This window comes from Hordeum vulgare, chromosome 2H (genome assembly GCF_904849725.1).
Source record: "Hordeum vulgare subsp. vulgare chromosome 2H, MorexV3_pseudomolecules_assembly, whole genome shotgun sequence".
Classification (NCBI taxonomy): domain Eukaryota; kingdom Viridiplantae; phylum Streptophyta; class Magnoliopsida; order Poales; family Poaceae; genus Hordeum; species Hordeum vulgare.
The window spans coordinates 503955011-504027099 of NC_058519.1; the positions used below are offsets into that span (position 1 = coordinate 503955011).

The 72089-nt window shown below is 44.4% G+C and overlaps 1 protein-coding gene across 1 annotated transcript; it reads left to right on the plus strand.

Moving 5' to 3' along the window:
- Positions 1-27655: 27655 nt before the first annotated feature.
- Positions 27656-33742, plus strand: LOC123426870. The gene is made up of 5 exons (XM_045110769.1): positions 27656-28083; positions 30354-30485; positions 30576-30643; positions 30748-30938; positions 33417-33742. The coding sequence occupies exons 1-5, from the start codon at positions 27896-27898 to the stop codon at positions 33486-33488; spliced, it is 651 nt and encodes a 216-aa protein (XP_044966704.1). The 5' UTR covers positions 27656-27895; the 3' UTR covers positions 33489-33742.
- The last annotated feature ends 38347 nt before the right edge of the window (positions 33743-72089 follow it).

The following is a 72089-nucleotide window of genomic DNA, read 5'->3' on the forward strand; positions in this document are numbered from 1 at the left end:
GTGTGGTGGAGATCGTGGAGATCGTGGTTATCCGATCGTGGGAAGTGGGGTTCAGTTACAGTGTATTAAAGAAACAATTTTTTGAAGATTTGCTGATTTTCGTTACAAAATCATCAGCTAACACGGACGCAGTGAGGATTTTGAACAAAGTTTCAAGTAGAACGCATATGAAGAATTGAATAGACTGGATGAGTATAGCATAGAGGGAATGTAGGGTCCGATCACATTCACTTAGCAAAAATATCAACTTGAATAAATAGCAATAAGTGAATGATGTTGAGGACTTGAAATCACAGTCTATCTAGTCAAATGAAAGTCATCAAGTGTTTTTGAAGATTTTGTGATAAATCATCACACTGAAGAACAGCTGTTCTGAAGAAAAACACATTTTGAGGAAATAGAACACTTGAAGAAAATCAACTTGAGGAATTTCACATTGGGCGGTGGCGTGACCCACCATATAAGAATGTTGATTACAGACACCGCGTACAATTGTCGTAGGGCCGTGAGAATCAATTTATTCGTTGATTTCTTCACATTCAGAGTGACCTTCTTCATTAGTTGAAGAAAATCGATTCATCATGTGCTGCACATCTAAGTCATCAAATTTTGGATAAGTGTTAGGATGTCTGCATGTTTTTACAAAAACATTTGAAGATTCTAAGATATTTAGCTCACACCGCAACTTGCAAAACCTTTTCTCATCGAAGGGCTTAGTGAAGATATCTGCCAGTTGATCATCAGTCTTCACATGGTCGATGAGGATATTGCCCTTGAGGACATGGTCCTGAAGAAAATGATGTCGAATCTGGATGTGCTTGGTCTTCGAGTGTTGTACTGGGTTGTATGCAATCTTGATAGCACTCTCATTGTCACAGTAGAGAGGCACATTCTTCATGTTGATGCCGTAGTCCTTGAGGGTTTGCTTCATCCATAGTAATTGAGCACAACAAGAACCAGCATCAATGTACTCAGCTTCGGCAGTGGAGAGTGATACGTAGTTCTGCTTCTTTGAGGACCAGCAAACTAGTGATCTTCCGAGGAAATGGCATGTGCCAGAAGTTGACTTGCGATCCACACGGTCACCAGCATAGTCAGAATCAGAATACCCTACCAGATGAAGATTTGAGCCCTTGGGATACCATAATCCCAGTGTTGGTGTGTGAGCTAAGTATCGAAGAATATGTTTTAGAGCCTTATGGTGTGATTCCTTCGGTTTTGCTTGAAAACTTGCACACATGCAAACACTAAGCATTATATCTAGCCTAGATGCACATAGATACAATAAAGAGCCAATCATAGAACGATATACCTGCTGATCGAAATCTTTACCATTTTCATCAGTGCCGAGGTGGCCGTTGGTAGGCGTTGGAGTCTTGGCACCTTTGCATTCATGCATGTCGAATGTCCTCAGAACATCCTTGAGGTATTTCTCCTGTGATATGAAGATTCCATTGCTTTGTTGACGAATTTGAAGACCTAAGAAGAATTTCAGCTCCCCCATCATGGACATCTGATATTCTTCACTCATCATGTAAGCAAATTCATCACTGTATCGTTTGTCAGTATAGCCAAATATGATATCATCGACATATATTTGACACACAAATAGCTCATTATCATAGGATTTAGTGAAAAGAGTTGGATCGAGTGAACCAGGTTTGAAGCCTTTCTTCATGAGGAATTCCTTCAATGTATCATACCATTCCCGAGGGGCTTGCTTGAGACCATAAAGAGCCTTTTTGAGTCTGAAGACTTTGTCTGGATTCTTTGGATCCTCAAAACCTGGGGGCTGAGCAACATATACTTCTTCCTCAAGCTTACCATTGAGGAATGCACTTTTCACATCCATTTGATATAAGATGATGTTATGATGATTAGCATAAGCAAGTAGTATTCGAATAGCTTCAAGTTTACCAACAGGTGCAAAAGTTTCATCGAAATCTATCCCTTCAACCTGGGTGTAGCCTTGGGCTACAAGTCGTGCCTTGTTCCTCACCACTTGACCGTCCTCATCTTGCTTGTTTCGGAAAATCCACTTGGTGCCGATGATGTTGTGCTTGCGAGGATCTGGTCATTTGACGAGCTCCCATACGTCATTCAGCTTGAATTGAAGAAGTTCGTCTTGCATAGCTTGGATCCACTCCAGTTCCAGAAAAGCGTCAGCAACTTTTGAGGGTTCTGTGATGGATATAAAGGAGAAATGCCCACAAAAGTTAACTAAGTGTGAAGCTTTTGAGCGAGTGAGAGGACCTGGCGCGTTGATATCGTTGAGGATTTTGTCAAGTTCTACTTCATTTGCAATCCTCGGATGAGTTGGTTGAGGATTTTTTCTGGGCTGAGGAAGTGGTGCTGGTGCAATTTCCTCAGGAGCAACTTCTTGATTTTCATCAGTTATGGGGATCGTTTCTTCATCAATTTCCTTAGTTGGGACAATGTCTTCAGTAGGCTTGAGCTTTATTGCTTACTCAGGAGACAGCTTATCTGGATCAGAAGGCAATTGTTCTCTTTGCGAGCCATTAGTTTCATCGAACCGCACATCTACAGTCTCAACAACTTTGTTGTGATAGTTGTTGAAGACTCTGTAAGTGTGCGAGTCCTTTCCATAACCGAGCATAAAACCTTCATAAGCCTTAGGTGCAAATTTTGAGCTATGGTGAGGATCTCTAATCCAGCATTTTGCACTGAAGACTTTGAAATAACTTAGATTGGGTTTCTTGTCAGTGAGGAGTTCATATGAGGTTTTCTTGAGGAATTTGTGAAGATATACCCTGTTGATGATATGGCATGCAGTGTTGATTGCTTCAGGCCAAAAGCGACGAGGAGTATGATATTCTTCAAGCATAGTTCTTGCCATTTCAACCAGAGTCCTCTTCTTCCTTTCGACGACACCATTCTGCTGAGGAGTATAAGGAGCAGATAATTCGTGAGTAATACCAAGTTCATCAAGATAATCATCAAGACCAGTGTTTTTGAACTCAGTTCCATTATCACTCCTGATATGTTTGATCTTGATGCCAAAGTTCGTCGAGGCCCTTGAAGAAAATCGTTTGAAGATTTCCTGCACTTCAGTTTTATACACTATGATATGCACCCAAGTATATCTGGAATAATCATCAGTAAGCTTTTATCACCAGTCATGTGATGTGTGCAGCCACTATCAAGAACCCACTTAGTATTCCTGGGTTTGTCATCCTGCAGATGAATTTGTACAGCTTACCATCTCATATGCTTCAGATTTGAAGAATATGATACTAGTTTCATCAGATCAGTAATTTCATCATAGCAGAAATGTAAGGACGTGTGTAATATTTCTATTTCATCAATCATTAGCTTGCGTCCTATCAAGCATTTCTTCAGGTCTCCAGCAAATTCTTCAGATGATGATTTTCATCTGGAGACCTGACATGTATAAGTGATTAGTTCGATTTCTTCACCACCCACATCTGAAGGGGTGGCAAAGCATTCATCATCCTGCGAGCACCATATGAGAAAGGTGGCATTGAGGCCAATGCACTTATCTTAACAGTAGGGGGATTAAAGTACTCATATGGATATGCAGAGAACTGGTTAGAGGATTTATGAACATAATGATTTGAGGAGTAATGTTCATATTCATATTCCTTGTAGTTTCCCTGCATGTTAGACGCATTAGCACGGGTACGAGCATAGTTTTGACCAGTTGAGGATTTTGATCCTCTTGAAGACTTTGGTCCTCCTGAGGAATTTGATATGGGGTTCAGATTCTTCAGTGGTGGTGTCATGAGGACATTTACCTGAAGATTTTCAAGACAACTTTTGGGAACCTAGATTTTCCTCAGGGAGGGCCGTTCCTGCAGTTAGTTCCAACATATCGAGCAAATACTTCACCAGATTGATTTTGAACAGTTTATAGTTGGAGTCAAATGATTCATCTGAGGAATAGGATAATTCACATGAAAAACCAGTTGATTAGATGGATCAAAAGGAGGCCCAGTAGCAGCAACCCATGAGGTTTTGGGATACTGCTCAGGTTTCCAATAAGATCCATGAGCATTTAATTTCCTCTCAAAGGCAATTCCTTCTTTCCTCGGGTTCCAGTTCAAGATCTGCTTTTTGAGCACATCACAAAGGGTTTGATGTCCTTTGAGGCTTTTGTATATGCCTGTCACGTACAATTCCTTCAACCCTGCATTTTCATCAGTAACATTTGTGTTTTCCTCAAGTGAGGAAATAGACACAACAGGTGGAGTTGAAGAATTTGTAGCAATAGTAGCATTTGATGATTCTGGTGAGGAATTAGCAGTTTCACGTTCAATGCATTTAAGACATGGAGGAATGAATTCAACTTGACCAGCGCTGATCTGTTGAGCTAGTAATGAATCATTTTCCATACGAAGATCATCATGAGACATCCTCAGCTTCTCAAGATCAAGCTTCCTTTGAAGAAATTCATAGGAAAGCTTCTCATGATCAGTGAGGAGTGTATCATAACGATCCTGAAGATTATCAAATCTAGACTGAAGAATTTTCACATCTTTAGTGAGGATTTGGGTAAGATTCATTTCATCATTCAACAGATCATCACTTTTATCTAGCAGTTTCTGAAGCTTTTCCAGAGCAGTTTGTTGTTTAGTGGCAATGATAGCAAGTTTACTGTAACTGGGTTTCTTATAATTATCAGGTTCACAGTCACTTGAATCAGAGGAGGAGGCATTATTTGGTACCTTTGAACCTTTTTCCATGAAGCAAAAGGTTGGAACAAAGTCATCAGCATAGTCATCAGTGCGCATGGTGCTATCATTTTCTTCAAGGTTGAAGATTGACTTGCTGTCGAAATTGGTTGCCAGTGCAAGACTAGCCTGTCCAGATTCTGAGTCTTCATCAGAACCCTCTTCTTCATCACATTCCTCTGATTCTGCCTCAGAGTGCATTTCCTTGCCAATAAGTGCCCGAGCCTTTCTGAAACTAGTCTTCTTGTGCGATGAGGGCTTTGAAGGTGAGGATTTTGAAGATTTCTTCTTCTTCTTCGAGTCATCAGAACTGTCATCCTTGTATTTCTTCTTCTTTGATTCCTTTCCCCAACGGGGACAATCAGCAATGTAATGACCTGATTTCTTGCACTTGTGACAGGTTCGTTTCTTGTAGTCCTCAGATGAAGATTCTGATTTCCTCATGTCTCTTCTTGAAGATTTACCGAACTGGCCACGTCGTATAAATCTCTGGAATTTCCTCACGAGCATTGCAAGCTCCTGTCCAAATTCTTCAGGGTCACAAATGCTGTCATCTGTGTCTTCGTCTTCAGATGAGGAAATTGCTCTAGCCTTCAGTGCACGTGGTCTGGAATAGCTTGGTCCATATAGATCTCTCATTTCTTCTAGCTAGAATTCATTAGTATTTAGCCTTTATAGTATATCAGCTGGATCAAGCATCTTGTAATCTGGTCTTTCTTGAATCATCAGAACTAAAGTATCAAATGAAGAATCCAAAGATCTCAGCAGTTTCTTCACAACTTCGTGATGAGTGATGTCTCGAGCTCCCAGTGCTTGCAGTTCATTTGATATGTCAGTGAGGCGATCAAAGGTGTCTTGGCAGCTTTCATTGTCATGTCTCTTGAAGCGATTGAAGAGATTGCGTAGAATATCAACACAAGAGTCACGCTGGGTTGATACTCCTTCATTTACCTTGCACAGTCTCTCCCAGATCAGTGTTGCAGAGCCCAGAGCACTTACTCTTCCAAACTGGCCTGGCTCAGATGGCCACAGATGATGTTCTTCGCTTGAGAATCGCTGAATTTCTTCACATCAGCAGCAGAGACACTGGCAGAGATGATGGGGACGCCATGTTCCACAATATACCAGAGATTATTATCAATTGCTTGTAGATGCATTTGCATTTTGTTCTTCCAGAAGGGAAAGTTCTTTCCTTCGTAGGTAGGACATGCTACAGTCACCCATGCCTGCAGTCGACATAACTAAAACTCCAGGTGGTTAAACCAAAATCACACAGAACAAGGGAGTACCTTGCTCTGATACCAATTGAAAGTGCGTTATATCGACTAGAGGGGGGGTGAATAGGAGATTTTTGGAATTTCATCACTGAGGAAATTCCTTTTGAGGAAATTCCTCACTGATGACTAACTTACAGCGGAAACAGTAAAGGATCAGAAGTGCAAAGTTTCACAACAGCAGTTTTTTAGAGTGAAGAATGTGAAAACAGATTGCACAGTGAGCAGGCACGCAGAATACAGATGTGGATTAACTGACGTGAAGAATTTGGGGTTGAGGAAATTCAGAGAAAGTCTTCAGCAAATTCTTCAAACAGTTGCAGTGAAAGTCATCAACACGTAATACGAGAAAAATAAGGAGTTGAGGAATTAGAACCCGTTTCTGAGTGAAGACAATCGTTGATGACCCAGTTCCAACTGCTGTGGCAGTCGTACATCTGGTTTGGAGCGGCTTGGTATTGAAACCAAAGGACACACAGTCCCGGGACACACAGTCCCTACCGTATTCTCCTTGAGCTAAGGACACACAGTCCTCGCCCAACACTCGTGGTAAGTCTTTAGGGCAGACTTCCAAACCCTCACAAACTTGGTCACCCGGCGATCGACAATTGACTGCTGGAAAGCACTAGACCTTGACGCCTAACCGTCTGGAGGATGCACAGTCCTCGAAGGTAAAAGGCTTCAGTCCCACACAGGAACAACTTCTTCAGTGATGCTCAATCACTAGGTTTGGTTTGTGGTTTCGGTGTATGGTGTATTTCCTCACTTATGAATTACTCTTGAAGACTCTGAGGAATTGGGTTGCTCTTATGACAAGTGTCAGTTTCTAGCAGAGCAGCCAACCAGCTAATGGTCGAGGGGGGTGGCTATTTATAGCCTGGGAGCATCCCGACATGATTTGACACTAATGCCCTTAATAATATGACCGTCGGAGTGGATAAGACCAATGACTTGGCGTGGCTATCGAAACGGTCGGGACCCTCAACTGTGAGAGTCCTCATGTCACTCGTATTCCTCACTTGAGACTTGTGGTAGGATTTAGGCTTGGGTTGAGCATCATGAGGAAATTCATTCCATAGTGTAACTTCGACCCCCTTTAACAGTACGGTGTTCCTATTACTCAAATGCGAAGAAAATAAAACAGAAATTGTTAATCTTCATGCTTCAAATTCTTCAGAGTGATTTTCTTCACGACACACCGGACTTCTCAATATCAGTATCTTCATGAGGAATATCAATTTCATTGCAGATTCCTCGCGATTCATTTCTTCAGCTTCAGACCAATTTCTTCAACCGAAGACATACATTTTTAGGGGTCGATATTCTTCAAATATCTCAAACTCCTCAATGACTTATAGATCCTGTGTACACTCACAAACACATTAGATACTTAACCTATAAGTCTTCAAACCACCAAAATCACTAAGGGGCACTAGATGCACTTACAAAGCCCGAGCCTCGCTGCTTCGGGAGAGCTCGGCAGCACTCGTCGCTGCCTATATAAGGCGCTGCCCGAACCCTCCTAGCCCATCGCCCCACCCCTCCACCCCTGAATTAGCCGTAGAGACCGCAACAAGAACCGGGAGCTCGTCTCCCTTAGCTCGAGCGAAAGGCTTTGCCGCCAAATCGCCTCTGTCGCCAGCCACCTCGGACCTTCCCCAGCCGAATCCGAGGCCACCATCGAGATCCCCTGGTCTCCCTGGGCGTCCTTGAGCCTTCGGTGAGCCAACCCTCTGCCGGAATCGTCGCCGTCGATGACCACCGTAGCATCCACCCGCCGGAGAAGAAGGGGCGACGCCGTCCGTCCACCTCTTGAGGAGTTACGGGTACAGGGGAACTGCCTTCGAGAGCCCGAGCCATTCACGTCATCTTCCAGCCCCGCCGCCGTCCCTATCGACGGTGAGCGCCACCGGTGAGCCGCCCTTCTCTGTCTCCCTCCTCTCTCTCTATTTCCAAAGGGCAGGTCCCACCTGCTAGTGTTTGGAGCCCGCGCCTGAAGCGGTAAGTGGAGGCGCTTCCTCCACTTTATGCCTTTGATGTGGCCCCTCCTAGGTTTTAGTTTCTTTTATTTAATTTTCAGATTTAACCAGTAACTTTGACCCCTGTATAAATTTTTATTCATAAGTCCAAATCAATTGATTCTTTTTGCATTGAGTTGGTACTAATCCCCTCATATTTCTGGTAGATTTTGGTATTTTTCCTATACTCATAGACTTTCTGGTTAATAAAAAGGTATTATGTGACATTTTATTTTTGCAAATTCAAAATATTTTAGAAGGAAATCTTGGTGAATTTGAAGACCAGGAGTGTTTGAACCACCCAAGTGAACAAGGCAAGCCATGATACCCGTGTGATGTAGTATTTTCATAGCATAGCATATTTTCATGCATTATGCTAATTTATTTGCAATAAAATAAATGCATAGTAAATTAATTAATATAAATAATTGCTCATTGTTATAAACCACTATATTTGAAATAACTTAGTGGTTGATCTAGAGTCATCTGTCCGGGCTTAACCGTGAAACCACATTTTCCCGGTATGGGGCGGCCGTGACTTGAGCTGATCGCGTGACCTTTCACCGATACCTGTAAAGAGGGAGGGTTATGCATGCGTGCTACCCTGATCAGGTAGGCGGTGATAACCCTGTGAGCCCAGTTGAGTTATTTTGGGCCCGTCCCCGGTTGGGACAATTTAGTTTGGCCACGACGGTGGCAGGTGTCATGAGGACACAGGGCCACCCAGGGCACGACTCCGGGGGAGGATGATTGCCTGTGGTATGATGGGAGAATCACGGGTCAGGCATGTTTCGTTGGAGCAATGCTGGTCCACTCGAATGGGATCACGAGGTCAGTGCTCCATGATGTGTGTAAAGTGTGCAACCTCTACAGAGTGTCAAACCTATTCAAATAGCCGTGTCCATGGTATTGGACAACCAGTCCATACCTCAGTAGATGGTCAACCATATCAGTATTAGTAATGATGGAAGAACTCTTCAAATGATTGCAGATGCTCGATGAGTATTATGGGTGTTGTGAGACAACCCAAATATGAGTAAGTTGATAACTGGTACAATTAGTAATGTTACTTAATAATTTGCTATATTGATTCCCATGCTATTGTTTGCTACATTACTTGGTTGTTGTGAGCTTGCAAGTACATTCCAAGTACTCACCTGGCATATGCTACGGTAACAAAAATCCTTCCTTGGCGCTAGGAATTCTTCTTGCTACTTCTCTGGTTTGCGTCGGTTTTTCCCTTGAAGAGGAAAGAGTGATGCAGCACAGGAGCAGTAAGTATTTCCTTGAGTTTGAGAACCAAGGTATCGATCCAGAAGGAGGGTCTCGTCAAGTCAAGAGTACCTGCGCAAACACAAACAAGCTTGCACCCAACGCTTCAAAGGGATTGTCAATCCCTTCAAGATTGTTTGCAAAGTGAGATCTGAAGGCGGAAAGTGCAACGAAGTAAAAAGTGTAAGGCTGAAAATATGGTGTGGAGTAGACCCGGGGGCCATAGTGTTCACTAGAGGCTTCTCTCAAAATAGCCAATATCATGATGGGTGAACAAATTAGTGTCGAGCAGTTGATAGAACCGCGCAAAGTCATGACAATATCTAAGGCAATGATCATACATATAGGCATCACGTCCGAGGAAAGTAGACTGATACTTTCTGCATCTACTACTATTACTTCACACATCGACCGCTATCCAGCATGCATCTAGTGTATTGAGTTCATGACGAACAGAGTAACGCCTTAAGCAAGATGACATGATGTGGAGGGATAATCTCAAACCAATGATGAAAACCCCATATTTTTACCCTTGATGGAAACAACATGATGCGTGCCTCGCTACCCCTTCTGTCACTGGGTGAGGTCACCGCACGGTATGAACCCAAAACCAAGCACTTCTCCCATTGCAAGAATCATAGATCTAGTTGGCCAAACAAAACCCACAACTCGAAGAGAATTACAAGGATATGAAATCATGCATAAGAGAGATCAGAAGAAACTCAAATAAGATTCATAGATAATCTGATCATAAATCCACAATTCATCGGATCTCGACAAACAGACCGCAAAAGAGGATTACATCGGATAGATCTCCATGAATATCATGGATAACCTTGTATTGAAGATCCAAGAGAGAGAAGAAGCCATCTAGCTACTAGCTATGGACCCGTAGGTCTATGGTGAACTACTCACGCGTCATCGGAGAGGTCATGGTGTTGATGAAGAAGTCCTCCATATTCGAATCCCCCTCCGGCAGGGCACCAGAACATGGCCCAGATGGGATCTTGCGGAGACAGAAGCTTGCGGTGGCGGAAAAGTACTTTCGATGATCTCTTGATTTTTTTGGGATTTTTAGGGAATTTATAGGCGCAACCCCTAGGGCAGAGGGCGCCTAGGGGGACCACAAGCCTGTGGGCCGTGGCCTACCCCCCTGGCCGCGGGGTGGGGGCTTGTGGGACCCCTGAGGCTCCCCTGCCTTGGCTCTCAAGCTTCCCGATCTTCTTCCGTTACGGAAAAAATCTTTTCGGGGATTTTCTTCCGTTTGGACTCTGTTTCAAAATCTCCTCTGAAAGGGGTCAAAAACATGGAAAAAATAGGAACTGACACTTGGCACTGAGTTAATAAGTTAGTCCCAAAAAATATATAAAAGGCATGCAAAACATCCAAAGTTTGAAAAGATAAAAGCATGAAACCATCAAAAATTATAGATATGTTGGAGATGTATCATCGTATCATGCCAGATGCAGGAGAAGCCAAGGACGGAGGTCCTGATGGTCCGTACTAGGAAGTGTCCACAGCAGTGTCCCTCTGGCTGGAGTTGCCGCTATATTCCGTTACGTCGTAGAAGTACTTAGTAGTCTCGAGGCCCCGATATGTTTCATAAATAATGTAGATATTGTTGCAGCACCAAGGGTGCCTTTGGCCTCGCTATCCTTGTAAGATATGTACTTGTAACCGTATGCTATCAATAAAGTCAGTTCTGTTCTGTTCCAAGTTGTTGAGTGTTTCTAGAAGACATGATCTCTGGGCTCGAAACACCGGTAATCCGGTTCTCTGAGCCGGGGTGCCACAAACACTTACCCGACTTTAAACTATTCTTACAAATGGTAGCTTTATTGGACCACTTTTAGCCTTCCGTTAGGGACGAAATGGTTAGCTGCAATGTCTGTCGTTTGCTTAGAAAGTGTCGTATTGAATGATGGTCTTGCATCCATCAAAGCCCGCCAAGGAATGGTTCTCCTCTCGAGTGCCCTCCCGTGCGGTACGTTGCTACAACCCACCTTCCCGGCCGGCGGCAAATCCATTGCCCCCACCGCCCGACCGACTCCAAATCCACGGCTCCGGCATCCCCCATTTTCGTTGACCCAGTCTCCGGTCGCGTGCTGCCCTACATCGCGCTTAGAGCTCATCCGGAGGCCCCGCTCGGTGAGTTCGTGGATCAGATCTCGGGGAGAATCTTCCCATGTGTTGTGTTGAATGCGCTGGAGGAGGAGGCTGCCAACCTTGCCCGCGCCGCAGTTCCTCCGGTTTCCTCTTGCGGGCAGTTTAACCCAGCACTGCCGGCGAGGGTGGTGGACCATGCGCCATCTTGGGGGGAGGTGGCCGCCCCGTGTAGGCCTAGGTTGCGCTCCATTATTGTTGCTCCGCCTGTAGCTGTGCCGGCCTCTACCCCCCGTCAGCCATGCGCAAGGGGGACGAGCCAATTCGGCTCTGCCTCAGCAGCTGCCGCCCCTGACCGCGCCATTTTTTGGGTTGAAGTTGGCGATGGAGGATGGGAGGTTGCAGCATATCGGCTTTCGCGTCGTTAGGCTGGGTGCCAGGCATTTCCTCTATCGCAGCACTGTGAGGATCCGATGCATCACAAGGAGTGTGAGGCTGCTGTTGCATAGGCATTCAAGAGGAGATTCCGTAATTGCTGCTTCCCCTACCTTGCTAGTCGGCACAAGTCTTTTGAATGCCGTGACCCACTTATGTGCTACACATGCAAGAAAACTAGGCACCGGGAACGCGCCTGCCCAGTCCGTCTTGCTCGTTCCTCCACCAAGGCCACCGCACCCGCCCAACTTGCATGAAGGCCGGCTGCGCTGCCATCCAGGCCTCCCACGTAGTCCTGCGTTGCTCGCGGTGCCAGTTCCTCTCAGCTTTCGAGCGCCCCAGCTCAAGACGCCAGTCGTCCCCTCAGCCACGGCCACCTGCTGCGGCTGCAATGGATTCCGTCCCAGGAGAGCCACTGCAGAGACCGACGAAGTCAAGTTGTATGGTGGACAGTACCCCAGCGATGGAAGAGGAGGTGTATCGTCTGAGGACCACGGCCTTGCTGCTCATGGCTACGTCTGACTTCTCGGGCATCACTCCAGACATGGTGGTTGACGCGGTGGAGCGCGATCATTGCTTCCGCTACTGCGATATTGGGGTAGCGCCATGCTTTCCTAAGGATTTCATTCTCACACTGGCGGAGCGCTTTCAGAGGGATCTTTTGTTTGAGGCTCGTTACGTCGAGGTCGCCGGAGTCAAGTTTCAGCTGCGTCCTTGGTTTCCAGCACCAGGCGGTCACAAGATTTGGTGGTACTACTGCCGGGTGGCCATTGACAGGTTGCCGCTCAATGCATGGGACTAGGACAATGTGCAGCAGGTGATTGATCAGAATTGTAACCTCGACCTTATTGAGCGTCAGTCAACTATCAGGCGGAATCGGTCTGCTCTATTTGCCTGGCTATGGACATGGAACTGGGACATGATTCCGAGAGCATCAGACTTCACGGTGCTCAGCCGGCCGGTGTGCGTTCGGTCCACGGAGTCACTGCCAGAGGGAGCCCCGATGGAGGAAGGAAAGGAAGGGCCTTTCTTCCCGGTGCTGATTCACCTGGATGAGGTTAAGGATTACACGCCCCTACTAGAAGGTAACGAGGGGGGTGAGTGGCCACGCATCAACCACTTCAGAGACTGGAGGATGGGCATCAAGGATGGAGAGAGCAGAGGCCGTGCAGCAGCGCCGGCTGTGTCCTTCCACTCCGGCAGGCGCAGAGATGAAGACCGGGATGACGGTGGTGCGCACCAGAAGCGTGGTAAGAGGGGAGGTGTCCAACAACTTCTCTGGCAAGGGATGCGCAATCAAGCGCAATGCCGTGACACGACATCTTTCAACCCAGCTCCATGACAGCGTAGGCATCATGGAGAGGCCGCGAGCAGCGCACCATCTGCCAAGGCTGTGGCGTGCAGTGTTGACAGGGCTGGCCCATCCCGCTCGTTGCTTGCTCGCGATAGGGTGGCTGTCAATGCAAACGTGCAGCCAGCTCAAGACGCTGTTTCTCACGGGTCAAGGGAGCAAGAGGACAAGCAACGAGCATAGGATGGGGTCAGCGATGCCCACAGTTTGGCGGTACCTTGGTCCGAGGAACTCCACCCCAAGCCTAACCAACAGACGGGTGCTCATGAGGCTCTGGAGCTCAGCGATGCCATTAGCTCTGCAGAACTGCATACTAATCTGCAACTCCCTAACCGCCCTGACTCTCCTTTGGCGCCCTTCTAATGCCTGGAGGCTAGGGCATCGGCGGACAATGCAATGGCACACCAAGATTTGACTGTGCCGTTCATTGGATGGACCTAGGGCCCCCCAGACCTAATGTCCCTATTCTCTAAGAAAAGGCAACAAGTTCTTGATTCCTGGACCAACTTTGCTGATGGGTTCCCTGTCTCAGATGTGCGTATAATCTCCTACATAGCTCCGAACACCTGCAATCACGAACTTCCACCGGTTCCTCCAACCCTGGACCAGAGCACGCCACCAGTTTGGGAAATACCTCCCTCGAGATCTCCACAGTGGTCGATTTTTTGGGAGCCCCTGCTTTCTCATCTGAGCCTTGCTGGTTGACTAGCTGGGTTGCCGCCCAGGTCACTATGCCAGTGATGGATGCGAGCTGGGTTGCTACTCCAGACGTGGCTTTTGAGCCAGGTACATTCAGGAACATCTATAACCCCTTGCCAAATTTTGTTCTTTGGACGGACGGAGGGGAGAAACAGCCCGAACCAGTATGGTAGTCTTTGGAAGAGCTGCGCTCTAGGAAGGCACTGGCTGAGGCCAATTTGTCTGGCCCAGGTTTGATGTCGGCTATCACGGTAAAGGTTCAGGGGTTGCATATTGATGAACAACAACGCTTCATTGGTAAGATCGTGGATCTCCTCTCCTTATCCATCCTAGGCGCTCCACCAGCCGGGTTAGCTACTTCTTCAAGGAGACTCAAATAACAACTCATGGGAGCTGCCGAGGCCTCCCGGCAGATTCCATGTTTGCAGCGTCTTCGCTCCACATTATCCTCGTCCAGATGCTCCCAGGCAGATATCAACGTTAGGCTAGGCTTCATCAAGCGATCTGAGGAGTTCACGGATGACACTCTGTTGGCCTATTTGCAGTTCTTCCGTGCGCCGATGCCCTCTGAGAATGTCGCAAAGCTGGGTGAGATCGCAGGACTTTCGTCGCCATCAGAGTTGCGCCTGCCTGACTCTGAGTTGCAGGCCATCCTGAAGGAGCTGGCTGGGCGCGCCTTCTAAGTCGCGCTGCTCTGCCTATGCCGCTATGTTGATTATCCTGTTCCCATGAATTGTTGCCTTCAATATTGTAGGTTGACTGTGAGTGAGGGCCTGGGGGCTGCTGGGAGGTCACTAAGACCCTCATGTATTGTTTGATGATCGGGCTTGCTATGCCCAGACTTTGTTTTTTAGTTTACTAGTTTATTGATGAGTACCGCTCTATCTATCTCTAGCTGGAATGTGCGTGGCTTGAATAATCGAGCGCGACGGGCTGCAATTCGCGCCTTGCTTGAGAAACTTTCGTGTTCAATCATCTGTTTGCATGAATCCAAGCTTCAAGCCGTTGGAAGAGCAGATATCGCTAAGATCGTTGGGCTTGCGTTCGACTGCCACGCTGCCCTTAACGCTGATGGAACCTGCAGAGGGGTCCTGCTATGTTGGCGTTCATCAATCTTCACGGCTTCAGCAATCATGACCCGAACTTTCTCTATTACAACTACATTCACTCCAATTGGAGCTACTTGCCCCTGGTCGTTGACTACCGTATACGGACCACATGACTATGGGCGGAAGCAGAGCTTCCTGAATGAGCTAGTTGATATTCATAGCTGCATGTCTGGGCCTTGGATTGTCATCAGAGACTTCAATATGATCGCAATCCGAGGGGCAAAAACAATGACCGCGTATGCCGGTGCTGGATGAACAAATTCCATTGCACCCTCAATAGGTCTAGCCTTCATGAACTACCGCTAATTGGTAGAAAGTTCACATGGAGCAATGAGCAAGATTCTCCTACCCTCGTGCACCTTGACCGCGCGTACTCCAACGTGGAAATGGAACTTATGTTCCCGGCTGCCAAGCTATTGCCTCAAGCTTCATCTGTTTCGGATCACTGCCCTTTGCTCCTGCGCAATGATGTGATCATGAAAACGAATAAGAGATTTCGATATGAATCATACTGGGATCTCCTTGATGGTTTCATGGAGTTGGTCAATCAATCCTGGGCGGCGCCGGTGCGCGCTAGATGCCCCCGGGCCACGCTGAATACTAAACTTTGGCGGCTAAGTAGAGAGCTATGTGAGTGGAGCAAATCCAAGGCCGGTGACATCCAGCAGCAAATGTATCTTGTAAATGAGATGACATTGCAGCTCAACGCCGCTCAAGATTACAGGAGCCTTTCAACTGTGGAGAGCGACCTGCGCTCCAAGCTTAAAGCAAGATCTTTGGGGTTGGCTGTGCTCCTTAAAATTAAGCTCCTTCGGCGAAGTAGGGTGCTCTAGTTGAGGGATGGTGATGCCAACACCCTTTTTTCCAAAGGAAAGCAAATGCGAGGCACAATCGCAGCAAGATCCATGTGTTACATGGCCCGGACGGGGTGGTTTCTAATAATGAGGAGATGACTGAGCTAGCTCGAAACCACCTTTTTAACATCTTCGGCCAAACTTCGAGTACAATGGCTACATTAGACTGGGAGGAGATGGGCCTGAATTGGGTTGATCTGTCCGATATTGATGGTGAATTCATCCTAGAGGAGATCAGACAAACAATAGATGATATGCCTTCGGACAAGGCGCCGGGGCCTGACGGTTTCTCTGGTGGCTTCTATAAGCGTTGCTGGGAAATTGTCAAGCTAGATGTGTTAGCTGCTTTAAATCAGCTTCATCGGCTTGATAGCAGAGGGATGGCCCAAGTCAATAGAGCGTTCATTGTGCTAATCCAAAAAAAGCACGACGCAGACAACCTATCGGACTTTCGTACAATCTCCTTGGTGCATAGCATTATAAAAGTCTTCACTAAACTCCTTGCCACACGCTTGACGCCAAAAGCTTGCTGATTTGATTGACCAATGCGAGAGTGCTTTCATCAAGAATCGCAGCATCCAGGAGAACTTTGTCTAAGTGCAAAACACGGCCAAATATTTGCACAAGTCTAAGAAGCCGTCCATTCTACTGAAGCTTGATATTGCGAAGGCCTTTGACTCCGTCTCTCCGGAGTACATTCTGTACATGCTTCGGGCGAGAGGCTTCAGTCAGCGTTGGCGCGATTGGATCGCAATGCTTTTGAGTACCTCTTCTTCACGGGTTCTCATTAACGGCCAGCAATCGGAAATCATGCTACATAGGAAGGGTCTAAGGCAGGACCCTCTACAATGCATGATGAGCCTAGCAACTAAAGAGGGTGTCCTCTCCAGGCTCCCTCGACGAAAGCGGATGATGCGTTTCTCCTTCTACACAGATGATGTCGCAATGTTCATAAATCCTCTTGAGCGTGATGCTCGCATGGTCAAGCTGCTACTAGATAGTTTTGCCTCTATCTCAGGCCTATGCGTGAATGTTTCCAAGAGCATGGCTGGTAGAAACTAGGGTTCTACCGGCCCTCTGCCTTCGGTTATAAGGGTAGGAGGGAGGTTGGAGGAGATGAGGGCGCCGCGGCCGGCGCGACGGTGCCGTCTCGGCGTAGGGAGGAGGCGACGGTGAGTAGAGGAGGCGGTGGCTAGGGTTAGGGTTCCGGCTCCTTTGGGAGTCACGCAATACAATTGTCTTATTGCTTGATTCCAAAAGAGTTGTTTACATTGGTTTATATAATCTCGATAACTTGGACTCTAAGATAACTAAGATAACTTGGACTCTAACATAACTAAGATAACTTGGGCTAAGCCCCTAATATTATTAAGATGACTAGGCCAGTTTGGCTAACTGGGCCTCTGATCATAAAATTTCTCCCCGCCTGCGCAAACAGCTCGTCCTCGAGCTGGATGTCTAGAAAATGTTGGCAGAATTCCTTGAGCTGCTCCCAAGGTGCCTTCGAAGTGTTGAGCTAGTCCGAAGTACGTCGTGCATCAAGGCTTGGAATGTCGCCGGCGCATTGGAGAGACCGAAAAGCATCACCAAAAACTCAAAGTGATCGTGATGGTAGCCAGAATGCAAGTCGAGCGTAGGGAATAATCGTGACCCTTGTGGCTTGTCCCGGAGCTCCGCCCTGACCGGTATAGGAAAATTGACCCTCGTTGTTGTGGTAGTGAGAGCACGGTAATCGAGGTAGAAATGCCACAAGCCCCCGGGCTTGTGAACAAGGAGCAGCGGTAAAAGGTCGCCGTGCCGCTGCAGGAGATGAGCCAACAGGGGCGGCTCGGAGTCTGCTATGGCGGTCGACAACTCAGAGGGAAATGCTGGAGAAGTGCCACCCTCGCCCTTCCACTGCATCATGCGCCCTTGACGCCAGAAAGTCATGGTTAGTGCATCAAAGTCCCAAAGGATGGGTCCGAGCGTCCGCAAGAAGTCGACGCCGAGGGTGAAGTCATAGTTGCCCAAGTCAATGCCGACGCACTAGATGGCGAAGGACTCAGCACCGATGAGGAAGGGAACCTGCTGCGCAATTCCGTGGCAGCGAAGACGGTCACCATTAGCCACTGTAACTCGGAGCTGCTCGCCGCCCCTCGGCTGGAGGGCCAGGCGATGCATGTATACGCAGGCAGGAAGTTATGTGTAGAGCCCGTGTCCATGAGATCTAAGAGGTGCTCCCCATTAACCGTCACTGGCAACAGCATCATTGTTTCCGTTCGTATGCCAACAAGGGCATGCAGGGAGACCACGACATCGGTGGTTGACGTTGGGTCTGCCGCCTCGGCAAGCTCGGAGGGAGCTGTATCGTCCGCGACATAGTCGTCCGCCTCCAGATAGAAGAGGCGTGGCCAGACGTGGCCTGGCACGTAGGGCTCATCGCAGTTGAAACATAACCCCTGGCGACGACGCTCGTTTTGTTCGGCCGGGGTTAGCCGACGGAACGGTCGAGTTGCTGCTGTGGCGGGCGTCCCTATCGCCGGCTGGGCAGGCTGGCTGGGTGCATACATAGTCGGCTCAGGAGGTGGGCGAGGTGCCTGGGCCAGGAACGCCTGCTGCATAACCATCGCCCGCTGCTCGAACGCGCGGGCATAGTACATTGTCGTCTGGATGTCATGTGGTCCGCGCATCTCGACGTCCACGCAGATGTAGTCGGGGAGGCCCCAGACGAAGAGCTCGGCCCGCTGCCGAGTCGTCACGCCAGGCGCATGACACGCCAGGGCCTGGAAGCGGTCGGCGAAGTCCTGCACCGTGGAGGTGAAGGGTAGGCGGCCAAGCTCCGCCAACCGGCTCCCTTGGATCGGAGGCCCGAAACGTAGGAGGCAGAGCTCATGGAAATGCTCCCATGGAGGCATGTCGCCCTTGTCCTGCGCGAGAGCATAATACCACGTCTGTGCGGCACCTCAGAGGTGACATGAAGCGAGCCAGGTGCGATCTGACACTGGCGTCCGTTGCCCCCGAAAAAACTGGTCACATTGGTTGAGCCATCTCAGGGGGTCCTCCGTGCCGTCATAGGTGGCGAAGTCCAGTTTGGCGAAGCGCGGCGGCGTGTGGGTAGGGCCGCCCTGGCGGTACGGCTCGTCGGTGCGGAGTAGTGCAGGGGTCAGCGTGGGGTACCCGTCGGGGCCGGCGAAGCTGGAGGGCCCATCGTACTGCGGGGGTGGCGTTGGTGGCGACTGGATGTGCGGCGGCTCCGAGGCTGTTGTGTACACCGGCTGTGACGACTCGGTCACCCAGGCGGGTAGCGGCGACGGCGAGGGGGGAAACCGGAGCTGGTGGATCGGCACCCCCGGTGCAAAGGTAGGGCGTGGCCCGGAGGTGGTTTGTGGCGGCGGCGGCAACTCTAGGGTCGGCTGCAGCGGCCCGACCGAGGGTGGCGGAGGCAGCTGCAGTGTTGGCTGCAGCGACCAGGTGAGCGCGGCGGTTGCCGCCAGCAGCGGCTGCTGACAGGGCGGCCAGGACGGGCCATCGCTGGCTGGTGGTGGTGCGGCTGGCTGCAGCCCGTAGGGCGTGGCCACGTATAACCGAATGCCCTGGACGGCGGTAGCCAGGTCGCGGATCGCGCCGGTCAGCTCCTCCGGGGTGAGGACGGCCAGAGGCGATGCGGTAGAAGAGGTCGGCGCAGGCAGGTGCGGCCCGCCGACCGTGGAGATCATCGGAGTGGTGGTGAGGGACGACGGCGCAACGGTGGAGACGGGTGGCGGTGATGACATGATCGAACCAGAGCCTCGTGATACGAAACCGGTAGAAACTAGGGTTCTACCGGCCCTCTGCCTTAGGTTATAAGGGTAGGAGGGAGGTTGGAGGAGACGAGGGCGCCGCGGCCGGCGCGACGGCACTGTCTCGGCGTAGGGAGAAGGCGACGACGAGTAGACGAGGCGGTGGCTAGGGTTAGGGTTCCGGCTCCTCTCGGAGTCGGGCAATAGAATTGTCTTTTTGCTTGATTCCAAAAGAGCTGTTTACATCGGTTTATATAATCTCGATAACTTGTACTCTAAGATAACTAAGATAGCTTGGACTCTAATATAACTAAGATAACTTAGGCTAAGCCCCTAATATTATTAAGATAACTCGGCCAGTTTGGCTAAATGGGCCTCTGATCATAACAATGGCTTTGCCCATCCGTTGTGCAAACCTTGGACTTTCGCGCATTCTTGCTCCACTAGGCATTCCAGTAAAGAAGTTCCCAACAACATACCTTGGAATGCCTCTCTCTCTATATGATGCCTGACTAAGGTGGATCTTGAACCCTTAGTCCTCAAGTTTGGGAACCGAATGTCTGGATGGAAAGGTGGAATGATGGCAAAGAGCAGGAGACTTGTGCTACTTAAGTGCAACCTTGCCGCTCTTGCGGTCTATCTGATGACAGTGCACTGCCTACTGTCTGGGGTACTCAAACAAATAACCAAACTCTGTCGTGCATGGCCGTGGAATGGAGAGAGTGTTTGCAATGGAGGGCAATGGCGTGTGGCTTGGAGTATCATTTCCCGACCAAAAAGTCTGGGTGGGCTAGGGGTCCTAGATTTTGGTAAATTTGGAAACACTTTGCGGCTTCAGTGGTTGTGGCTTGCTTGGCAAGATGCGCAGCGGCCATGGGCTCAAGGTCCGCTGCCATGTAGTTCCAAGGAGAAGGAGCTCTTTTCCATGGCAACCAACATTACCTTGGGCGATGGCGCTAGACCTAGCTTCTGGAATGACTCTTGGCTGCGGGGACAATGTCCAAAGGTGCTCGCTCTCGCGTTATACAAGATTTCAATGCGCAAGAACCGATCGGTGAAGGAGGCGTTAGCAAATGAGACATGGCTTGCGGACCTACAAAGGGGACTTACGGATCACATGATCGAGGAACTTACGAAGCTGGCAGCCCTGTTGGATGACGTTGAGCTACACCACGACCAACCAGACAAGATTGTCTGGCGGTTCTCGCAGGACGGAACCTACTCTGCGAAGTTTGCATACCTCCTCCAATTTTAGGGGGCGATCAAATTTGACTGCCATCACCTAATCTGGGGCGTGTGGGCTCCTCGTAAATGCAGATTCTTCGTCTGGACTACTATCTTGGCCAAAGTACTTACTGCTAATGCCTTGCTTCGGCGTGGATGGGTCAACAACTACTTTTGCCCATTGTGTATGTGGAGTCTGGAGACCCCATTCCACCTCCTCATGGGCTGTCCATGGTCTATACACATTTGGGACTCCATTGCGACAATGACAAATCTGCCTTCTCTGGAATTGGCAACATGGAACGACTCCTCGGACTTCAAAAACTGGATAAATAATAGGCTCAGGTTAGTTGCGGCTGACAGAAGGAAGGCAACTTTAACAGTGATGCACTTGGTCGTGTGGGAAATATGGCGGGAGAGGAACCGACGTATTTTCAGCAACGAGACACGACAGAAGAATGTCTTCCTTAACAAGGTCAAAGATGAGATTCATCACTAGAATATGGTAGGCGCACACATCCCCTTTGATCCTGGTTGAGCTGGGCAAGTTCATCACCCCGCCTTTTTTTTGCTTTCTTTCTATCTTCTTGTTTTGTTCGCCTCTCTTGGCTATTGCATCCACTGATCCATGGCGATCGCTTTGGAACAACTTTGTATGTGGTTTTCCCTCTGATCAATTAATTTGGCAATCCATTGCCGACATTCAAAAAAAGCCCGCCAAGGAACGGTCTACAATTGTGTACCAAGACAATCCATAACATTATGTAATGTGCTCGAATTTTAACGGGGTCTCTAGCCACTCCTTTGGTAGACATAATGTGCCCTAAATACTCCACTTGATCATGTGCAAATAAGTATTTCTTCATTTTAGCAAACAACTTGTTGATTATGAGTGTTTCAAACACGTGAGAAGATAGGTCGCCAACATTTGTTGCCGCACGTTTAAAACAGTTCCTTTGGCATCGCTCGTGCTCCACTGGGATGAATAATTAATCATGCATAATCAATGCTTCATGTTGGTCGATGCTGGCTCTGAGCTGAGAGTTGCTTCAGTGGAAGTATGTGCGTCCGGTTTTTTCGGTTTTATTAAGTTCACTTTATACGGTTTTTGGTTTATACAATTTTTATACTTAGGTTTATACGGTTTTATATATAGATACGGTTCGGTTTCGGTAAAAATGACTTGTTTTCGGTTTGGTTTCGGTAATAACCAAATAAACTGAAGTTGACGCGAATTTGAACTATAACTTGGTTACATATTTTTCAAAATTCAGGTGCATGAAGCCAACCACAAGCACTAATTTAGTACATGTTGAGAACATTGTACAGCCAACCACATGAATAAATTCGGGAACAAAAACTTGTCCATTACAAGCACAAGCAAAACTGCTCAACACAAATTTCATACAACCACAAGAATAATTTTTGAAGCATAAGTTAACATAGCAGTACAAGCACATGAATAAATTCTGGAGCATAAGTTAACATAGCAGTACATGCTACAACTACATGAACAAATTCTGGAACAACTTGACTAAATAGGAACCAGCACCAACACAAATTTCATACAACTACATGAATAAATCCTGAAAATTAAGCCAAGTAATTTTTCAATCACATCAGTGAACAATAGGCGAGCAACAGAACCAACACTGCAAATTACTGAAAAACAAAATAGGAACCAGCATCAATCGTTGTTTGCTCCAGATCGTATCAAATTAATTCTTTTGCTACTTGTTTGCTCCAAATCAAACAAAATATGAAGTAGGAAGTGCAAGTGATAGTATTAGTGTATTACCATTGTTCGTCGGCAGCGTCTTGTGCCTTGCTCTGCGGAGGTGTGCATCGGTGCGCGAGACGGGCGCGGGGCCTGGAGGTCACTGACGGAGGGCGCACGGGTGGCAGGGCGGAGCAGAGGTCAGCGTCGGAGAGGGGAGGGCCGGAGAGGGAGCGTCGACGGCCGGAGTTGATGGATGCAACCGATCCGAGCTAGGGCGCCGCCGCCATGCCCTGCTCTCTGCCTCTCTATGCCTGTGTCGCTGAGTGAATGAGGGATGGGCCGGTGGGGTGACTAGGGTTGGGGAGGCTCATGTAGTTGTGCATGAGATCTGAGATGGGCTGGGCTGGAGACTGGAGTGTTGGACGCATGGTCTTCGGTTTTGTTTGGTTTAACCGATTTTTTCGGTTTTAAACCGAAATAACCGAATTGAATATGGTTTGCTATTTTGCAAAATGAAACCATAACCAGAACCTGAAAAAACCGAAATTATGGTTTGTTTTTGTTTTTTTGGTTCGCTTTTTGGTTTTCGGTTCGGTTTCGCACTGAGTGGCAGTGGTGGCTCTGGCGACGGCCGAGTAGAGGCGGCTGGCTCACTGGGCGGCCTAATGGCAGCTGTTAGTATCAGTGACGCTTGAGTGCCATTATCGTGTATGACAATGGGGCCCAATCCGACGGTGTGAGGCTTCGCCTTGTTTTCATCCGGTGCGGTTGTGCTCAGCTCGAAGATGCAATGACTTGTGGGTTAATCAAATGAAGTTGTTGTTGACATATACAATAATTTACGTTGCGCGTTCTCATGACAGTCCTTTCGGTGGTTAGCCTCTTAGGATAATATGTTGTTGTAGCCTGATATCTCATCATATGTTAGCATTGGTAGTAGTCTCATTTAACATTCATGGTTATTTTGACAACTCCGAGATGAGGAAAGACAGGGGCGCAAATGCAAACCAACACAATTCTTGGTTTCATTTGTTAGCATCGTTGACACAAATGCAGACCAACACAATTCTTGGTTTTATTAGTTTTTGCCCATTTGAGGGTCATTCATATAAGTTCTTTTTTGCTGCAATTAGGCTTGCCGTGTTTTAGGATGTCTGCCCGGTCTTCGTACGTCGTGGTCTGGCCGGATGCCGTCTTTTGACATGTCTACCCGGACTTTAAACGATGTGGCTACCCGGATGGCATGTTTTGGGGTGTGTGCCCGAACTTTTGACAATGCGGCTACCCGGATGTCGTGTTTTGGGTGTTTGCCCAAACTTTCAAAGGTGCGGTTGCCCGGGTTGTGTGTTGTGGGTTGTCTACTCAGTCTTTGTACATTGTGGCTGTTGCGGCCGCGTGCGCCAACGATCATCATTTTCTGTATTAGTAGATATGAAAGGAAAATACAATGTCAAACATCATCCAAATAGTGTGTTTGTTTTTGCCCCTTTGTGAATCATTCTTAAATTATGTTGTTCATAAGTTGCTTTTCTCCTTGGTTGCGACCGGTCTTTGCCCCAATCATAAAAGGAACTTTCTTACTGTATTGGTCTTTGCATCAATTACACAAAGGGTCGTCTAAAGAAGTCATATGCTTACGACAGCTCTATATGCGCTTCAATTCTAAACATGTACCGCTATGGTCTATATTTGAAATAGTATAAAATATGGGGTCTTACGTACAGTAGCCTAGCAGCGCCACGTTGCCCCTGCAAAAACACCTTGCTTGTAGTAGCACTTTGCCCACAACCTCGCAACATGACCGGGATGGGCTCGCGACATCTGTGGACATCACAACGACGAGCAACACATCACCGTCTTGCAGCATCCACCCGAAGCCTTTTAGCGCCAACTTGAGGGGTGGGCGGGGAAGGTAGGGGAGACGACTTGCGATGGTGAGAGGGGCTGAATGAGGTTCTTGTGGGGGAGGGGGGAGGCAGGAATTCTCTTGAAGGTAAGACATAGGGAGTCTTACATTAATTGATCAGACGGTCAATTAATTTCCATCATTTATATATTAGTATTTTCCCTAATTGAGTAGTGAGAAGCTAAACCACTTGAGAGCTATGTACTGGCGCCCCCATCTCCTTCCTATATGGCAAGAAATGAAAATGGAATAGATTGAAATGCGGTGTGCAGCGCTCCGCAATGCTACGAGCCGAAGATTGACATACGTGCAGTGTATGTGACCCAAGCGGAAGGCGAAGCTACAACCGACACATTGAAATGTTGCGACCGTCGCCGGTGGGACCTGTGGACGTTAGTGACAGGAGCTGTAACCAGCGACAACGTGAGCGACAAAGAACAATGGCCATGCTACAACCATGACAAGGGGAAGTGCGCAACAGTGACGACTGAAGTTGTGAGGTAGTCTACTTGTGAGGGATGTGTGCTACAACCATGACCTGACACAGTTGCAAGTGGCAATGGGCGGGGCTTCAAGGCCGTCCACACATGGCACATGGGGGATGAGTGTTGCAACCGTGACAGCCCAACATGCAACCACAAGGGGCTGAGCTATGAGGGTGTCGACGTCGGGATGGATGCTAGGAGCGACATGCAAAGTTGCAAGAGGCTCTATGTGGGGTGCTCCCAGCCGATGATCCTTTTTTTGACATCATAGTGTGCGTCCGAGGGGACAACTGGGCTTCGGGAGGAAACAACTCAGTGTAATTTATGAGATTTCATCCAACAACTATCAACGCTTTAATCCGATGGTGGAAAGGATGACTGATCGGGAGCTAGTGGTGATGGGCCGACGCCTTAGCTCCCCCCAAACAAAAATGTTATTATTATTACACAAGCATGTGAATAATCTTTACATACTAGTGTGTTTGTAATGCTTCTGTTAATTTTGCTAACTTTCACAAAATGGACTAATACGAGTCATTGTCTTCATCCCGCAACGACCCACAACCAACTCTCCTTCCTGTCATCTCCTTCCTCCACAATACGATCGCCGCTCACCTAGCACTGCATGCCTCGAGGCATCGGATATTATAGGTGGTGGGATCACCGATGCTGCAGACATTAGTGTCGCTCATTGTGGGTATGCCATACAGGAACGCTGCTACTACGTGCGTCGGGGGGGGGGGGCTTATACAAGTGTGAGGGCTTATACAAGTGTGAGGGTCATCAATATTGCGAGAGAAGATCAATGGTGGTGGCGCAAAAACCGATGCTACGATCGGCGTCTCATGATATTGCGACTCTACCTGTGAGATGCGGTGTGCGGCACAACACAATGCTACAAGCCAAAGAGCGACGTGCAGTGTGTGCGACCTGAGCGAAAGGCAAAGATGGTACCTACACATTGGAATTTCACGATTGCACCTCCCCTTGTCATGGTTGCACACGATCATTGTTGTTTGTCTCTCACGATGTCTCCGTTGCAGCTCCTGTCACTAACAGCCACATGTCCCACCAGCGATGCGGTGTGCAGTGCTATGCGATGCTACAAGCCGAAGAGCAACGCGAATGTCGCGAGTAGCTAGTGGCACCTATGGCCATTAGTGATAGGAGCTGCAAGCGGCAACAACGCGAGCAACAAACAACAATGGCTATGCCGCAACCATGACAAGGGGAGGTGCAACCGTGACTGCCAGAGCTGTGAGGTCGTCTATTTGTGAGGGATGTGTGCTACAACTGTGAACCGACAGGGTTCAAGTGACAATGGGCGGGGATGCAAGGCCGTCGACACATGTCACATGAGGGATGAGTGTTGCAACCACGACGGGCCGAGTTGCAAGGGCGTCGACGTCGGTATGGATGTTGCAACCATGTCCCGACGGAGTTGGGAGTGGTGGGGCATGCTAGCAGCGGCATGCAAAGATGCAAAGGGCAATGCGCGGAGTGCTCCCAGCCGGCGATCCTTTTTTCCGACATCATAGTGTGCATCTGATGGGAGACCTGAGCTTCGGGAGAAGACGACTTGGTGTGATTTATGAGATTTCATCCAATGGATATCAACGCTTTAATCCAATGGTGGAAAGGTTGACCAATTGGGAGATAGTGGCGGTGGGTCGGCGCCTTAGCTCTGCCCAAATGTAAATGTTATTCTTATTACAAAAGAGCATCTACAGCCGGATCCCTCAAATGACCCTTCATACGTCCGCGGACGTGCCCGGTGAGTGACCGGACAGAAGAGAGAAGGAAAAGAGTGACCTAACCAGACCCCTCATATTGTCCCTATATGTCCACGAGGTTCGCGAACCCTCATATCCATCTCAAATATGGAGAGGATATGAGGGCTCGCGGACGCGTCCGGGCGCGCCCGGTCAGTCCGCCACATAGGACGCGACTCCATCCCGGACCATCTTTTTCTTTTTTTATTCATTCTTTCCTTCTTCTCTCTTTCTCTCCACCAATCACGTGCAAGTGACTGGACATATGAGGAAGAACATAAAAAGTGTGGCTAAACGGATGGATAAATAGGAAATACATTCGGTCACTGACCGAGCGGTCCGCGGGCGTTTGAGGACCCGAACTTGTAAATCGTGGCTGAAGGTGGCGGAGCTAGACAAAAATGGATGGGAAACGAAACGTAAAATATAAGGGTTTGGGGAGACCAAAAGCTAAAAAAAAATTCATCTAAGCCTTCATATTTTTTTTTTCTTCACAAATTGGTTCAATGTTGGAAGGGTTACAGCCCCCCAGGACACTACATAGCTTCGCCGTTGGCCGAAGATGTTCTAAGCGTGTAAAAAATCTTTACGTGCCACTGTATCTGATTTGTAACTGCTTCTGTGAATTTAGTTAAAATAGACTACCTGTAAGAATAGCATTGCTCGGGCAGGCCCTTGCCGACTCCCCTGGCTGTGCCACTGCATAGCGTCGAAGACGGAGAAGGTGGGCGTCGAGAAGCTCGTGGTTTCTATGGAGATAGACGGAGATGAGAGTGCTGTCGTTGTTAGGACCAATTCCAGTACACACAATTAACGTTTTATTTTCTTTCTGCGACATAACAGAATTATTGATGTTGTGAGAACGCCCCTTTGGCGGCATACCGTCGTGTTACACGCGAGTAGCCACGGGTACTTCCATATATAAGCAAAGAAAAGGAGCTGAAAAATGCAAGCTGTATGCATGGCCACAAAGTGTGTGGAACCCTTATCTCTGTCGTGCATGTGTACGTACATGGCCCCGTGTTTCTCGCTGCATTGTCGTCTTATACGGTTGGCGCAGACTGATGAGATATAAGTTGAGCAGAACCCTGCAGAAGAAAGAGAAGCGAGAAGTTTGCCACAAACAACGTTGAAGGCCACAAACAACGTTGATGAAGGTATAGCTTCAACGTTGAAGAAGTTAGCTGACTCCTTGTAAATATCATGGCGATCCTCATGTCATGTGTTACATCCAAAATGTTGGCGCCATGCATCCCAGTGGTTTCTCGGCAACAACGGGACACATGTATTTCTGTATCAGCTCATCGTCGGCAAATCCGAATCGGCTTAGCCATGAAGTCTTGGGGCACCAGCTGTACCGTTCCGCCGATGCGGATAAGAGGAACGACACGGTATGTTCTTATGTTTTCTCCCTTTAAGCTGCTTGCATCAGCTTAGCATTTGTCATTCGTACCTTCTCTTTTGTAAACATGTTGTTCTCGTTTCACTTATTAAAATAAAAATCTAAAATTTGACCTTTTAGTGTTCTAAGATAAAAAGTCCAGTAAATTAAAAAAGAAATGTTTTATGCGCACCAAAATCATATAGGGTTAAATGTTAAATGAGGTTCTTATGTCTCATGTTTATTTAAGAGGTAGTCTCACATATCGTGGTCATTTTTTTTAGAGATGGGGGGGGGGGGGTGATGTTATTTGTGTGTGCGTGCTTACTTTATATCTGTTGTTAACATGATACTCCCTCGTTTTCAAATATATATTTTTAGAGATTTTAATGTAAACTATATACATATGTAGGCACATTTTTAAGTATAACTTTACCCACTTTTTCCCGTATATAATATGTATTTTAAAATCTCTAAAAGATCTTATATTTAAGATGAGTCAAGCAATCACGAAATAGGCAAAACTGAACTAGGTGAATGGGATATAACCACAGTTCTCGTAATGCCAACCTGGTAATAGTTGCAGTGAGCTAAGGTAATGTTAACTTTTGTGGGCATACTTATGATATATTGTTCTCCTTTCATATTCATCTAAATTTATAAATATTTTTTTCCGAGAATTTATAACTTTTTGGCCATGCATCACATCTACTCCCTCCATTTTTAAATGTAAGTTTTTTTGGAGAATCCACTAGAGACTACATACAAAGCAAAATGAGTGAATCTACACTTTAAAATATGTTTTGTATACACGCGTATGTAATTTATAGTGTAATTTTTAAAAAATCTTATATTTAAGAACAGAGGGAGTAACCTGTAACATATAATCAAGTTTGATATGGTTGAGTGAGATTTTAGATCTTGCGTATTTATTAAGATACATCCACATCAGACTATGTGACAATATAGCCCGCAAAAAAAAGACTATGTGACAATAGGAGAAAATGTCGTTCGCCCTATTTGAGTGAAACCCAAGCCACGCGATGATGAAAAGAGTAAGTAAAATATGTATGAGCTTCTAGAAAGACAGGATTAATTACCGTGAAAGATGCATGTGACTAGAGGCTAATGCCCGTTTCACCGCATCGTTTTTCACTTGTGAGATTAAAACTTTTTTGCGGTAGGTTATTGTTGTTGGTTGTTTCCTTTTGATTTTATCTATGTTAGTTTACTTTTTAATTATGTTCTAGTGGTACTTTTTTATTTGTTTACCGTGTGTTACAGTAGCGAAGCCACGTATTAGCTGGATGGTCAATTGACTACTCAGTTTTTTGGTAAATTTAACACATACATGTACAAATTTTGTCGAAAATTAATATAAATTTAGATATTTAACTACATAACTTTAAATTGACTACACAATATTATAGTTCTAGCACCGCCACTGCCGTATTGGGTTGTTGTTTGAAATGATATTTATTCTGAGAGGAGAGTCGACTTGTTCGGTGTGTGATTGCGATGTCCTTGCATATTTCGGTCTCAGTGTCAACTCTTGGTTATGTGAGTCCATTAGGAGCTTTTATTCCCCATTGGAACCGTGAAATCACTGCTACAACGCTCACACGGCGGAAATGAAGTTCTCGCTTGTTCACCTCAGCTCCCCACTCCGCTCGTTTGCTTAGTTTTTTTTTTTTTTGCTCACTCTACTACTAGCTTATGAAAAGTAGGCTATACTATTTTTTATTTGAAGTTCATTAAATCAAAATAAGTTCATCTATTTTGGAAAAATAGATTTTAAAGTAATACGAACTGAAAAAGCTCATTTTTTAAAATCATGAATTTTAGAAATATACATGGTTTCCAAATAATTTTTGTGATATTTAATAAGGTTAGTAATTGTTTTTTAAAGTTTTAAACTTTAAAAATATTCATGAACTTTAAATAATTTCACGAGTCCGAAAAATATTCATGAATTTTAAAAATTGTTTATTGTCCCGCCCCCCTAAATGGTCACTACTCTTAATAAATATTCATGAATTAAAGGTGAAAAATAAATAGATAACTACAAAGATATTCATGAGTTAAAGGTGAAAAAATAAATAGATAACTACAAAGATAGATAGAAAAGTCGTTTGTTGGCGAACAAGAATCTTATTAGCTTGTATTATAATTGTCTGAAAACAAAAAAAAATACCTACACTAGCAAATATGAAAAGTATACACAAACTTTCGACCCTACTGCACAAGGTCATTCCATAAACTTTCACCTGTTTTGTTCAGAATTGCTGCAGTTGGTTCAGATTCTGGAGAATTGCGAGAAGAAAAATCCCCATTACCCAACAAGGCGGCTGCAATTAGTTCGGACCCTGGGGAATTACCAGGAAAATCCTCAGCATCCAACAAATCTTCATTGTGAGTACATGAAGTTACGAGCATTTCTTTCCCCCGGAATATGCTTGATCAAATTCCTTCTCACATGCACAAGCTATATGGGCTTCTCAGGGTCACGGTGGTCGTTGGTGGCGTCTTTGGAGCAGTATCTTTTTATGGACAGATGAGAGCAATGGAAGGTAAATCAAAATCAATATATTACCACTTGACGCTTGTATTATTTGGACCTTAGTGTGCATTCTTACTTGGGCTTTTCTCTTTGCGCGTAATTAACATACAATAGAGAATGTGGAGAAGACGGCAGAGATAGCAATTGAGACTATCGAGAAAGCGGCGGATGTGGTTGACAAACTCGCAGACGAAGTCATAGCATTTCCCGGTAATGAAAACCTTAAGAAGGCAGCCTTCAGGATCAAAGCCATCGCAGAAGAGATAGAGAAAGATGCAGAGGAAGCCGAGGCCCTAATCCACAAGGTTCTGTTAACTGCCTATGAACGGTTTACTTCCCTGTTTGTCTTTTCATTAAGTGCATCTTTTCTTTAGTTGCGTTATTAGGTGCATCTTTGGTTTCTAGAAAAAGTGAAACAAAAGGTACAGGAAATTTTTATTTGACGCCACTACGGCACTACTTATTTGTTTGGTTCAAGGATTGAGCCGAATGGTAAACAAATATATTTTTCCTATATCTTTGATTCAGGGTCTCTTCGGTTCACGACTTTCTTAAAACGTAAGAATATAATATATAAGGAAATATGATAAGAAAAATATATATGCAAAACATAGGACCGAAAATGCAAGAATTTTATAAACATGCGTGTTTGGTTCACAGGAATACGAGAATCCTAATAAACACACAAAAATTGTAGTTCAACCACTTGAAAAGTGTATAATTCAAAGGATATAATGCCGCTAAAAAACATGGTCTCGTACTTTGCTTATAGGAATTTCAAAAAGTGGCAAAAGTGCATTGCAAAATTTCCTTTGTTTTTTATTAAATTCGAGATCAAAGGAAAATTCCATTTGCTTTTCCTTTGCTTATTTTTTTAAATATTGTGCACCATGGAATGAAAATTGCATGTTACCATGATTTTCCTCCATTTTTCTTATGAACCAAAAAGATCCTCAATGATGTAGAGGAAGGTGTTATCCCCTTTTTAAAAAAAAATAAAAAAAATGAGACGGGTCGTTGGTGCCATGAGAAAATACTAATTATATATTTTCATGTGGCTTGGTTTTGATTTGAATGTATTTATAGGGATTTTCATTTTCTTCCGCCTTCATGTAATTCAGTCATGTCTTTTCAAATCTTCTGTTTTGCATATATTTCTATCTTATTATTGTGTTTTCAATTTTATTCTTACATTTTCTGAACCACATGAACTAAATATACCCTTAATCCAACTATTGAAATCCTCGAGGGAAGGTTCTTGTTCTACCCTCATACTAGTGTATCCTATATCTTCCCCGTCCATTCTTGCATCAAAGTTAGTTTCAAAAATATTCTTTCTCCCAAATAAAAGAATATTTGAACTCGAAACTTTGCACATCAACAGCACACAAGTGCTACCATGTGTAGAAAAGTTTTAATTTTTTTTGGCACAACATAGATTTTTTTAAATGATAGAGTTCATTCAAAATTTTAAATTTAAACAAATTTTGGTTTCATCAAGTAATCTGGAGTCAGTTTATACAATGAGTGACACTAGTGTATAGTTGATCTGCAACGTTTCAAGATCACTTGTTCTCTTGTTTGCAAGAAACAAAAAGATCGATTTCTATATAAAAATAGGACGAATCTTGATGCACACTAAATGATTTGCATAGAGAATACACCGATATGGGTACAAAAGTCCACACTCAATCCTCTGGCACCTTGCAATTGGGTGGCTGACATGTGGACCTGTATGCCAGCGACCCAATGAAAGGGTGCACTAATTAAGTTGGGGAAGCTCTGTCCTTGCATCTTAATCCGAGGAGTACCTAGCTCATGATGTTGTGGTACCGATGCAACCCTTAGGCTGGTCATAGTGGGGAGTAACTTAGACTAGTAACATATGCATGTTACTAGTCTATGTTACTACCTTCATAGTGGATAGTGTCATATGGGTGATAACATAGATGTCCTCATTTATTACTTTATAGAGCGATTTTGCATTAAAAATGATATGTGATGGTAATATAATATCTTACTCTATTTGTTTATTTCTTCATTAACTACTTATCACATCATCCTTTTTTCTTATGTGGCATATATATTAGGCTGATCATCATGGGAGTAACATAAGTAGTATAGTTGTCAACTAAGAAAAAAAATGATGATGTGGCAGGTAGTTAATGAGAAGAGAGGCAAATAGAGTAACCTATTATGTTACCATCACATAGCGCTTTCCAATGAAAAATGACTCTATAAAGCAACAAATATACTCATCTATGTTACCACATCTATGACACTACCCACTATGAAAGCAATAACATAGACTAGTAACATATGCATGTTACTAGTCTAAGATACTCTCCACTATGACTAGCATTACTATCTATATATGTTACTTCCACTATGACCAACCTTACCTGTTTGTTGTTGTCGATGTATTCACTCGCAAAATTTCGGGAGTCGTTGGTTGTACTGTATAAATTGTTGTTTAACTGACTCATGGTGCGGTGGTGCAAATCACTACCTAGTGTAGTTCCTTGCCAAATTCGGTTAAACAACTTTAGTGGAGTGAAAAATGGTAAAACTTTTGCTAAATGGGGGTATAGAGTGGCAAACTACTTGTTAAGTAAGACAATTCAAATGAAAAATCATTACATGAGGTAATTACTATAAAAAGAAGGTCAATGTAAAAAGTAAAACTTAAAATTTACTCTAAAGCGTGAGGTGCTTAGTGTGCTAAGATGTTTGCTCATATATATAAATGAATATATTCTAATGTTTTGCTTGGTTCAAACCAGGTTGAAGAGATAGAAAAGGAGGTGGATGCTGCAGTGGATACTTTGATGGGGAAGGGCATGAAGAAACGATAGCACAGATGAACGTGGTAGCAAATAAAAGTAACAGTTACTAATAGTAGAAGTTAACAAATAAATATATGATCATCTACGCACCAGATGATAAGCCAGATTGTTGCATGTAGGCTTGCACGCCCCGGTTTTGAGCCCATTGTTTACTTGTATCCACCTTCTATGTTAGAAAATACGGGAGACACAAGCATAGTTTCTACTATGGCTATACTGAAACATGCATGAAAAGTAGTTATATATGTACAAATAGAGATTTATTTTGTGTTGTCTCACCATGAGATTGAGTGTGTACATCTACCATACATATACAAGTAGAAGTTCACAAGGCCTTCTTTTAGAGAGGGAAGCTTTCAGGGGGAGATATGAATCCTAACACTCTTTTTTGTCTAAATCCTAACAGTCTCTTTCGTCCCTTGAATTATACACTTCTCTAAGCCTCATTTTTTACAATTCCTTCAACAAGTTTCTGGAGTGTGGAGGCTTGCGGTAGTGAATACAATTGCTGGATCATCACATGGCTTAGTATGTTGTACCTTTACCTTGTTCATCTGGTTCAATTCATGAGCAGAAGAACTTGTAGTTGACATGACTCATGAGTATAGTATTCACATAGCCGGTTTGAAGTTGTACAAGACAAGTTACATTATATTTATAGATAGTGGTTAGTGCTTTCAAAACAACAAGTACACATCATGTTTGTATGCGGTGTGTCATTCTCCAAAGTCATATACATACTTGTGATGATTGATATAATACAATTTAATTTGAAGTATTTTTTTATGTGGATGCAAAATTCTGTTTTGATAAATTTTAGAAAATCATAGTTCCTCATAATAAAAGCGCAGTACGAAAAGTTTTCACTAACACGCCCTTAAACCCTTCCAATGATGAGTATCAAGCCATGTCGATAACTTTCCGAGAGTAGTGACTTACACAGAACTGATGAGCGAGCGACCAGTTCGGTGGGGAGTTCTCACCTTTGATTGGCAACAAGAGCCTTCAATGGAAATAATTCTGAGGCTAGCTAGAAATAAACATTGAGCTTCACCATGGATGGGCATGCGGTGAAATCCCGTCAAGTAAAACAAACTTGGTGATCCATGATGGAGTCTCAGCAAAACTTTGGGGAAATGGCATGGGTATGGGACCTTCTATGGTGATCCATGTAGTGTGGTACTTTCTCACAGCAAAGAAATGCACCCCCATGCAATCACAGATGCACAACTACTACCCTCCTCTAGTTCGGTTGACGTGCGATGGTGGTCTCTCCTCCTAGTATATCACTATGAGACCCTCTTTCTATAGTGGTGTACAAGTGTGTAACTCTCTTCACAACTGATGCAACCTCTAATGTACAAATCTACAAAATTATCACAAAGTGGTGTCCATTTGACATTGTGTGTGTGTGAATAGTTGTACAATCCCTAACAAAATGGCCAAGTATCTAGTGTTAGGGAACGTAGTAATTTCAAAAAAATTCCTACGTCACACCAGGATCTATCTATGGAGAAACCAGCAAGGAGAAAAGGGGTAGAGCATCTTCATACCTTTGAAGATCGCTAAGCGAAAGCGTTGCTAGAATGCGGTTGATGGAGTCATACTCGCATCGATTCAGATCGCGGTGGATTCCGATCTATGCACCGAACAACGGTGCCTCCCCATTCAACACACGTGTAGCCCGGTTACACGTCCAATGCCTTGATCCAACAAGGAGGGAGGATAGGTTGAGGGAGAGCTCCGACGGCACGACGGCGTGGTGACGGTGGATCTATGTGGCACTCCGACAGGGCTTCGCCAAGCACTACGGAGGACGAGGACGAGGAGGAGTAGGGCTGCGCCGAGAGAGAGAGAGAAGTTGTGTCTCAAATCAGCCACAAAACCCTCACTATATATAGGAGGAGAGAGAGGAGGGTGCCAACCCTTAGGGTTTCCCACCCTAAGGGGTGCGGCAGCTCATCTAGGGCAAGGGGCGGCAGCCAAGGGTGGAGAGGTGGTGGCGCCCTAGGGTGGGCTTGCCCACCACACCTAGGGTTATCCCACCACCCTCTCTGTTGCGCCTTGGGCTGAAGGTGGTGGCACACCAGCCCACTTATGGGCTGAAGTGGGCTGGTTCCTATCCAATTTTGGCGCAAATAACCTTTCATGGCTTGTGGCCCTTCCCGGTGGACCTCAAAACCCTTCTCGTGGTCCCGGTACATAACCGGTGTCGCCTGAAACACTTCCGGTGACCAAATCCTCACTTCCTATATACGAATCTTTACCTCCGGACCATTCCGAATCTCCTCATGACATCCGGGATCTCATCCAGGACTCCGAACAACCTTCGGTAACCACGTACACTATTCCTATATAACCCTAGCGTCGTGGAACCTTAAGTGTGTAGACCTTACGGGTTCGGGAAGCATGCACACATGACCGAGACACCTCTCCGGTCAATAACCAATAGCGGGGTCTGGATATCTATGTTGGTTCCCACATGTTCCTCGATGATCTTGTAGGATGAACCACGATGTCGGGGATTCGATCAATCCCGCATGCAATTCCCTTTGTCTATCGGTATGATAATTGCCCGAGATTCGATCGTCGACATCCCTATACCTTGTTCAATCTCATTACCGGCAAGTCTCTTTACTCGTTCCGTAACACATCATCCCGTGGCTAACTCCTTAGTCACACTGAGCTCAATATGATGATGGAATACCAAGTGGGCCCAGAGATACCTCTCCGTCACACGGAGTGACAAATCCCAGTCTCGATTCGTACAACCCAGCACACACCTTCGGAGATACTTGTAGTGCACCTTGTTGGGGAACGTCGCATGGGAAACAAAAAATTTCCTACGCGCACGAAGACCTATCATGGTGATGTCCATCTACGAGAGGGGATTTCCGATCTACGTACCCTTGTAGATCGCACAGAAGAAGCATTAAGAAACGCGGTTGATGTAGTGGAACATCCTCACGTCCCTCGATCCGCCCCGCGAACCGTCCCACGAACCATCCCGTGATCCGTCCTACGATCCGCTCCGATCTAGTGCCGGACGGACGGCACCTCCGCGTTGAGCACACGTACAGCTCGACGATGATCTCGGCCTTCTTGATCCACCAAGAGAGATGGAGAGGTAGATGAGTTCTCCGACAGCGTGACGGCGCTCCGTAGGTTGGTGGTGATCTAATCTCAGCAGGGCTCCGCCCGAGCTCCGCAGAAACGCGATCTAGAGGTAAAACTGTGGAGGTATGTGGTCGGGCTGCCGTGGCAAAAGTTGTCTCAAATCAGCCCTAAAACCCCCACTATATATAGGAGGGAGGGAGGGAGGAGGCAACCTCAAAACCTAAAGGTTTGGCCGAAATTGGAGGTGGAGGATTCCTACTCCAATCCTACTTGGAGTAGGATTCCACCTTCCCACTTGGAAACTCTTTCCACCTTGTGTTTTTTCCTTCTCAAACCTTATGGGCCTTAGTGGGAACTTATTCCAGCCCACTAGGGGCTGATTTATCTCTTCCCATAGCCCATGAGACCCCTTGGGGCGTGACACCCCTCCTGATGGTCCCCGGCACCTCTCCCGGCACTCCCAGTACACTACCGATGAGCCTGAAACTTTTTCGGTAATGCACGAAAACCTTCCGGTAACCAAATGAGGTCATCCTATATATCAATCTTCGTTTCCGGATCATTCCGGAAACCCTCGTGGCGTCCGTGATCTCATCCGGGACTCCGAACAACATTCGGTAACCAACCATATAACTCAAATACGCATAAAACAACGTCGAACCTTAAGTGTGCAGACCCTGCGGGTTCGAGAACTATGTAGACATGACCCGAGAGACTCCTCGGTCAATATCCAATAGCGGGACCTGGATGCCCATATTGGATCCTACATATTCTACAAAGATCTTATCGTTTGAACCTCAGTGCCAAGGATTCATATAATCCCGTATGTCATTCCTTTGTCCTTCGGTATGTTACTTGCTTGAGATTCGATCGTCAGTATCCGTATACCTATTTCAATCTCGTTTACCGGCAAGTCTCTTTACTCGTTCCGTAATACAAGATCCCACAACTTACACTAAGTCACATTGCTTGCAAGGCTTGTGTGTGATGTTGTATTACCGAGTGGGCCCCGAGATACCTCTCCGTCACACGGAGTGACAAATCCCAGTCTCGATCCATACTAACTCAACGAACACCTTCGGAGATACCTGTAGAGCATCTTTATAGTCACCCAGTTACGTTGCGACGTTTGATACACACAAAGCATTCCTCCGGTGTCAGTGAGTTATATGATCTCATGGTCACAGGAACAAATACTTGACATGCAGAAAACAGTAGCAACAAAATGACACGATCAACATGCTACGTCTATTAGTTTGGGTCTAGTCCATCACATGATTCTCCTAATGATGTGATCCCGTTATCAAGTATCAACACTTGCCTATGGCCAGGAAACCTTGACCATCTTTGATCAACGAGCTAGTCAACTAGAGGCTTACTAGGGACAGTGTTTTGTCTATGTATCCACACAAGTATTGTGTTTCCAATCAATACAATTATAGCATGGATAATAAACGATTATCATGAACTAAGAAATATAATAATAACTAATTTATTATTGCCTCTAGGGCATATTTCCAACAGTTTCCCACTTGCACTAGAGTCAATAATCTAGTTCACATCACCATGTGATTTCAACGAATCCAACACCCATATAGTTCTGGGGTCTGATCACGTCTTGCTCATGAGAGAGGTTTTAGTCAACAGTTCCGAAACTTTCAGATCCATGTGTTCTTTACAAATATTTATGTCATCTTATAGATGTTGCTCCTATGTGCTATTCGGAAATACTCCAAATATCTACTCTACTATACGAATCCGTTTCACTACTCATAGTTATTCGGATTAGTGTCAAAGCTTGCATCGACGTAACCCTTTACGACGAACTCTTTAACCACCTCCATAATCGAGAAAAAATTCCTTAGTCCATCAGTTACAAAGGATAAATTTTGACCGCTGCTAGTGATTCAATCATGGATCACTCTTTGTACCTCTCAACAGACTTTGAGTCAAGGCACACATCAGGTGCGGTACACAGCATGGCATACTTCAGATTCTACGGCCAAGGCATAGAAGACGACCTTCGTCTATTCTCTTTATTCTGCCGGGGTCGGGTTTTGAGTCTTACTCAAATTCACACCTCACAACGCAACCAAGAACTCCTTCTTTGCTGATCTATTTTGAACTCCTTCAAAAACTTGTCAAGGCATGCATCTTGTTGAAACTTCTATTAAGCGCTTTCGATCTATCTCCATAGATCTTTGATGCTCAACGTTCAAGTAGCGCAATCCAGTTACTCCTTTGAAAACTCCTTTCAAACAACCTTGTATGCTTTGCAGAAATTCTACATTACTTCTGATCCACAATATGTCAACCACATATACTTATCAGAAATTCTATAGTGCTCCCACTCACTTCTTTGTAAATACAAGTTTCTCATAAACCTTGTACAAACCCAAAATCTTTGATCATCTCATCAAAGTGTATATTCCAACTCCGACATGCTTGCACCAGTCCAATGAAGGATCGCTGGAGCTTGCATACTTGTTAGTATCTTTAGGATCGACAAAACCTCCTGGTTGTATCACATACAATGTTTGCTCAAGGAAACCGTCGAGGAAACAATGTTTTGACATCCTATGTGCAATATTTCATAAATAATGCAGCAACTACTAACATAATTCTAACAGACTTTCAGCATTGCTATGAGTGATAAAGTCTCATCATAGTCAACTGTTTGATCTTGTCGGAAACATCTTTGCGACAAGTCAAGCTTTTCTTAATAGTGACTTATCACCATCATCGTCTGTCTTCCTTTTAACGATCCATCTTTACTCAATAGTCCTATGATCATCAAGTAGTTCTTCCAAAGTCTACACTTTGTTTTCATACATGGATCCCCTCCCGGATTTCATGGCTTCCAGCCATTTGTCGGAATCCGGGCCCACCATCGCTTTCTCCATAACTCGTAGGTTCACTGTTGCTCAACAACATGACCTCCAAGACAGGGTTACCATACCACTCTGCAGTAGTACGCGACCTTGTCAACCTACGAGGTTTGTAGTAACTTGGTCCGATGCTCGATGATCACCATCATCAGCTTTCACTTCAATTGGTGTAGGCGCCACATGAACAACTTCCTGCGCCCTGCTACACACTGGTTGAAGTGATGGTTCAATAACCTCATCAAGTTCTACCACCCTCCCACTCAATTCTTTCGAGAGAAACCTTTCCTCGAGAAATGATCCATTTCTAGAAACAAACACTTTGCTTTCGGATCTGAGATAGGAGATGTACCCAACTGTTTTGGATATCCTATGAAGATGCATTTATCCGCTTTGGGTTCGAGCTTATCAGACTGAAACTTTTTCACATAAGTGTTGAAGCCCCAAACTTTCAAGAAACGACAGTTTAGATTTCTCTAAACCTCAGTATATACTGTGTCATCTCAACGGAAATACGCGGTGCCCTATTTAAAGTGAATGCGGTTGTCTCTAATGCATAACCCATAAACGATAGTGGTAATTCGATAAGAGACATCATAGCATGTACCATACCAAATAGTGCATGGCTATGACGTTCAAACACATCATCACACTATGATGTTCCAGGTGGGATGAACTGCAAAATAATTTCCACGTTGTCTTAACTGCGTACCAAAACTCGTAACTCACATATTCATTTATATGATCATATCGTAGACAGTTTATCCTCTTGTTACGACGAACTTCACTCCTGAAACAGAATTGAACTTTTCAATATCTCAGACTTGTGATTCATTAAGTAAATACTCTTGTATCTACTCAAATCGTTCTTGAAGTAAGAACATAATGATATCCACTGCGTGCCTCAGCACCCATTGGACTGCATACATCAAAATGTATCACTTCCAACAAGTTACTATCTTGTTTCATCTCAATGAAAACAAGGCATTGCTCATGTGGTATGATTTGCATGTCACTAGTGATTCAAAATCAAGTGAGTATAAAGATCCATCAGCATGGAGCCTCTTCATGCAATTTATAGCAACATGAGTCAAGCGGCAGTGCCACAAGTAAGTTGTACTATCATCATTACCTCATATCTTTTGGCACCAATATCATGAACATGTGTAACACTACGATCGAGATTCAATAAACCATTGAAGGTGATTATTCAAGCAAATAGACTAACCATTATTCTTTTAAATGAATAATCGTATCGCAATAAACACGATCCAATCATGTTCATGCTTAACGCAAGCACCAAATAACAATTATTTCGGTTTAACACCAATCCCGATGGTAGAGGGAGCGTGCGACGTTTTGATCATATCAACCTTGGAAACACTTCCAACACATATCGTCACCTCGCCTTTAGCTAGTCTCCGTTTATGCTGTAGCTATCATTTCATGTTACTAATCACTTAGCAAACGAACCAGTATCCAATACCCTCGTGCTACTAGGAGTACTAGTAAAGTACACGTCAACATAATGTATATCAAATATACTTATTTCGACTTTTGCCAGCCTTCTTATCTACCAAGTATCTAGAGTTGCTCCGCCTCAGTGACTGTTCCCCTCATAACAGAAGCACTTAGTCTCGGGCTTGGGTTTAATCTGGGGTCTCTTTATTAGTGCTGCAACTGCTTTGCCATTTCACGAAGTATCCCTTCTAGCCCTTGCCTTTCTCGAAACTTAGTGGTTTTACTAACCATAAACTATTGATGCTCCTTCATGATTTCTACTTTCGCGGTGTCAAACATCGCGAATCGCTCAAGGATCATTGTATCTATCCTTGATATGTTATAGTTCATCACGAAGCTCTCACAACTTGGTGGCAGTGACTTTGGAGTACCATCACTATCTTATCTGGAAGATCAACTCCCACTTGATTCAAGAGATTGCCGTACTCAGATAATCTGAGCACACGCTCAACGATTGAGCTTTTCTCCTTTACTTCGTGGACAAAGAATCTTGTCGGAGGTCTCATACCTCTTAACAAGGGCACAAGCATGAAATCACAATTTCATCTCTTTAGATCATCTCTTATGTTCCATGACGTTTCAAAACGTCTTCTGCGCCTTGCTTCTAATCCATTAAGTATTTTGCACTGAACTATCGTGTAGTCATCAGAAACGTGTATGTAGGATGTTCACAACATCTACAGACGACGCTCGAGGTGCAGCACACCGAGTGGTGCATTAAGGACATAAGCCTTCTGCGCAACAACGAGGACAATCCTCGGTTTTACAGACTCACTCTGCAAAGTTTGCTACTATCAACTTTCAACTAAATTTTCTCTAGGAACATATAAAAACAGAAGAGCTATAGCGCAAGCTACATCGTAATTCGCAAAGACCATTAGACTATGTTCATGACAATTAGTTCAATTAATCATATTACTTAAGAACTCCCACTCAAAAAGTACATCTCTCTAGTCATTTGAGTGGTACATGATCCAAACCCACTATCTCAAGTCCGATCATCACGTGAGTTGAGAATAGTTTCAGTGGTAAGCATCTCTATGCTAATCATATCAACTATACGATTCATGCTCGACCTTTCGGTCTCATGTGTTCCGAGGCCATGTCTGCACATGCTAGGCTCGTCAAGCTTAACCTGAGTGTTCCACGTGTGCAACTATTTTGCACCCGTTGTATGTGAACGTCGAGTCTATCACACCCGATCATCACGTGGTGTCTCGAAACGAAGAACTCTCGCAACGGTGCACAGTCGGGGAGAACACAATTTCGTCTTGAAATTTTAGTGAGATATCACCTCATAATGCTACCGTCGTTCTAAGCAAGATAAGGTCATAAAGGATTAACATCACATGCAATTCATAAGTGACATTATATGGCCATCATCATGTGCTTCTTGATCTCCATCACCAAAGCACCGGCACGATCTTCTTGTCACCGGCGTCACACCATGATCTCCATCATCATGATCTCCATCAACTGTCGCCATCGGGGTTGTCGTGCTAGTCATGCTATTACTACTAAAGCTACGTCCTAGCAATATAGTAAACGCATCTGCAAGCACAAACGTTAGTTTAAAGACAACCCTATGGCTCTTGCCGGTTGCCGTACCATCGACGTGCAAGTCAATATTAACTATTACAACATGATCATCTCATACATCCAATATATCACATCACATCGTTGGCCATATCACATCACAAGCATACCCTGCAAAAACAAGTTAGACGTCCTCTAATTGTTGTTGCATGTTTTACGTGGTGACCATGGGTATCTAGTAGGATCGCATCTTACTTACGCAAACACCACAACGGAGATATATGAATTGCTATTTAACCTCATCCAAGGACCTCCTCGGTCAAATCCGATTCAACTAAAGTTGGAGAAACCGACACTCTCCGGTCATCTTTGAGCAACGGAGTTACTCGTAGCGATGAAACCAGTCTCTCGTAAGCATACGAGTAATATCGGTCCGAGCCGCTTCGATCCAACAATACCGCGGAATCAAGAAAAGACTAAGGAGGGCAGAAAAACGCACATCACCGCCCACAAAATTTTTTGTGTTCTACTCGAGAAGACTTCTACGCATGAACCTAGCTCATGATGCCACTGTTGCGGAACGTCGCATGGGAAACAAAAAATTTCCTACGCGCACGAAGACCTATCATGGTGATGTCCATCTACGAGAGGGGATTTCCGATCTACGTACCCTTGTAGATCGCACAGCAGAAGCGTTAAGAAACACGGTTGATGTAGTGGAACGTCCTCACGTCCCTCGATCCGCCCCGCGAACCGTCCCACGAACCGTCCCGCGATCCGTCCTACGATCCGCTCCAATCTAGTGCCGAACGGACGACACCTCCGCGTTCAGCACACGTATAGCTCGACGATGATCTCGGCCTTCTTGATCCAGCAAGAGAGACACAGAGGTAGATGAGTTCTCCAGCAGCGTGACGGCACTCCGGAGGTTGGTGGTGATCTAATCTCAGCAGGGCTCCGCCCAAGCTCCGCAGAAACGCGATCTAGAGGTAAAACCGTGGAGGTATGTGGTCGGGCTGTTGTGGCAAAAGTTATCTCAAATCAGCCCGAAAACCCCCACTATATATAGGAGGGAGGGAGGGGAGGAGGCAGCCTCAAAACCTAAAGGTTTGGCCGATATTGGAGGTGGAGGAGTCCTACTCCAATCCTACTTGGAGTAGGATTCCACCTTCCCACTTGGAAACTCTTTCCACCTTGTGTTTTTTCCTTCTCAAACCTTATGGGCCTTAGTGGGAACTTATTCCAGCCCATTAGGGGCTGGTTTATCTCTTCCCATAGCCCATGAGACCCCTTGGGGCGTGACACCCCTCCTGATGGTCCCCGGCACCCCTCCCAGCACTCCCAGTACACTACCGATGAGCCCGAAACTTTTCCGGTAATGCACGAAAACCTTCCGGTAACCAAATGAGGTCATCCTATATATCAATCTTCGTTTCCGGATCATTCCGGAAACCCTCGTGGCGTCCGTGATCTCATCCGGGACTCTGAACAACATTCGGTAACCAAGCATATAACTCAAATACGCATAAAACAACGTCGAACCTTAAGTGTGCAGACCCTGCGGGTTCGAGAACTATGTAGACATGACCCGAGAGACTCCTCGGTCAATATCAAATAGCGGGACCTGGATGCCCATATTGGATCCTACATATTCTACGAAGATCTTATCGTTTGAACCTCAGTGCCAAGGATTCATATAATCCCGTATGTCATTCCCTTTGTCCTTCGGTATGTTACTTGCTTGAGATTCGATCGTTAGTATCCGCATACCTATTTCAATCTCGTTTACCGGCAAGTCTCTTTACTCATTCCGTAATACAAGATCCCACAACTTACACTAAGTCACATTGCTTGCAAGGCTTGTGTGTGATGTTGTATTACCGAGTGGGCCCCGAGATACCTCTCCGTCACACGGAGTGACAAATCCCACTCTCGATCCATACTAACTCAACGAACACCTTCGGAGATACCTGTAGAGCATCTTTGTAGTCACCCAGTTACGTTGCAACGTTTGATACACACAAAGCATTCCTCCGGTGTCAGTGAGTTATATGATCTCATGGTCATAGGAACAAATACTTGACACACAGAAAATAGTAGCAACAAAATGACACGATCAACATGCTACGTCTATTAGTTTGGGTCTAGTCCATCACATGATTCTCCTAATGATGTGATCCCGTTATCAAGTAACAACACTTGCCTATGGCCAGGAAACCTTGACCATCTTTGATCAACGAGCTAGTCAACTAGAGGCTTACTAGGGACAGTGTTTTGTCTATGTATCCACACAAGTATTGTGTTTCCAATCAATACAATTATAGCATGGATAATAAACGATTATCATGAACTAAGAAATATAATAATAACTAATTTATTATTGCCTCTAGGGCATATTTCCAACACACCTTTATAATCACCCAGTTTTGTTGTGACGTTTGATGCACCCAAAGCACTCCTACGGTATCCGAGAGTTGCACAATCTCATGGTCTAAGGAAATTATACTTGACATTAGAAAAGCTTTAGCACATGAACACCACGATCTAGTGCTATGCTTAGGATTGGGTCTTGTCCAACACATCATTCCCCAATGATGTGATCCCATTATCAATGACATCCAATATCCATGATAAAGAAACCATGATCATCTATTGATCAACGAGCTAGTCAACTAGAGGCTCACTAGGGACACATTGTGATCTATATATTCACACATGTATTACGGCTTCCTGTTAATACAGTTATATCATGAATAATAGACAATTATCATGAACTAGGAAATATAATAATAAATGCTTTATTATTGCCTCTAGGGCATATTTCCAACAGTCTCCCACTTGCACTAGAGTCAATAATCTAGTTCACATCACTATGTGATTGCAATGAATCTAACACCCATACAGTTTTTGGGTTCGATCATGTCTTGCTTGTGAGAGAGGGTTTTTAGTCAACGGGTCTGATCCTTTCAGAACCGTGTGTGCTTTACAAATATCTATGTCATCCTATAGATGGTGCTACCACGCACCATTTGGAACCATTCCAAATGACTGCTCCACTATATGAATCCGGCTTACTACTTAGAGTCATCCAGATTAGTGACACAGCTTGCATCATCGTAATCTTTTACGAGGAACTCCTTCTACCACCTCCATAATCGAGAAAAATTCCTTAGTCCACTATTTACTAAGGATAACTTTGACCGATGTCCAGTGATCCATTCCTGGATCACACTTGTACCCCTTGACTAACTCATGGGAAGGCACACTTCAGGTGCGGTACACAGTATGACATACTTTAGAGCCTACGACTAAGGCATAGGGGACGACCTTCATCCTTTCTCTTTCTTCTGCCGTGGTCGGGTATTGAGTCTTACTCAATATTCACACCTTACAACATAGCCAAGAATCCCTTCTTTGCCGATCTATTTTGAACTCCATCAAAAACTTGTCAAGGCATGCATTTCATTGAAAGTTCTATTAAGAACTTCGATCTATCTTCATAGATCTTGATGCTTAATGTTAAATTAGCTTAATCCAGGTTTTCCTTTGAAAAACACTTTTCAAACAACCCTATATGCTTTCCAGAAATTCTACATCATTTCCGATCAACAATATGTCAACCACATAAGTTCATCAGAAATTCTATAGTGCTCCCACTCCCTTCTTTTGAAATACATGTTTCGCATAAACTTTGTATAAAACCAAAATCTTTGATCACCTCATCAAAACATATATTCCAACTCCGTGATGCTTCCTCCAGCCCATAGAAGGATCTCTGGAGCTTTGCATACTTGTTAGCATCCTTTAGGGTCATCAAAACATTCTAGTTGTATCAAATACAACCTTTCCTGAAGGAAACCGTTGAGGAAACAATATTTGACATCCTATCTGCAAGATTTCATAAATGATGAGGCAACCGCTAACATAATTCCAACAGACTTTTAGCATCGCTACAAGCAAGAAAGTCTCATCGTAGTCAACTCTTTGAACTTGTCGGAAACATCTTTGCAACAAGTGGATCTTTCGTGATGGTGACTTTTTACCATCATCGTCTGTCTTTCTTTTAAAGATTCATATGTAGTTAATAGTCATATGACCATCAAGTAGTTCTTCCAAAGTCTACACTTTTTTTCATACATGGATCCTCCCTCGGGTTTCATGGCCTTCAGCCATTTGTCGGAATCCGGGTGTTAGAGCATATATCTCCGTATGTGGTTTTGGTAATTGATGGCAATTCCTATGGACTAATTGTTGCCTTAAGTTATATTTATAGGATTTGTCCATAGGCACTTCTTGAAGTCAATCTGTTGGGTTCAAGGAGTTTATATGATGACCAAGGTGGTATTCAAGGTATTATCCAAAGAATGGTCATAGAGACACAAGGTTGATCAAGATCGTCAGACAAAGAGTAAATCAAGATGATCAACACGCAAAGCGTATAAGATATTCCGAGAGGGATCAAGTGATCCCATGGTATGGTAAGCATTGTCCATTACGTATTTGTGTACTAACCCATGGTCTTCGTGAGAGTTCTATGTGGGGTTAGGTGTGCTTCCATGGGCTTGCGTCAAGAGGAAGATCTCATACAACCCATGGAGAATGACGTCAAGTGGTGGAGGATGGTGGCAATGAACTTGTGAAGATATGCTAAAGAGCGGCTCACCCATAGTGTGTATGGGGGAGCAATCAAATAGTCTTCATCAAGCCAACACAATCAAGAAAGGTGGTCCATCTTGAGGAAGACAAGATCACCGTCATCTAGCTCAAGAGGACGAGGTGCAAGGTATAGGTTTGCCCTTGATAGGTTTTCTTTTTTAGGGTAGATTGTCGTACTGTCAAAGGGGGGCTCTCAAGTGAGTAGCTTGATCGTATCGTTCGTTGAGAGCTCAAACCATTTGCATCCTTACATCATACTTATTGGTTCTTGTTTGGTGTTTCTCTTTGTGAGTTTTAGAGCTTATGGTAATCTTCATGACAAGCTCGAGTTCATCGAAAACAGAGTCCATATGCATCTTCAATGATGTTTTCGATGTTGGGAGTTTTTACCGGTCTTATTCGAAGAAGGGTTCTCACCATTTTCTTATGAGACTTTTATCACTTGCTTCTTATTGATATTTCTATCAATATTGTGTTAGCCCATATCGTTAGCTTTCCAACAAACTTGGTTTCGTTGAATTCGGAGTCCGTATGCGAGAGTTAGAGCACTTTCAGTATCCAGCGGTAGTACCGCTCCTCGTGCGAGCGGTAGTACCGCTCCTGTAGCGGTAGTACCGCCCCCGGAGCGATAGTAATTTTTTACTACCACTCCTTAGCGGTAGTACCGCTCCGTCGGACTGTTTTTTCCATCCTTTTTGGCCTCAGCATGGTTGGTGAACTTACCGAGCGGTAGTACCGCTCCCGTGAGCGGTAGTACCGCTCTATGCGGGCTATGAAGCATAACGGTTGGATTTTTCCCCACCTACAAAAGGGGGTCTTCTTCCCCATTGAACCTTATCTCTTTAGCTCGTGTTCTTCCCCCATTATTGACCTTCTTCGAGCTTGCTAACTCTCAATCCCTCCAATGATTCTTGCTAGTTCTTGAGGGAAAAGAGAGAGGAGATCTAGATCCACATTTCCACCAATCACTTTCTCCTCTAAGTGAGGGGAACCCCTTGGGTCTAGATCTTGGAGTTCTTCGTGTTCTTCTTCGTTCTTCCTCTCATTTTCCTCCCTAGCATTAGTTGCTTTGGTGGGATTTGGGAGAGAAGTACTTGGGCACTCCGTGTGCCCTTGCCATTGCATTAGTTGCATCGCTTTGAGTTCTCCACGGTGATACGTGGAAGTGAAGTTTGATAAGCTTATTACCTTTGGTACTTTGTACCCTATGTTGGGGAACGTCGCGTGGGAAACAAAAATTTTCCTACGCGCACGAAGACCTATCATGGTGATGTCCATCTACGAGAGGGGATGTGTGATCTACGTACCCTTGTAGACCGTACAGCAGAAGCGTTAGTGAACGCGGTTGATGTAGTGGAACGTCCTCACGTCCCTCGATTTGCCCCGCGAACCGTCCCGCGATCAGTCCCACGATCTAGTGCCGAACGGACGGCACCTCCGCGTTCAGCACACGTACAGCTCGACGATGATCTCGGCCTTCTTGATCCAGCAAGAGAGACGGAGAGGTAGAAGAGTTCTTCGGCAGCGTGACGGCGCTCCGGAGGTTGGTGGTGATCTTATCTCAACAGGGCTCCGCCCGAGCTCCGCAGAAACGCAATCTAGAGGAAAAACCGTGGAGGTATGTGGTCGGGCTGCCGTTGAAAAGTCGTCTCAAATCAGCCCTAAAACCTCCGTATATATAGGGGGACGAGGGGGAGCCTTGCCTTGGGGTCCAAGGACCTTCAATCGCTTCGGCCGAGCCAAGGGGGGCAACCCTCCCCTTCCAAACCGAGTCCAACTAGGTTTGGAAGGAGGAGTCCTTCCCCCATTTCCCACCTCCTCTTTTTTTTCTCTTTGATTTTCTTCCTATGGCGCATAGGGCCTTCTTGGGCTGTCCCACCAGCCCACTAAGGGCTGGTGCGCCACCCCCAAGGCCTATGGGCTTCCCCGGGGTGGGTTGCCCCCCCGATGAACTCCCGGAACCCATTCGTCATTCCCGGTACATTCCCGGTAACTCCAAAAACTTTCCGGTAATCAAATGAGGTCATCCTATATATCAAGCTTCGTTTCTGGACCATTACGGAAACCCTCGTGACGTCCGTGATCTCATCCGGGACTCCGAACAACATTCGGTAACCAACCATATAACTCAAATACGCATAAAACAACGTCGAACCTTAAGTGTGCAGACCCTGCGGGTTCGAGAACTATGTAGACATGACTCGAGAGACTCCTCGGTCAATATCCAATAGCGGGACCTGGATGCCCATATTGGATCCTACATATTCTATGAAGATCTTACCGTTTGAACCTTAGTGCCAAGGATTCATATAATCCCGTATGCCATTCCCTTTGTCCTTCGGTATGTTACTTGCCCCAGATTCGATCGTCAGTATCCGCATACCTATTTCAATTTCGTTTACCGGCAAGTCTCTTTACTCATTCCGTAATACAAGATCCCGCAACTTACACTAAGTGACATTGCTTGCAAGGCTTGTGTGTGATGTTGTATTACCGAGTGGGCCCCGAGATACCTCTCCGTCACACGGAGTGACAAATCCCAGTCTCGATCCATACTAACTCAACGAACACCTTCGGAGATACCTGTAGAGCATCTTTATAGTCACCCAATTACGTTGCGACGGTTGATGCACACAAAGTATTCCTCCGGTGTCAGTGAGTTATATGATCTCATGGTCACAGGAACAAATACTTGACACGCAGAAAACAGTAGCAACAAAATGACACGATCAACATGCTACGTCTGTTAGTTTGGATCTAGTCCATCACGTGATTCTCCTAATGACGTGATCGAGTTATCAAGCAACAACACCTTGTTTATAATCAGAAGACATTGACTATCTTTGATCAACTGGCTAGCCAACTAGAGGCTTGCTAGGGACAGTGTTTTGTCTATGTATCCACACATGTATATAAGTCTTCATTCAATACAATTATAGCATGGATAATAAATGATTAACATGATATAGGAATTATAATAATAACTATATTTATTATTGCCTCTAGGGCATAATTCCAACAGTCTCCCACTTGCACTAGAGTCAATAATCTAGCCCTCACATCATCATGCGAATTACATTGTAATAAATCTAACACCCATACAGTTCTGGTGTTGATCATGCTTTGCCCGTGGAAGAGGTTTAGTCAGCGGGTCTGCTACATTCAGATCCGTGTGCACTTTGCATATATTTATGTCCTCCCCTTCGACGTAGTCGCGGATAAGGTTGAAGCGTCGTTTGATGTGTCTGGACTTCTTGTGAAACCGTGGTTCCTTTGCTAAGGCAATGGCACCCATGTTGTCACAGAACAAGGTTATTGGATTCAGTGCACTTGGCACCACTCCAAGATCCGTCATGAACTGCTTCATCCAGAAACCCTCCTTAGCCGCCTGTGAGGCAGCCATGTACTCCACTTCACATGTAGAATCTGCTACGACGCTTTGCTTGGAACTGCACCAGCTTACCGCACCCCCATTAAGAATAAATACGTATCCGGTCTGCGACTTAGAGTCGTCCGGATCTGTGTCAAAGCTTGCATCGACGTAACCCTTTACGGCGAGCTCTTCGTCACCTCCATACACGAGAAACATCTCCTTAGTCCTTTTCAGGTACTTCAGGATATTCTTGACCGCCGTCCAGTGATCCACTCCTGGATTACTCTGGAACCTGCCTGCCATACTTATGGCCAGGCTAACGTCCGGTCTAGTGCACAACATTGCATACATGATAGAACCTATGGCTGAAGCATAGGGGACGGTGCTCATATGCTCTCTATCCTCATCAGTTGCTGGGCACTGAGTCTTACTCAATCTCGTACCTTGTAAAACTGGCAAGAACCCTTTCTTGGACTGTTCCATTTTGAACCTCTTCAAAACTTTATCAAGGTATGTGCTTTGTGAAAGTCCTATCAGGCGTTTTGATCTATCCCTGTAGATCTTAATGCCTAAAATGTAAGCAGCTTCTCCTAGGTCCTTCATAGAGAAACTTTTATTCAACTAATCCTTTATGCTCTCCAAAAACTCTACGTTGTTTCCAATCAGCAATATGTCATCCACATATAATATTAGAAACGCCACAGAGCTCCCACTCACTTTCTTGTAAATACAAGATTCTCCAACCACTTGTATAAACCCAAATGCTTTGATCACCTCATCAAAGCGTTTGTTCCAACTCCGAGATGCTTGCACCAGTCCATAAATGGATCGCTGGAGCTTGCACACCTTGTTAGCATTCTTAGGATCGACAAAACCTTCGGGTTGCGTCATATAGAACTCTTCCTTAAGGAAACCGTTAAGGAACGCCGTTTTGACATCCATCTGCCAGATTTCATAATCGAAAAATGCAGCTATTGCTAACATGATTCTGACAGACTTAAGCATCGCTACGGGTGAGAATGTCTCATCGTAGTCAACTCCTTGAACTTGTGAAAAACCCTTTGCCACAAGTCGAGCTTTATAAAAGATCACATTGCCGTCAGCGTCCGTCTTCCTCTTAAAGATCCATTTGTTCTGAATAGCCTTGCGGCCCTCAGGTAGTACATCCAAAGTCCACACTTTGTTCTCATACATAGATCCTATCTCGGACTTCATGGCTTCTAGCCATTTGTTGGAATCTGGGCCCACCATTGCTTCTTCATAATTTGCAGGTTCATTGTTGTCTAACAACATGATTGACAAGACGGGATTACCGTACCACTCTGGAGCAGCACGTGGTCTCATCGACCTGCGTGGTTCGACAGAAACTTGAACCGGAGTTTCATGATCATCATCATTAACTTCCTCCTCAATCGGCGTCGCATCGACAGAGGTTTCCCCTTGCCCTGCGCCACCATCCAGAGGGATGAGAGGTTCGACAACCTCATCAAGTTCTATCTTCCTCCCACTCAATTCTCTCGAGAGAAACTCCTTCTCGAGAAAAGCTCCATTTTTAGCAACAAACACTTTGCCCTCGGATTTGAGATAGAAGGTGTACCCAACTGTCTCTTTTGGGTAACCTATGAAGATGCACTTTTCCGCTTTGGGTTCCAGCTTTTCAGGCTGAAGCTTTTTGACATAAGCATCACATCCCCAAACTTTAAGAAACGACAACTTTGGCCTTTTGCCATACCACAGTTCGTATGGTGTCGTCTCAACGGATTTTGATGGTGCCCTATTTAAAGTGAATGCGGCTGTTTCTAATGCATAACCCCAAAATGATAACGACAAATCGGTAAGAGACATCATAGATCTCACCATCTCTAATAAAGTACGATTACGACGTTCGGACACACCATTATGCTGTGGTGTTCCAGGCGGTGTCAACTGTGAAACAATTCCACATTGTCTTAAGTGAGCACCAAACTCGAAACTCAGATATTCACCCCCACGATCAGACCGTAGGAACTTGATCTTCTTGTTACGATGATTTTCAACTTCACTCTGAAATTGCTTGAACTTTTCAAATGTTTCAGACTTGTGCTTCATTAAGTAGACATAACCATATCTACTCAAATCGTGAGTGAAGGTGAGAAAATAACGATATCCTCCGCGTGCCTCTACGCTCATCGGACCACACACATCGGTATGTATGATTTCCAATAAGTCACTTGCACGCTCCATTGTTCCGGAGAACGGAGTTTTAGTCATCTTGCCCATGAGGCATGGTTCGCACGTGTCAAGTGAATCAAAGTCAAGTGACTCCAAAAGTCCATTGGCATGGAGTTTCTTCATGCGCTTTACACCAATATGACCTAAGCGGCAGTGCCACAAAAATATGGCGCTATCATTGTTAACTCTAACTCTTTTGGTCTCAATGTTATGTATGTGTGTATCACTATCAAGATTCAATATGAACAATCCTCTCACATTGGGTGCATGACCATAAAAGATGTTACTCATATAAATAGAACAACCATTATTCTCTGACTTAAAAGAGTAACCGTCTCGCAATAAACAAGATCCAGATATAATGTTCATGCTCAACGCAGGCACTAAATAACAATGATTCAAGTTCATAACAAATCCTGATGGTAACAGAAGTGAAACTGTGCCGACGGCAATTGCATCAACCTTGGAACCATTTCCTACGCGCATCGTCACTTCATCTTTCGCCAGCCTTCGTCTATTCCGCACTTCCTGTTTCGAGTTGCAAATATGAGCAACAGAACCGGTATCGAATACCCAGGCACTACTACGAGAGCCGGTTAAGTACACATCAATAACATGTATATCAAATATACCTGATTTTTCTTTGGCCGCCTTCTTATCAGCCAGATACTTGCGGCAATTGCGCTTCTAGTGACCCATACCCTTGCAATAATAACACTCCGTTTCAGGCTTAGGTCCAGCTTTGGGTTTCTTCGTCGGATTGGCAACAGGCGTGCCGCTCTTCTTCGAATTACCCTTCTTGCCTTTGCCGTTTCTCTTGAAACTAGTGGTCTTATTCACCATCAACACTTGATGCTCTTTACGGAGTTTAGACTCTGCGACTTTCAACATCGCAAACAACTCGCCGGGAGACTTGTTCATCCCTTGCATGTTGTAGTTCAACACAAAGCCTTTATAGCTTGGCGGCAGTGATTGAAGGATTCTGTCAGTGATAGCTTCTTGCGGGAGTTCAATCCCCAGCTCAGCTAGACGGTTTGAGTACCCCGACATTTTGAGCACATGTTCACTGACAGACGAGTTCTCCTCCATCTTGCAAGCATAGAATTTATCGGAGGTCTCATACCTCTCGATCCGGGCGTTCTTCTGAAAGATAAACTTCAACTCCTGGAACATCTCAAATGCTCCATGACACTCAAAGCGATGTTGAAGTCCCGGCTCTAAGCCATACAAGACTGCACATTGAACTACTGAGTAGTCCTCCTTACGTGCTAACCAAGCGTTCTTAACATCCTGATCAGCCATAGCGGGTGGTTCATCTCCTAGCGCAGCATTAAGGACATAATCCTTCTTCCCATCTTGTAAGATTAGCTTAAGATTACGAGCCCAGTCTACAAATTTGCTTCCATCATCTTTCAACTTAGCTTTCTCTAGGAACGTATTAAAATTCAGGGTGACTGTCGCGTGAGCCATGATCTACAACACAAATATATTCAAAGTGGACTTAGACTATGTTCAAGATAATTAGAGTTTAACTTAATCAAATTACTCGCTAAACTCCCACTCAAAAAGTACATCTCTCTAGTCATTTGAGTGGTTCATGATCCACTTACACTAGCTCAAGTCCGATCATCACGTGAGTTGAGTATAGTTTCAGTGGTAAGCATCCCTATGCTAATCATATCATCTATATGATTCATGATCCACCTTTCGGTCTCATGTGTTCCGAGGCCATGTCTGCACATGCTAGGCTCATCAAGCTTAACCCGAGTGTTCCGCGTGCACAACTGTTTTGCACCCGTTGTATGTGAACGTTGAGTCTATCACACCCGATCATCACGTGGTGTCTCGAAACGACGAACTGTAGCAACGGTGCACAGTCGGGGAGAACACAACTTCGTCTTGAAATTTTAGTGAGAGATCACCTCATAATGCTACCGTCGTTCTAAGCAAAATAAGGTGCATAAAAGGATTAACATCACATGCAATTCATAGGTGACATGATATGGCCATCATCACGTGCTCCTTGATCACCATCACCAAAGCACCGACACGATCTTCTTGTCACTGGCGCCACACCATGATCTCCATCAACGTGTCGCCATCGGGGTTGTCGTGCTACTCATGCTATTACTACTAAAGCTACATCCTAGCAAAATAGTAAACGCATCTGCAAGCACAAACATTAGTATAAAGACAACCCTATGGCTCCTGCCGGTTGCCGTACCATCGACGTGCAAGTCGATATTATCTATTACAACATGATCATCTCATACATCCAATATATCACCTCACATCGTTGGCCATATCACATCACAAGCATACCCTGCAAAAACAAGTTAGACGTCCTCTAATTTTGTTGTTGCATGTTTTACGTGGTGACCATGGGTATCTAGTAGGATCGCATCTTACTTACGCAAACACCACAACGGAGATATATGAGTTTCTATTTAACCTCATCCAAGGACCTCCTCGGTTAAATCTGATTCAACTAAAGTTGGAGAAACTGACACCCGCCAGTCATCTTTGAGCAACGGAGTTACTCGTAGCGATGAAACCAGTCTCTCGTAAGCGTACGAGTAATGTCGGTCCGAGCCGCTTCGATCCAACAATACCGCGGAATCAAGAAAAGACTAAGGAGGGCAGCAAAACGCACCTCACCGCCCACAAAAACTTTTGTGTTCTACTCGAGAAGACATCTACGCATGAACCTAGCTCATGATGCCACTGTTGGGGAACGTCGCATGGGAACCAAAAATTTTCCTACGCGCACGAAGACCTATCATGGTGATGTCCATCTACGAGGGGGGATGTGTGGTCTACGTACCCTTGTAGACCGTACAGCAGAAGCGTTAGTGAACGCGGTTGATGTAGTGGAACGTCCTCACGTCCCTCGATCTGCCCCGCGAACCGTCCCGCGATCACTCCCACGATCTAGTGCCGAACGGACGGCACCTCCGCGTTCAACACACGTACAGCTCGACGATGATCTCGGCCTTCTTGATCCAGCAAGAGAGACGGAGAGGTAGAAGAGTTCTCCGGCAGCGTGACGGTGCTCCAAAGGTTGGTGGTGATCTTATCTCAGCAGGGCTCCGCCCGAGCTCCGCAGAAACGCGATCTAGAGGAAAAACCGTGGAGGTATGTGGTCGGGCTGCCGTGGAAAAGTCGTCTCAAATCAGCCCTAAAACCTCCGTATATATAGGGGGAAGAGGGGGAGCCTTGCCTTGGGGTCCAAGGACCCTCAAGGGCTTCGGCCGAGCCAAGGGGGGCAACCCTCCCCTTCCAAACCGAGTCCAACTAGGTTTGGAAGGAGGAGTCCTTCATCCTTTTCCCACCTCCTCTTTTTGTTTCTCTTTGATTTTCTTCCTATGGCGCATAGGGCCTTCTTGGGCTGTCCCACCAGCCCACTAAGGGCTGGTGCGCCACCCCAAGGCCTATTGGCTTCCCCGGGGTGGGCTGCCCCCCCGGTGAACTCCCGGAACCCATTCGTCATTCCCGGTATATTCCCGATAACTCCAAAAACCTTCTGGTAATCAAATGAGTTCATCCTATATATCAATCTTCGTTTCTGGACCATTCCGGAAACCCTCGTGACGTCCGTGATCTCATTCGGGACTCCGAACAACATTCGGTAACCAACCATATAACTCAAATACGCATAAAACAACGTCGAACCTAAAGTGTGCAGACCCTGTGGGTTCGAGAACTCTGTAGACATGACCCGAGAGACTCCTCGGTCAATATCCAATAGGGGGAGGACCTGGATGCCCATATTGGATCCTACATATTCTACGAAGATCATATCGTTTGAACCTCAGTGCCAAGGATTCATATAATCCCGTATGTCATTCCCTTTGTCCTTCGGTATGTTACTTGCCCGAGATTCGATCGTCAGTATCCGCATACCTATTTCAATCTCGTTTTCCGGCAAGTCTCTTTACTCATTCCGTAATACAAGATCCCGCAACTTACACTAAGTCACATTGCTTGCAAGGCTTGTGTGTGATGTTGTATTACCGAGTGGGCCCCGAGATACCTCTCCGTCACACGGAGTGACAAATCCCAGTCTCGATCCATACTAACTCAACGAACACCTTGGGAGATACCTGTAGAGCATATTTATAGTCACCCAGTTACGTTGCGACGTTTGATACACACAAAGTATTCCTCCGGTGTCAGTGAGTTATATGATCTCATGGTCATAGGAACAAATACTTGACACGCAGAAAATAGTAGCAACAAAATGACACGATCAACATGCTACGTCTATTAGTTTGGGTCTAGTCCATCACGTGATTCTCCTAATGACGTGATCCAGTTATCAAGCAACAACACCTTGTTTATAATCAGAAGACACTGACTATCTTTGATCAACTGGCTAGCCAACTAGAGGCTTGCTAGGGACAGTGTTTTGTCTATGTATCCACACATGTATATAAGTCTTCATTCAATACAATTATAGCATGGATAATAAACGATTATCTTGATACAGGAATTATAATAATAACTATATTTATTATTGCCTCTAGGGCATAATTCCAACACCCTAGATATTATTCTTCGTGGATGCTTTGGCATCCTAGAAGCTTGGTGGTGTCTCGAAGCTCAATCATTGTGGTGTAAAGCTCCGGGCAAGCGTCGGGGTCTCCAATTAGGTTGTGAAGATTGCCCCGAGCAATTTGTACGGGCACCGGTGACCGCCCCCAAGGTTTGCACGGGTTTGGTGACCGCCCTCAAGGGTCCCTTAGTGGAATCACGGCATCTTGCATTGTGCGAGGGCGTGAGGAGATTACGGTGGCCTTAGTGGCATCTTGGGGAGCATAGTGCCTCCACACCGCTCCAACGGAGATTAGTATCCTCAAGGGTGTGAACTTCGGGATACATCATCGTCTCCGCGTGCCTCGGTTATCTCTTACCCGAACCCTTTACTTATGCACTTTACTTTGTGATAGCCATCTTGTTTATTGTCATATATCTTGCTATCACTTAGTTGTTTATCTTGCTTAGCATAAGTTTTTGGTGCACATAGGTGAGCCTAGTTGTTGTAGGTTTTGTGCTTGACAAATTAAACGTTAGTTTTATTCCGCATTTGTTCAAGCCTAAACCGTAATTATTTTAAAGCGCCTATTCACCCCCCCTCTAGGCGACATCCATGTCCTTTCAATTGGTATCAGAGCTAGGTATCTTTTTATGAGGTTTAACCACCTAGAGAGTAAGGATGTCGACTAGGGGTTTAGGATTCACTGACACTCTTAGTTTAGATGGCACAAATTTTGATGTTTGGGTAATTCGCATGCTTAATCACTTTCGGGTATTGGACCCAAACTTAGAGCGAATTGTAGATATGGATTTTTCTCCTCCAAAGGATTCTCAAAATATATCTTTAGGGGATGAGAAAAACTCTTATCTCGATGCTCAAGCTTCTAATGTGTTTTTTGATGCTTTGAGCAATGTAGTTATATTTCAACTCATGCCATTGCGGGATGCTCAGGAGTTGTGGACAAAGCTTCAAGATAAATATGGTAAGTCTAAGATTTGCAGGAATGATTGTTCTCCCTCCACCTCCAGTCATGTGGTCTTCTCAACTTCATCTACTTCACCTACATGTGGATTGCCACAAGGTAATGATATGGTGAGTAGTGGTGATCATTGCAATAATGATAGTGGGCTTATTGTCGATGATCCTTCATCACTATATTATTGCAATGCTTCATCTTTGGGCATTAACACTTCGAGCACTCTAAATGTTTTACATGCTTGTGTTGATAGTCCTTGCATATCATGTAAAAACCGCTTGACTAAATCTCATGATGATATGCTTCCTATATCTTGTTGCCATGATAAAAATGTATATATTTCCTCGAGTTGTTGTGCTAACAATGTAGAGGAAATTCATCACTCCATGGAACAAGATGTGGCCTTGAATGATACTTCAAGGGATCATACATCATCATCTATTGTTACTCAATTTTGCCTTATGGCTAAGGCTTCAAAGGTATCTCCTACTTTGAATACCAATATATCTCATGATGATGATTTTGATGATAATGGGGATGAGGATAATTATGAAGAGAGTGATAATGTTGCATCCTTAAAAATTAAGGGTGAAATGATTTTTAAATCTCTTTATAAGAATAAACTTGCTTGTTCCAACTTCTTGGAAATCATGTCTATTGCTACTGAGGGCAAGAAATACATTGAGGAGTTGGAAGCTCATCTTGAGGAGTATCAGGCCACTATTGAGACAATGATGATCATGAGCATGATTACGCTAATGAGATCGCGGAGCTATCTCAAGCTCTTGAAAATGAACAAACCACCAAGGAATCTCTTGAGGAAACCTTTGCTCTAGAATTATCTAGATTAAAGGAATCCCATGATAGAGCTCTCGAGGTGGCTAACGATTTTAGAACTAAAAATGATAAGCTTGAAAATGGCTCAAGGGCTATTAATAGTTCACTCATCGAACTCACCGAGTCCCATGCTCAACTTGAAGCTTCATATGCTAAAGAGCTTGCCAAGTTGCCTTCTCCTCTTATTGCTAATGACGATGCTTGTTCTACTAACTCTACTTCTTGTGAAGCATCCATTTTAAAGGACAATGTTGAGCTAAGGGTTCAACTTGAGTTGCTATCTAGAAATTATGGGAAATTGGAAGAAAGTCATGTAATGCTCACAAGCTCTCATGATGATATTCTAGCATCCCATAATGCGCTAAAATTAGCTCGTGAGGCTATTACTACCAAGGTAACATCAAGTGAGCCTCATGTGTACAATGACACTACTTCTAGTCAAAATGCTATATTGCCATGTGCTAGTCCTCATAATTCTTCTACTCATAATGTTGCTAGCTCTTGTGTTGAATTACTTTCCTTGCCTTGTTGCTCTAACAATGAATCTTATACTTCCTCTAGTACTTGTGTTGATACTAACCATGTTGAGAAATCGAAGAGCTCAAAGCCCAAGTCACTTCTTTGAAGAAAGACTTGGAAAAGAGTCATGAAGGGATGTCCACACTCAACAATGTCTTGTGCAGGCAAAAATCCTCGAATGACAAAGATGGACTTGGATTCAACTCCAACAAGAATAAGAAGTCCAAAAACTTCAAGAAGAAGGGCCAAGAACAAGTCAAGAATTCGGCCAAGACTATTTGCTTCAAGTGCAAAATTGAAGGGCACCATGTTAGATCTTGCCCAGTAAAGAAGAAGTCCCAAAGTCACAAGCAACAAGGGAAGCGACCACAAGTTCAATCACATACTCAACAACAAGTTGAAGAAATGCCTCTTCCCAAGAAGACCCAAGCCAAACACTCCTCATGTTGAGAAATCAATAGGGAATAAATTAAAGGGTAGATTTTGCTACTTATGTCGTGAGAAGGGTCACTTCGCTTCTTCTTGCACGAGAGGTAATTTATCCAACCCAATCATTATTGATGATATCTATTCTCTTGGGAAGGATAAGTTTGGCAATGTGTTTGCCAAGTTTGTTGGTACTCAAAGTGGTGTCAAGAAAGGTACCATTTGGGTTGCCAAGACTATTGTGACTAACCACTTAGGACCCAACGTGGTTGGGGACCAACAAGCTCAAACTTGATCAGTAGGTGTTTGTGGAGTACATTGGAGACTTCGATACATAATGAAGAATTAAGGGGTCTTCATCATTCATATTATTTCAAGCCAAGTCATTTGGATTATCGAGTTTCTATCTTATATCCAATGTTCCTCCTTACGGTAACTTGTACTTAAACTGTTTACATTGTTAGTTACTTGCCCCTTTGCATGTTGTGGTTTTGTACCTTGCATGTGTTTGTATATGTTGTGCTTCCAACTTGCTTATCTTGAGTAATTGAGTATGTGTATGTTGGTTTGCACATCGTGTACATGTCAGTCTTGTATTGAGCCTTTTTTGCATCTTGTTTGTATCTATGTTGGTTCTTGTGAGAGATTAATGGATTATCCCATTATGGGGGAGTGATGTGCTTTGCCCACCTCATAATACTATAAATGTGTATACATGGGGAATACCACTAAGTATTGATATTTCAAGATTATCTAGTTTCTATGTGGTATGTCTTACTCATGAGAAATTTAAATTCTATATGGTCCATTAATTATCTATTGTTGGTTTTAATTTGCCACTTGTTAATATTGTTGGGTTATCACATCATGGGGGAGTAATATGCTATGTGCATATTACAAGCCTAGAAAATGTGTACATTTGAGGTATTGCCACTTAGTGTTGATATTGTGAACTATCTTGTTCCTAGGTGGCATGTTATCTCTACAAGTGTCATTTGCTTGCGTTTTAGGGGTAAAAGATGATGTTGGATATATGTTCGATCTACCAATGAGTATTATTTCCAAAATACTTCTTTTCCTTGACAATTGGTATTACCATCATGTGGTAGAAATTGCTAATCATCTTTACAATGGATTTTGTGTTTCGTTTGTCTTCCTTGCCTCTCTTGTGGATCTATTTTATCATGTTTAGTGTTTTATAGATATAGAGAAAGTGATGATACCATCTTGTGCATTTTGTACTTAAATGCAAATTCTATATAATCCACATTCCTTGGGGGAGCTATCCTATTTTCTTTAGAACACTCTCTTTATTCGTTTATCAGAACATCTTTTGAGCCCCATCAATTGCGTGTTTATGGGAGGTAAGTCTTGCTCTTTATGATGCTTTGTGCCATCATGAAAATTTGTCGAGGGTTTGGTTTGTTGGAACCTAGCTCTCTTTTGGAAACTAGATACCTCGTGTTTGTTTTCCTTCAATTGGTATCTTGTTTCCTTTTATTTGGCATGTGTCAATGGATATCTCATTCCTTGAGGTATCTTTTAATTGATATCCTTCAAGTGATAGTTTTTTGTTTGGTATCTTATTATCACTGATACCTTGTCTTTTGGTGTCCTATCAACTCTGTGTTGAGTTGATTCTTGAAAGCCTTGAGCATGCATATTTACTATGTATAGCTTCTTTTGCTCGCTTTCTTTCTTTGACCCAATATATAGGGGAAACTCCACCTTGTCATAAATTGGCTAAAGTGTGCATGAAATTCAAATTCATACCTATATGCACATATGTATGTGGAGTTTGTACTATGTATTGTTGGTTTTCTAACTCTTTGGTCCCAATGAGTTTGGGCACCATTTTGTTTGTTTTGTTGTTCCAGGAACAATTGGAGATGCGTTGGATGCTCGGCTCACCTACAAGGAAGGTGTTGAGACCATGTGATTACTGGAGCCAAGTTAGGATGATCAATGAACAACTATCTACTACATAAATCCAATGTTGTCTCGGTAACAAGTATCTATTTCATGCATTCATTTCTTGCAAAGGCCCGAACATGTCTTTTCTTGGTCAGGTGGCATCATGGCATGAATCTCTTGATTCGTTCTTGTAGTACTTGTTTCCTTTCTCAAAGCATCCGAACAATGATGTATTATTGCTAGTTGGGATGTCTTTGATGTTCGTATGTTGGAAGTTCATATTGTACAATAAGAAAATATTAGGCCATGTGCTATGCTTCCAAGCAAAGATCTTATTGACATATTTATGACTTCCTTTTGGATATCTTGTTTGTTTCTTCTTGTAACCATTTCGTGTGTACATCCTTCTTTGTGGATATATATCATCATGATTGTTTTCTACTTAGAATCTTTTACACATGAGAGAAGTTACATCTCTAATTGATATCCTGTTTTCTTTCACGTCCACCGTTGCATTTCCTTTTTCAGTTTTTGGTGGCTTCGTGAACGTATTTGTCTTGAGTGCGTATCTTATATTACTACATCTTGATGCACTCTTTGTGTGTGAATATTATTTTTCCTCATGATTGTCTTGATGAGGGTTTTGCCATTTTGATTGGTATCCCTCCTCTTGACAAGGTTATTATTTCCTATCTTCACCATGGGTTGTCACAAGCGTTAGTTCTCAATTTGTTTTTTAGTAAGCTTGTGAACCCATTTTCTAGTAGTGTGTGTGGGGGAAGGATATGTCTTGCACTTTGTTTCTCATTTCATCAAGATTATGTTGATGAGTAATGCTCATCCTTATCTTAGTCTTCTCAAGTGCTTTGCCATGACTCACACACATTATTTTGGTTGAGCCTATCTTAAGTTGCTTCTTTTACATGTTGCTCAACCATTTGTTTTGTGCAAGTGATATGCTTATTGTCTCATCTATCTTCTTGCACTCGTTGTGTGTTTTTATTAATTTTGGGGGAGCAACGATCCTATTTTGTGCGCTTGTATCAAATACAAAAATATCTTATAAGTGCACAAATCATGGGAAGCTTCTCTAGTTTTGATAAAACACTCCTTTGCCTTTATCATAGTACCTTTTATTCATGTGGTTCGAAGGACCATGTGATTGTTTGTTCCATATGGTATCTTTTGATTGCTTGCTTCTATTTTCTATGTCTTTGTGCCATACGATCCTTCTTTTTTGCAATCTTTGGGTCCTCAATATAGTTTGTTTTCCTCCAACTACTTATCATTGTATTTGTGTATTTCTTTGCACTCATTTGCTAAGAAGTACACACTTTTTGGAGGACCACCTACTATATTGGCTTTCTAAACTTTTCGTCCATTTTGGCAATCGATGCCAATGGGGGAGAAGTTTAGAGAGTTCACTTTGGATATGTTTAGAGGGTTTTGCTTTTATTGCGTAAGCATTTACATCTTGCACGCATGCATTATTGCTTTGTATGTGTGCGCTTGGTTATGCTTATTTCCTTATATAAACTCTCTTGAAGTGGTTGTCGTCAATTACCAAAATGGGGGAGATTGTTAGAGCATATATCTCCGTATGTGGTTTTGGTAATTGATGACAACTCCTATGGACTAATGGTTGCCTTAAGTTATATTTATAGGATTTGTCCATAGGCACTTCTTGAAGTCCATCTGTTGGGTTCAAGGAGTTTATATGATGACTAAGGTGGTATTCAAGGTATTATCCAAAGAATGGTCATAGAGACACAAGGTTGATCAAGATTGTCAGACAAAGAGTAAATCAAGATGATCACCACACAAAGCGTACAAGATGTACCGAGAGGGATCAAGTGATCCCATGGTATGGTAAGCAGTGTCCATTACGTATTTGTGTACTAACCCATGGTCTTCGTGACAGTTCTATGTGGGGTTAGGTGTGTTTCCATGGGCTTGTGTCAAGAGGAATATCTCATACAACCCATGGAGGATGACGTCAAGTGGTGGAGGATGGTGGCAATGAACTTGTGAAGATATGCTCAAGAGCGGCTCACCCATAGTGTATATGGGGAAGCAATCAACTAGTCTTCATCAAGCCAACGCAATCAAGAAAGGTGGTCCATCTTGAGGAAGCCAAGATCATTGTCATCTAGCTCAAGAGGATGAGGTGCAAGGTATAGGTTTGCCCTTGATAGGTTTTCTGTTTTAGGATAGATTGTCGTACTGTCAAGGGGGGCTCTCAAGTGAGTAGCTTGATCGTATCGTTCGTTGAGAGCTCAAACCATTTGCATTATTGCATCATACTTCTTGGTTCTTGTTTGTTGTTTATCTTTGTGTTTTTTAGAGCTTATGGTCATCTTCATGACAAGCTCGAGTTCATCGAAAATGGAGTCCATATGCATCTTCTATGATGTTTTCGATGTTGGGAGTTTTTACCGGTCTTATTCGAAGAAGGGTTCTCACCATTTTCTTATGGTACTTTTCTCACTTGCTTCTTATTGATATTTATATCAATATTGTGTTATCCCATGTCGTTAGCTTTCCAACAAACTTGGTTTCGTTGAATTCGGAGTCCGTATGCGAAAGTTAGAGCAGTTTCAGTATCCAGCAGTAGTACCACTCGTGGTGCGCGCGGTAGTACCGCCCCCGGAGCGGTAGTAATTTTTTACTACCGCTCCCTAGCGGTAGTACCGCTCCAGGAGCGGCAGTACTGCTCCGTCGGACTGTTTTTTGCATCCTTTTTGGCCTCACCATGGTTGGTGAACCTACCGAGCGGTAGTACCGCTCCCATGAGCGGTAGTACCGCTCTATGCGGGTTGTGAAGCATAACGGTTGGATTTTTCCCCACCTATAAAAGGGGGTCTTCTTCCCCATTGAACCATATCTATTTAGCTTGTGTTTTCCCCCGTTGTTGACCTTCTTCGAGCTTTCTAAATCTCTATCCCTCCAATGATTCTTGCTAGTTCTTGAGGGAAAAGAGAGAGGAGATCTAGGTCCACATTTCCACAAATCACTTTCTCCTCTAAGTGAGGGGAACCCCTTGGGTCTAGATCTTTGAGTTCTTCGTGTTCTTCTTCGTTCTTCCTCTCATTTTCCTCCCTAGCATTAGTTTCTTTGGTGGGATTTGGGAGAGAAGGACTTGGGAACTCCGTGTGCCCTTGCCATTGCATTAGTTGCATCGGTTTGAGTTCTCCACGGTGATACGTGGAAGTGAAGTTTGAGAAGCTTATTACCTTTGGTACTTAGTACCCTAGATATTGTTCTTCATGGATGCTTTGGCATCCTAGAAGCTTGGTGGTGTCTCGAAGCTCAATCATTGTGGTGTAAATCTCCGGGCAAGCGTCAGGGTCTCCAATTAGGTTTTGGAGATTGCCCGGAGCAATTTGTACGGGTATCGGTGACCACCCCAAGGTTTGCCATTTGTACGGGTTCGGTGACCTCCCTCAAGGGTCCCTTAGTGGAATCACGGCATCTTGCATTGTGCGAGGGCGTGAGGAGATTACGGTGACCTTAGTGGCATCTTGGGTAGCATTGTGCCTCCACACCGCTCCAACAGAGATTAGCATCCGCAAGGGTGTGAACTTCGGGATACATCATCGTCTCCGCGTGCCTCGATTATCTCTTACCCGAACCCTTAACTTATGCACTTTACTTTGTGATAGCCATATTGTTTATTGTCATATATCTTGCTATCACTTAGTTGTTTATCTTTCTTAGCATAAGTTGTTGGTGCACATAGGTGAGCCTAGTTGTTGTAGGTTTTGTGCTTGACAAATTAAACATTAGTTTTATTCCGCAGTTGTTCAAGCCTAAACCGTAATTATTTTAAACTGCCTATTCACCCCCCACTAAGCGACATCCACGTCCTTTCACCGGGCCCACCATCGCTTCTCCATAGCTCGTAGGTTCATTGTTGTCCAACAACATGACCTTCAAGACATGATTACCATACCACTCTGGAGTAATACGCGTCCTTGTCAACCTACGAGGTTTGGTAGTGATTTGATCCGAAGTTTCATGATCACTAGCATCAGCTTCCACTTCAATTGGTGTATGCCCACAGGAACAAGTTCCTGCGTCCTGCTACACACACTGGTGAGGTGATGGTTCAATAACCTCATCAAGTTTCCACCATACTCCCACTCAATTATTTAGAGAGAAACTTTTCCTCGAGAAAGGACCCGTTTCTGGAAACAAACACTTTGCTTCCGGATATGAGATAGGAGGTGTACCCAACTATTTTGGGTGTCCTGTGAAGATGCATTTATCCGCTTTGGGTTCGAGCTTTCGGCTGAAACTCTTTAACATAAGCATCGCATCCCCAAACCTTCCAAGAAATAACAGCTTAGGTTTCTCTAAACCATAATTCATACGATGTCATCTCAACGGAACTACGTGGTGCCCTATTTAAAGCGAATGTGGTTGTCTGTAATGCCTAACCCATAAACGATAGTGGTAATTTGATAAGAGACATCATAGTATGCACCATCTCTAATAGGGCATGACCATGACATACGGACACACCATCAGACTACGGTGTTCAAGGTGGCATGAGTTGTGAAACAATTTTCACCTTGTTTTAAATGTTGAGGGAGAGCTCCAGCAGCACGACAGCATGGTGACGGTGGAGCTACTAGCACTCTAATAGGGATTCGCCAAGCACTAGGAAGGACGAGGAGGAGGAGGAGTAGGGCTGCGCCAAGTTAGAGAGAAGTTGTGTCTCAAATCAGACCCAGAACCCTCACTATATATAGGAGGACAGGGAAGAGGGTGCCAACCCTTAGGGTTTCCCATCCTAAGGGGTGCGGCAACCAATCTAGGGCAAGGGGCGGCGGCCAAGGGTGGAGAGGTGGTGGCGCGCTAGGGTGGGCTTGCCCAGTCATGACAAGATGATGTATATACTTCGCGCACCCCTTAGGGTTTTTGCAAATAAAAAGTAAGCTTAGGATTTGTAAAACAATGAAAACGCAAAACATGACAGAATCTGTGAAAAACAGAACAACATGTAGTAAATAATTTTTTCGGGGAACTTCTGCAACTTAAATCAAAAAACTCAGAGCAGATTCCAGAAAGACAATTATATAGAGCATGCTGTCAAACAAATTCATATCAAAAAGATGATCTCGTGATTTTTGGCGAATTTTTCCGTCAAGCAGACATAATCTGTTTCTGGACATCATGTCACAATTTTTGAACTTTCTTGCAGTCGGAGGCTATAACTTGGCACAAAGCTTAAAAATAAAGATACAGTGATGTTGCTACAGTAGTAACACACATCAAGACCACTAAAACTGAAAGTAAAAACAAATTGTAAAGATAACAAGGGTTGTCTCCCAAGAGCTCTTTCTTTATAGCCATAAAGATAGGCTTAAGAATTTAACGATGATCTCGTAGGAATAAGAGTTGTAGAACAAAATAGAGCATCAAGAAGCAAATACCAAACACATTTAAGTCTAACATGCTTCCTATGCATAGGAATATTGCAATAGAATGATTCATTGAAGCACAAAGCAGTAAGCATAGGAAGGCAAAACAAGTGCAGCTTCAAAACCTTCAACATAAAGAGAGGGAACTTGATATTATTGAAATATATATAAGCATATGTTCCCTTCTCATAATAATTTTTAGTGGGGTCATGAATAAACTCAACAATATGAGTATCACATAAAGCATTGTTACCATGATCCGTATGCAAAAAGGTACTCTTACTCTCCACATAAGCATATCTTTGGGGAGCCCATGGTTAGGACATTTTAGCATTGAAGTTTTTAGTCTCCCCCAAGCTTGAGCTATGCTTTCTCCGTCACGAGACCAAAAGTTATAAATATAGTTCCTGTCTCGATGTATTTCATGAAGAGGATAAAACTTTGCATAAAAGAGAGGCATAAGATCTTTCCAATTTAGCAAATGAGAGTTATCAAGAAGCCTATACCAATCCAAAGCTTTATCATTTAATGATAGAGAGAATAGATTTCTCATAAAAAATTCCATGAGTATACCTGCAAGCTTAAATAAGGAGCATCGTTGTGAAAGATATAACAAGTGTTCGCCTCGATGTCTATCTCCTGCATATCGATTATCCAAGACACAATCAATAATACTAGTTGGTATTTAAAGGGCACAATTTCCGTAGGTGGGGGAGGTTTCTCCACAACAATAGCGGTTGAGCGCTCCCCCATAAGCAACAAACCAAGAGCAGAGTTGTCCTTAAGCCTAACTAGTCATGCCAATCATGAAAAGCAAACTAACAAGACTAAAAAGCAAAGGTAAAAGATAGTGTACAACTCCCCTATCTTGAAGACTAGAATCCCCGGCAACGGCGCCAGAAAACTTTGCTTGATGATGAGATGATGTATATACTTCTCGCACCCCATTGGTTACCCCAAGAGGAAGGTTGATATGTAGTCATCAGGAAGTTTTCCCTCACACGGGAACTATAAGGTTTATCGAACTAGGAGGACTCCTAGGATCAACAAGTAGGTGTCTTCCACCCTGGCGCTAGCAGAAGAAGTGGACCTGCACACACAACAAATAACTTTGCTCCCAACGAATACAGAGAGGTTGTCAATCTCTCCATCCTTGTAGTTTTCAAAGGATCAAAACACAAGCAGAAAGGTAATAGTGATTGCAACGGAAAAGTAAATGAAAGCGGTAAATGATGGAGGTGTAAACAATGATGGTGATATGGACCGGAGTCACATGATGTTCACTAGCGATGTCTCTCTCCCAAAAGACGATAAACAACTATGCTTGGGTAAACAAATCACAGTTGGGCAATTGACAGAATTATGAACGCACCACAATGCTAATTATGCTACTTGATAGTTAGAGGTTCAATAGTAATGGGAAGTACGCCAAGACAAGTAGACCATTTATTCATCAACATCTACTTACTAATCATCCACCTTGAGATATCTATCCATAACATCTCTCCGGTATTAAGTTGCGAGCCCCACCTAAAGTGTAAACTCAAAGCAACGGACAACTGCATTAACGAACTATGTGTAAGGTAAACAATCCTTCAACCGTGGTCACAAGCACCATTGTTGTCTCCCTCGTGGCAACAGCACATCCCCTAGTCTTATGTTTCTATCACTCAAGCTAGACATCGAGGGGCATGAACCCACAATCATGCATAACGCTCCCTCTTGGAGTTACAATCTACTACTCGGCCAAAGCAATAAATAGCAACGGAGAACATGCATGAATCACTAAGGAACATAATATAAAAGGATAATAAAATATATAACTCATAAGAATCTGAACATAATCGCATAATCCATCGGATCCCAACAAACCGAGCATAGCAATAGCAAGAGAATTACATAGATGCCTTGATCATGTAGGGCAGCTCACAAGGACTAACCATTGAAGCACAACATTGGAGAGAAGACATCACATAGCTACTGGTCATGGACCCATGGTCCAAGCAGGACTACTCACGGCATGTCCGGGAAGCGTCCATGGCAGTGGAGAAGCTCCCAGAGGTCAATCCTCCCTGCGACAGTGTGCCGGGAAGAGTTGTCCTGACGCTCCCGATCTCGGAAGCGTCGCGGCGGCGGAACGATGGAGAAATTCGTGATCCTGGAAGTTGTGGAAGGGTTTCCTCTCGAGACTCTAAATATAGGCCAAAGAGGGCATCGGAGGAGGTGGGGCCCACCCAGGCGGCCTCCTGGCGCGGCCTAGGGCATGGCCGTGCTAGCAGGTCGCCTCGGCATCCCTTGCCCTCCCTCTGGCCAATCTTCGATGTTCCGTAAGCTTCTGTTTCACTGATTTTTTATAAAATTTTCTTGGAATTTTTCGGGCTTTGGAAAATTGGGTAAAAGCTAGTGCAAAATTGACACCAGCAGACAGAAACTGCACTGGGTGCACTGAGTTAGTAGGTTAGTCCAAATATGTGTAAAATTATATAAAAGTGTAGCAAAACATATAACAATGTCACCCAAAAGATCGTGGAACAAGCAGAAATTATAGATACGTTTGGGACGTATCGCCCACCACGCCTAGGGTTAGCCCACCACACTCTCTCTTGCACCCTGGGTTGAAGGTGGTGGCGCACCAGCCCACTTATGGGCTGGCTCCTATCCACTTTAGGACCAAATACCCTTTCATGGATGGTGTCCCTTCCCAGTGGACCCCGAAACCCTCTGGTGGTCCCGGTACATTACCGGTGTCGGCCGAAACACTTCCGGTGACCAAATCCTCACTTCCTATATATGAATCTTTACCTCCGGAGCATTACGGAACTCCTCATGACATCCGGGATCTCATCCGGGACTCTGAACAACCTTCGGTAACCACGTACACTATTCCCATATAACCCTAGCGTCATCAAACGTTAAGTGTGTAGACCCTATGGGTTCGAGAAGCATGCAGACATGACCGAGACACCTCTCTGGTCAATAACCAACAGCGGAGTATGGATATCCATGTTGGTTCCCACATGTTCCTCGATGATCTCATTGGATGAACCACGATGTCGGGGATTCAATCAATCCCGTATGCAATTCCCTTCGTCTACGGGTATGATACTTGCCCGAGATTCGTCGGTATCCCTATACCTTGTTCAATCTCGTTACCGGCAAGTCTCTTTACTCATTCCATAACACATAATCCCGTGGCTAACTCCTTATTTAGACTGAGATCAATATGATGATGGATTACCTGGTGGGCCCAGAGATACCCCTCCGTCACACGGAGTGACAAATCCCAGTCTCGATTTGTACAACCCAACAAACACTTTCGGAGATACCTGTAGTGCACCTTTATAATCACCCAGTTACGTTGTGACGTTTGATACACCCAAAGCACTCCTACGGTATCCGGGAGTTGCACAATCTCATGGCCTAAGGAAATGATACTTGACATTAGAAAAGCTTTAGCACACGAACAACACGATCTAGTGCTATGCTTAGGATTGGGTCTTATCCATCACATCATTTGCCAATGATGTGGTGTTGTTATCAATGACATCCAATCTCCATGATCAAGAAACCATGATCATCTATTGATCAACGAGCTAGTCAACTAGAGGCTCACTAGGGACACATTGTGATCTATATATTCACACATGTATTACGGTTTCCGGTTAATACACTTATAGCATGAATAATAGACAATTATCATGAACTAGGAAATATAATAATAACTACTTTATTGTTGCCTCTAGGGCATATTTCCAACATGTAGTTCAAATGGTTACCTAGTAGATTAGATGATTATTAGATAATTAATATACCCAAAGTGTATGTTTGTTGTCTATATCCATATAGTAAAATAATGATGGAAATAATAGAAACATTTGAATTTCATGTCGAGTAAGTTGGAATTTTGTTCCGTCCATTTTGTTTTGCATGTTTTCGTGGCAGTGAGATTAGATATATTTTACTTGTTTTCTTCCTTAGTTGTTGTATGAATCTTATACACTCAGATGGCATGAAACAATCAATGTGTACTTGAATTAGCTTGTCCCAAAATGCTAGAATTAGAGAACTTGAATTGTCATGTTTTTTCTCATAGCTTAGCTCAAAATTAATCATGGTACTATGGAAATTTAACATTTTTATCCTTGTTTGTTCCACGATTACATTCCTCCATGATAACCCACAAATATAGGGGATCGCAACAGTTTTCGAGGGTAGAGTATTCAACCCAAATTGATTGATTCGACTCAAGGGGAAGCCAAAGAATATTCTCAAGTATTAGCAGTTGAGTTGTCAATTCAACCACACCTGAAAGATTTAGTATCTGCAGCAAAGTATCAGTAGCAAGGTAGTGTGATAGAAGTAGTAGCAACAGTAACCAGTAGCAGCAAAGTGACAGCAGTAGCAGCAAAGTAACAGCAGTAGCAACAGAGTAACAGTAGCAGCAATGACAGCAGTAGCGGCAAAGTAACGTAGCAAGGACTAGTAGGAAAAGACTCGTAGGCATTCGATCGATGATGGATAAGTATGCCGGATGTTATTCATCATGCAACAGTTATAACACGGATATATATGTAACTAGCTCCATTTCGTCAATGTAATGTAGGCATGTATTCCCTATGTAGTCATACGTGCTTAGGGAAAATAACTTGCATGACATCTATTGTCCATCCCTCCCA

Coding starts and splice junctions, on each gene's coding strand:
- LOC123426870 (XM_045110769.1), top strand. CDS start 27,896: ATGGCGATCCTCATGTCATGTGTTACATCCAAAATGTTGGCGCCATGC. Junction 28,084..30,353: donor CGGATAAGAGGAACGACACG/GTATGTTCTTAT, acceptor TGTTTTGTTCAG/AATTGCTGCAGTTGGTTCAG. Junction 30,644..30,747: donor ACAGATGAGAGCAATGGAAG/GTAAATCAAAAT, acceptor AACATACAATAG/AGAATGTGGAGAAGACGGCA.